This window comes from Saccopteryx leptura, chromosome 6, assembly GCF_036850995.1.
Source record: "Saccopteryx leptura isolate mSacLep1 chromosome 6, mSacLep1_pri_phased_curated, whole genome shotgun sequence".
NCBI classification, from domain to species: Eukaryota; Metazoa; Chordata; class Mammalia; order Chiroptera; family Emballonuridae; genus Saccopteryx; species Saccopteryx leptura.
In genome coordinates, this window is record NC_089508.1 from 98,507,128 (window position 1) to 98,579,216 (window position 72,089).

At 34.4% G+C, this 72,089-nt stretch overlaps 1 pseudogene; it reads right to left on the reverse strand.

The window, feature by feature from the left end:
* Positions 1-30,742: 30,742 nt before the first annotated feature.
* Positions 30,743-30,875, reverse strand: LOC136377985 (U6atac minor spliceosomal RNA; annotated as a pseudogene).
* Between the last annotated feature and the right edge of the window lie 41,214 nt (positions 30,876-72,089).

The following is a 72,089-nucleotide window of genomic DNA, read 5'->3' on the forward strand; positions in this document are numbered from 1 at the left end:
GTGAAAGGAGCATAGTTCCCATTGAAATACTGGTCAGTTTGTTGATTTAAATTTACTTGTTCTTTATTTTAAATATTGTATTTGTTCCCGTTTTGTTTCTTTTACTTTAAAATAAGATATGTGCAGTGTGCATAGGGATTTGTTCATAGTTTTTTTATAGTCTGGCCCTCCAACGGTCTGAGGGACAGTGAACTGGCCCCCCATGTAAAAAGTTTGGGGACCCTGCATTAGATAGTCAGAAAAAAAAACTCAAGTCACTAAAGAACAAACAGCTAAATGACTAATGATATAATTCATAAAATTTGGGCCCCCTTATGAACTTCAAGAAAAATGTCCCCAAAAAGAGTTATCTAAAAGGAGGGAATGGGACTAGGATCCCTGATATTCTTTCAATTTCTGTGTCTAAGCACAAAAAGGATAACATTTATACTTGAAATAGAAAAAAGCATGTATTCCTTTCCAATATACTTGACACATTTACCTGAAAAACATTGTTGACATTAGCGAAATATTGGTTTGCATTATGGTATAGACTTTATGATCCATAGTCTTCTAAAGAGAAATGATTAGGAAACAAATTTAAATCCCCAAAGAAAAACATTCAAAAAATTCAAGCAGCCGGTATTTTGAAGATGCTTATTATCTTATTTCAGTAATGATTGTTGATTATGGTAATTGATCATTTCAATAATTTCTTATATAGATAATTGGTAAGAGTAATTTAAGTGCATTACTATTTTAAATATTCTTAATTACTAAATCACATTTAAATAAATTACCATATTATTGAAGGTCACACATAAGTATGGTTCACCAAAATTTTATAAAGTTATAGTAGACTATATTCTGTGGAATTTATTTTAAAAATATCTTGCAAAATATAAATCATATATTTGAGGTATAAACATTTTTTATAATGAGCATATTTCTCAGTGATACAAACAAAATAAAACATAGTTGTTCGCCAAATTTTTTATATCCTACTTTTGACCAAAATATAGTCATTTTACACACTAAGGGTGGTAAATTTTTCCTATGTGTTTAGCGATGTGAATAGAAGTTGAAAGAGGGAAAATTTTGGAGTGAAGGATATAATGACAAAAACAACTGACCAAAAACTAGAAACTGTGTTTCTAGTTAGAAAATCTTAATTAACCAAGGGGATAAATTGTGCAGCATATTCAACATTAATAACATATAGTATGCACAGAAAGTAAGGGAGTGAGAGAGGAAATAATGGAGGAATGGTAATTATTATACATAGACTATATGTGAGGTACTTTATAAAAGATAGTAATATGATTTAACTAATATAAATATAAAATGGAACAGAATAGAGAGCTCAGAAATAAACCACATCATATATGATCAACTAATAATTGACAAGGGATCCAAGAGCACTCACTAGGAAAAGGGTAGTTTCTTCAATAAAGGGTTTTGGGAATACTGAACAGACACATGGAGAAAAAGGAAATTAAATTCTGTCTTACACCACTCACAAATATTAACTCAAAATGGGCCTGGCCTGTGGTGGCACAGTCGATAAAGCATCAACCTGGAATGCTGTGGTTGCTGGTTCTAAACCTTGGGCTTGCCTGGTCAAGGCACATATGAAAAGCAACTACTATAAGCTGATGCTTCCCACTTCTCCCCTCTCTTTCTGCTTCTCTCTCTCTCTTTCTCTCTCTCCTTCTTCTCTCTAAAAATCAATAAAAATTATTAAAATTGAGTCTAACTGAATTAAAGTCCTAAACATAAAATCTGATACCATAAAAGGCCTAGAAGATAACATAGCAAGACTTTGTAATTGGTCTTAGCATGATTTTTTTCTGGATATGACACCAACAGCACAAGCAACAAAAGCAAAAAATAAACAAGTAGAACTACCTCAAACTAAAAAGCTTTTGCATAGCAAAAGATACAATCAACAAAATGAAAAAGCAACCTATAAAATGGTAGAACAATCTTTGTTAACTATATATTGAAAAAAGGGTTAATATTAAAAATATATGAAAAACTGCCTGACCTGGCAGTGGCACTGTAGAAGGAACATCAGATTGGGATGCAGAGGACCAAGGTTCAAAACCTCTAGGTCATCCACTTGAGTGTGGATTCATCTGGTTTGAGCAAAGCTTACCAGCTTGAGCCCAAGATCACTGGCTTGAGGAAGGGATCCTCAGTCTGCTGTAGCCCTCTGATCAAGGCACATATGAGAAAGCAATTAATGAGCAACTAAAGTGCCACAACAAAGAATTGATGCTTCTCATCTCTCTCTCTCTTCCTGTCTGTCCCTATCTGTTCCTCTTTCTGTCTCTCTCATTCTCTATCACTATATATATATGAAAAACTCATACAACTTAATAACAAAAACAGTCTTATTTAAATGGGCAGAGGAACTAAGGAGACATTTTTCCAAGACTTTCAACAAATTGGGAATTAAAGGGCACAACATATATTTGACAAGTGCGTGTTTGAACAACCCAAATCTATTATCATACTTAAAACATAAAATGAATAACTGTTTTTCCTAAAGATTGGGAACATGGTAAGGATGCCTGCCTTTACTACTTCTATTTAACATTATGTATCAGACCCCAGCTATTATAATAGAGGTAAAAAAAAAAGGAATAAAAATTACACAGATTGAATAAGAAAAAATAAACCACTCTTTACTTCTGGACAAGATAATTTTCAATGTAGAAAAGCCCAAGGAATCTAAACAATTAAATAACAAAAACAACAACAAAAAACCCCCAAAAAAAAACAAAAGAAAAGAAAAGAAACAAAAAAACACTAGCTTCAACAAGTGGTGTCACAGCAAAGAGAGCCTCAACCTGGGATGCTGACGACCCAGGTTCCAAACCCTGAGTTCACTGGCTTGACCTCAGGCTCATCACTCTTGAGTGTGAGCTCACCAGTTTGAGCATGGGCTCAGCCCCTTGAGCATGAGATTATAGACATGACCCCATGGTCAGTGGCTTGAGCCCAAAGTTACTGGCTTGAGCCCAAGGTTGCTGGTTTGAGCAAAGGGTCACTGGCTCAGCTACACCCCACACCCCCAGTCAAGGCATGTTTGAAAAAAAAAAGAACTCAAGTGCCACAACTACAAGTTGATGATGCTTATCTCTCTCCCTTCTTGTCTGTCTGGTTCTTCCTCTCACACTAAGAAAAGAAAAACCCTAATAAAACTAATGTGTATGTTTAGTATTGTACAATTCACCACAGAATATCAGTATGCAAATACCAATTGTATTTCTGAACAGTAATGAGCATTTATAATAACTGAAAACTAGAACTCATTGCTGAAAAAAATTAAAGACGACCTAAGAGAGAGAATTTGAATATTAAATATTAAGATTCCTAATTGGCCTGACTTATAGTTGTGCAGTAGATAAAGCATTGACCTGGAACGCTGAGGTTGCTGGTTCAAAACCATGAGCTTGCCTGGTCAAGGCACATATGGGAGTTGATGCTTCTTGCTCCTCCCTACTTCTTTCTCTCTCTCTCCACTGTAAAATGAATAAATAAAATCTTTAAAAAAGATTCTTAATTATACCTATTTGATTACACAATTTACATTCCAGATAAAAATAACAGCAAAGATTGTGTAAAAATTGATAATTTGCAAAATATGTGTGAAAATGTAAAGAAGTAGAATAGCCTAAACAATTTTGAACAAGAAGAAAGTTGACATACTTGACCTTTCAGATTTTAATACAGCAATCAAGACTGAGTTATTGACATGATTATAAAAATTTAGATGTGTGGCACAGAATAGAGTCCAAAAGTAGGTCATGAAGTCATGATCAAATGATGTGGCCAAATGTGTAAATTTATGGGAAAATTGAATATCTTTTTCAAATAATTGTGCTGTAACATATGGAAAAGAATGAATCCCAATCTTACAGCATATATAAAAATTAACTCCAAATTGATCATAAACATAATTTGTTTAAATAAAATAAATTTTGGAATCTCAGTAAAATGGCATACTACTCATCCAGAAAAAGGAATGAACTGATATGTACAATGGTATGGATGAATCCCAAGAGCCTTATGCTAAGCCTAAGAAGCTAGACACTATAAGTTACATATTCTATGCTTTTATTTATTTGACATTTTATTGACATCGTGTATGTAAGGGAGGAAAAAAAGCTCTAAGTTTGTTAGAGATTATTATATGAGGGGAATAGTGACTCTAAAGTGACATGAGGTGTGCTTTTTTAAAAAAAATGAAACTATTCTACATTGTTATTGTGATAATGGTTTCAAAATTGTATATATTTATCATAACTTATTAATGTGTGTACTTTTTTTAGAGAGAGAGAGAGGGACAGTCAAGGACAGACAGACTAGAAGGGAGAGAGATGAAAAGCATCAATTCTTCATTGTAGCACCTTAGTTGTTCATTAATTTCTTTCTCATATGTGCCTTGACCGGGGGAGGGGGGCTCTAGCTGAACCAGTGACTCTTTCTCAAGCCAGAGACCTTGAACTAAGCCAGCAACCTTGGGCTTCAAGCCAGCAACCATGGGTTTATATCTATGATCCTACACTCAAGCTGTCAACTCCATGCTAATGCTGGAGCAACAAACACTCAAGCCCAATGAGCAACACACACTCAAGCCCAATGAGCCCGTGCTCAGACCTGCAACCTCAGGGTTACAAAACTGGGTCCTCAGCATCCCAAGCTACATTCTATCCACTGAGCCACCACCTGGTCAGGCTCAACATGTATACCTTAAAAGGGCAGATTTTGTTATATCTGAATTATATACCTCAACAACCCTGACTTTTAAAAAGCAATAAAAGTATTTGTATTTGTCATTAATAAGGACTGATATCTACCCTGAATCTCTATTTATTAGAATTAGACAAAGTATTTGTATTAAAGTAGATTAAAAAATTATATTAATTTCCCCTAAATAAGTATTTATACCTATATTTATAATGATAGCTTCAAATTTCCTAATCTATATTTTTAATCACCAACTTAACAAAAATTGGTAAAATTTGGTGTTTGGTATTTGGTCTAGGTATATAAACTAAAAATTATTTACAAACTTCTAACAAATTTTTGAATGCCTTTATATATTATTATGATAGAAGTTAATTTTCAAAATTTTCAAAAAAGATTATATTTGCAACTAAATAATTTATTGTGGTATTATAAAAAGCATAGTTGCTCTTAACTTAGATATCTTTTGAAATGAGAATTTATGATTATAAATATTAGTTTCCTTTTACTATGTGAGTTTTGGGTATTTTAGTAAAAGAAGGACTATATAGTTTTTACAAATTAAAAGAAAACGGTAGCCTAGAATTTTAGCTAAATTACCCAAGTTAGTCAAGATTAATTATCAAGGAGCATGAAGTAGATTTATTCTTAGATTTTTAATCATTAAATTATTTTGGAGAAGTAAGATATAATAATGTGGTTCACCAATTAGAATAATTTCCCCTCAACAGAAAAATTTCAGCGTACAATGTATCCTTATATTAAAATGTTAAATATCTTCATAGGTTATAAAATATTTTTAGATTCATTTATTATGCTTCTAAAATATTGAGAGTTATTAAAATAACAAATTATTAAATGCTTCATATAAAATCCAAGTCTTTCAAAGAAATAAATGAAGTGCTAGATATTGTTAAAGATACAATTTAGAGTTTAGAAAAACTACAATGATATTTAATAAAAAATAAAGGAAATAATTTAGTAGCCTCCAAGGAAATAAGTGGTACTGATAATTAATTAGAATTGGGATTTTGTGAGTATCTTTATTAACCTCATATTAATTTTCAAAGTGTGGATAGAACATAGAGAAAACCTGATTCCCAGAAGTTACATTGAATGATAAACAAAATAAATAGGAATCATAACACAGATGATGCTTATCTAAATGTAAAACCAAACAAAACTCAGTAGTTTCTTAGACTCAAACTTGTAAAATTTTATTGTTTTTGCTTTTATAAAGAATGGTGAATCTCAGTTATCCTTTATAAATTGAATGGATTCTGCTTTATTTTATAGATATAATAGTAATACATATGGTTTGAGAAAAGCAATACACATATTTATGAATATGTATATGTATAAGTTCATATATAAATGTTTCAAAGTATATACACCATGTATCTAGAACCATGATAAGTCTAGAAACTAACTTATTGCTATTCAAATTTGAGGGATGTGAATAATAGATGAAAGTGATATATATGTCTTATACCCACATAGTTATTATGTAGCTATAGTAGCTATACACTTATAATAATAATGTAATTAGAATAAAAAGGTATAATAAAATATCTAGAGAATTTAGATCTATTGAGGGAGGTGGGGGACTGGGTGAGGGAGGTGGAAAGATAGAGAAAAACAGGACAAAGAAAGTCATGGACACAGACAACAATGTGGTAATAGCAGGGAGGGGGAGAGGGTATGGGGGCATAAGTGGTGATGGATAAAAACTTGACCTGGGGGAGGTGAACACACAATATGGTGTACAGAGATGTGATGTAGAACTGGGCACCTGAAAAATGTATAATTATGTTAACTAGTGTCACCCCAATAAGTTCAATTAAAAAAAATAATTTAGAGTAAAATTATCATGTATTTTATGTTATTTTTTTAGAATTACTTGTGGTAAATTTCATTGTTGTCTATAAACAGAGAGATGAATTCTAAAAAAGTAAATCAGGATTTGGGTGCCATTAATGCAACACACTTACTAAGAACATAATAGTTCAGTCTACTCTACCATATAGGCAACAACTTGCTAAACAAATTTACATTTGGGTTATCTAAAAAAATGAGTATTTCTTTTTTTCTCCATATATTTGATTAGAAAGAAGTGAAGCCTTATGACCTAGCAATTCCATTTTTGGGTATATATGCAAAGAAACCAAAATCACTAATTCAAAAGAGTATATGCACCCCTATGCTTATTGCAGCATTATGTACAACAGCCAAGATATGGAAGCAACCGCAGGGCCCACCAATAAATGAATGGATAAAAAAGCAGTGTACATATAAAAAAATGGAATATTACTTGGCCATAAAAAATGAAATCTTAAAGTGGAGATGATGTCAGATTAATGGTGGTGTGAGAGATACTCCTGATCTCTCCCCTTAAAATTTTAACAGATTGAACAAGGTATAAGAGAAGAAGTCCCAGCTAGGCTCACATGTGCACCAGATATATCCATGCACTGAATAAACTAAAGGTGGGATGGGGTGAAAAGGGGGGCAGAAGATAAAATGCATTCATGGTGGGCTTTGGATAGGAGAGGAGACAAACCTGGAGTGACTGAGATTTTTTTTCCTCTGCTGGACCATGAGGGGAGGGAAGCTCAGGTTCTCTGGATTTTGTCTGGAGTATGGAGAGGAAAATTTGGAGTGGCTGGGTCTCCTGCTGGTAGGAACAGTGAAATGCAGGGGCAGAGGTGGAGATAAATCAAAGTGGCCAGAGCACTGGGTCACGGCCAATGTTCCCATGGTCTGCCTGCAGCCCACACTTGGCAGAGACAGAGAAAGCTAAAGTGCAGCCCCCAGACTCCCAGATCCTACCTCCCTCACCTTGTGGTATGGAAAGTGGCAGAGACAAACCCCAAAGCTACCTCGCCAGAGCCACTCTCTCCCCTAAAGAAAAGAGGTGCTCCACGTCTGGTCCCCAGGACTGTTGAGATGTAAAAAGGAGTGCCTGAAAGCCAGAGATTGCCATTGTTAGAGCCGTAAAACCTGCACAACACAACCCACCCACCAATGCAACTGTGACCTTGCCTATATCATTGCAACAGCAACATCTCAGCAGACAGTCCAGAAACCTCACAGAGCTAAAAATTGGGATACAGCAACACCTACTGGAAGATACCTCTCAAAATCAAAAATTATTTTTTCTATTTATCCCTCTTTTTCCTTTTTTCCTGCATATTCTCTTTTCTCTTTTTTAATTTTTAATTTTATTTTTTAATTTTTGTATTTTCATTCTTATTTTTTATCTGTTTTTTAATTTTCTTTGCTTTCAATCTTTTATTCTGTGGTTTTTTATCTTGTCATAATTCTTTAAATTTTTATATTTTTTATTGTATTTTTAAAATTTTTCAATTTTTTAGTTGTTTTTTTGTTCGGGTTCTTAACAGTACCACTCTCAAATGCCACCAAGAAAGAAGAAATCAAATACCATGGTTACACAAGACAGATGTATTTCAGAAAGAAAATAAAAAATCTCCAGCAAGTTTAGCTAATAGAACAAGGCAGGTAGAGGAAAGAATCAGTGATATCGAAACAGGCAACTAGAGATGCTACAGAGAGAAGAGGAGAGAGACTAACAAATTTAAAAAACTGAGAGAGCTATACAAGAATAGTCTGACTACCAGAAAGAGAAATATAAGAATAACGGGTATACCAGAAGAAGAAGAGAGGGTGAAGAAAATGGAGAGCCTATTCAAACAAATAATTTATGAGAATTTGCCAAACCAATGGAAAGATTTAAAGCCTTGAATCCAAGAAGCAAATAGAAAGCCGAGTTACTGCAACCAAGCAGACCAACTCCAAGACACATCATAATAAAACTGTCAAAAATAAATGACAAAGACAGAATCTTCAAGGCAGGGAAAAGAAGAATATAACATATAAAGAAAGACCCATTAGGCTATCATCAGATTTCTCAGCAGAAACTCTACAATCCAGAAGAGAGTGGACCCCAACATTCAAAGCACTAAAGGAGAAGAATCACCAGCCAAGAATACTATGTCCATCAAAGTTATCCTTAAATAAGGAGAAATAAATACTTTTACAGACATACCGAAGCTGAGGAAATTTATGACAAGAAAACCCCCAATCAGAGGGGTTATTCAACTAGACACAAAAAACAAATCAAAACTACAAGTAAAAGCTCCAACAAAGTCACAATAAAAACATGCATAATCTGTGACAACAATAACATAAAAAAGAAGAGATAAAGATCTGCAGTAGCAAAGGGGGATGGAATGCAGGAGCACTTATAAAAAAAAAAATCTCTTATACATGTGAACATATTTTTCTTAACCTAATGGTACTGACCCATAAAAAAGCCACTACTGAAACACACAACTTAAAAAAAAAACAAAACGAGAAAGATGTATACAATGCCATCAAACAAAAATAACTGACAGACACAAACAAAAAAAGAACCAAACAAGACACAGAACTACCAGAAAACAAAACATAAATGGCTATAGAAAATCCTCAAATGCCAATGATTACCCTAAATGTAAATGGACTGAACTCACCAGTAAAGAGACACAGAGTAGCAGATTGGATCCAAAAGCAAAACCCAACCATATGTTGCCTTAAGAGACACATCTAAGCTCTAAGGACCAAAGTAGATTTAAAGCAAAAGATTGGAAAACAATTCTCCAAGCAAATAATATTCAAAAAGAAGCAGGTATAGCCATATTCATATGTGACAATGCTGACTTCAAGATAACAAAGCTAAACAGAGACAAAGATGCACATTCATAATGATAAAGAAGACACTGTATCAAGAGATATAACATTTCTTAATATATATGCACCGAACCAGAGAGCACCATAATATGTAAGACATCTACTAACTGATCAAAAAATAAAAGCAGACATAAACACAATCATACTTGGAGACTTCAACACACCACTGATAGCTTTAGATAGATCATCCAAACAAAAAATCAATAAATAAATATCAGCCTTAAATGATACTCTGTACCAAATAGACCTATTGGACATTTATATGACATTTCATCCCAAAATGTCAGATGATACATTCTTCTCCAGTGTACATGGAACATTCTCAAGAATAAACCACATGTTAGGCCACTAAGCTAACATCAACAAATCTAAGATTGAAATTATACCAAGCATATTTTCTGATCATAAGGCTTTGAAATTAAAATTCAACTATAAAAGGGATGCAAAAAAAACTCACAGAAATGTGGAAATTAAACAACATACTTCTAAAAAATGACTGGGTCAAAGGAGAAATAAAAGCAGAGATCAAAACATGTATACAGACAAATGAAAATGACAAGAAGACATACCAAAATATCTAGGATGCAACAAAAGAAGTAATAAGAGGAAAGTTTATATCATTACAGGCTTATATCAAGAAACAAAAGAGATCCTAAGTAAACAACCTAACATCACACCTCAAGGAACTAGAAAAAGAAGAACAAAGGCAACCCAAAGTCATCAAAAGAAAGGAAATAGTAAAAATTAGAGAAGAACTAAATGAAATAGAGAACAAATAAACTATAAAAATTAACATAACAAAGAGCTGGTTTTTTGAAAAGATCAATAAAATTGACAAACCACTGCCTAAACTCACTAAGGAAAAAGGTGAAAGGACTTATATAAACAAAATCCAAAACAAAAGAGGAAAAATTACCACAGATATCATAGATATACAAAAGATCATAGTAGAATATATTGAAAGATTATATGCCAAAAAATTAAAAACCCAGAGAAATGCATAAATTTCTAGAACTATACAATTTTCTAGACTGAGCCATGAAAAAGTAGAAAACCTAAATAGACCTATAAGCAAGGAGAAAATAGAAACAATTATTAAAAACCTCCCCCAAAACAAATATCAAGGACCAGATGGATATTAGTGAATTCTACCAAACATTCAAAAAAGATTTGATATCTATCTTTTTCAAAGTCTTTCAAAAAATAGAAGCAGCAATATTTCCCAACACATTTTATGAGGTCAACATAACCCTCACACCAAAACATGGCAAGGGCAATACAAAAAAAGAAAACTAGCTAGTAAATATGGATAACAAAATCCTAAACAAAATGCTAGCAAATTGAACATAACAACACATTAAAAAAATAACACATAATGATCAAGTGGGATTCATTCCAGGAATACAAGGATGGTTCAACATTTGTAAAATAATCAACATAATACACGACATCAACAAAACAAAGAACAAAAATCATATGATCCTATCAATAGATACAGAAAAGGCATTCAATAAGATACAACATTTCTTTACAATTAATATACTCAATAAAATCAGATAGAAGGGAAGTACCTCATATAAAGGCCATAAATGACAAACCATCAGCTAATATCAGACTTAATGGTGAAAAAATTAAGGCTTTCACTCTTAAATCAGGAAAAAGACAAGGCTGCCTACTTTCTCCATTTTTATTCAACATAGTTCTGGAAATTTTAGCCAGAGTGATTAGGCAAGAAAAAGAAAAAAAAGGCATTCATATTGGAAAAGAAGAAGTAAATGTATCAGTTTTTTCAGATGACATGATCCTGTATGTAGCAAACCTCAAAGACTTCACCAAAAAAACCCTTAGAAACAATAAGCCAATACAGTAAAGTCGCAGGATACAAAATCAATATACAAAAATTTACTGCTTTTCTATATGCCAACAATAAAACTTTGAAACATAAACTCAAAAAGCAATTCCTTTTACAATTGCAAAAAAAATAAAGGACCTAAGAATAAGCTAACACAAGATGTGAAGGACCTATATACTAAAAAATACAAATTATTGGAAGAAATTTTAAAAAGGCAACAAAATGGAAAAAGATTTCATGTTCATGGACTGGAAGAATCAATAGTTGAAATGGCCATTTTACCCAAAGCAATATACAAATTTAATGCAATCCTCATCAAAATCCCAATGTCATTTTATAAAGAAATACAACAAAAAATCACCAGGTTAGTATGAAACCACAAAAAAAAACCAAAAATCTAAACAATCCTGAGGAAAAAGAATGAAGCTGGAGGTATCACTCTACCTGACTTCAAATTATACTATAAGCCACAATAATCAAAACAGCATGGTATTGGCAGAAAAACAAACATACAGACCAATGAAACAGAATTGTGAGCCCAGAAATAAAACCACATATATATGAACAAATCATCTTTGACAAGGAACCAAAACCACACAATGGAGAAAAAAAGCCTCTTCAATAAATCGTGCTGGGAAAATTGGAAAACCACATGCAAAGAATGAAACTTGACTACATTTTGTCCCTCTGCACAAAAATTAATTCAAAATAGGTCAAAGACATAAATATAGGACCTGAAACTATAAATTACATAGAAAAAAACATAGATACTAAGCTCATGGACCTTGGCAGGAGAGAAGAGTTTATGAATTTGAACCCAAAGGCAAGGGAGGTAAAGGCAAAAATAAATGATTGGGACTACAGTCATCCTTCATCATATCGTGGTTCAATATTGCAGACTCACACTGTATCACAGATTTTTAAATTGTGTATGTCTAATTTTGTATTGCAGATTTTTGTTATATTGTGGGGTATTGCAGTATATAGGTATTTTTATGTATTTATTATTTTAATTATTTTGCCTCATCATCTTTATTGTCATCAGTATTGCACAGCTAATTCATCATTATCTTCAACATTCAAGTTGTAGTATATTCACTGATGAATACCCATATAGAATTTTATATGTTGTTAAAATTACGTAGGTTTAAGAGTGTAGAAAATGTTTAAAAGCATAGGAAGTGTTTATAAGAGTGTAGGAAAAATTAGTAACAGTGTGGGAAAGGTTTATAAGAATGTGGGGAGGGTTTATAAAGCCTTAAATATATGTAAATAATAAAATAAATATAAAGTCGCTACTTTGCAGATTTTCAACTATCGCAGGGGATTCTGGAACCTAACCCCCACAATAGATGAGGGACCACTATATATCAAATTGAAAAGCTACATAGCAAAAGAAACAGACAACAAAAAACTAAGTGGTTGATGATCTTTGCAAACAATAGCTCTGATAAGGGGTTAATATCCAAAACATATAAAGAACTCACAAAATTCAGCAGCAAACATCAAACAATCCAATTAAAAATTGGGAGAGGACCTGAACAGACACTTCTCATAAGAGGACATACAAATGACCAAAATATATATGAAAAGATGCTCATTTTCACTAGCTATGTGAGAAATGCAAATCAAAACTACAATGAGATCCACTTCACACCTCTTAGATTAGCTATTATCAACAAGACAGATAATAACAAGTGTTAGAGAGGCTGTGGGAAAAAAAGAAATCCTCATTCACTGCTGGTAGGAATAAAAATTAGTACAACCATTATGGAAGAAAGTATAATGGTGCCTCAAAAAATTACAAAGAAAATTACCCTATAACCCTTCAATCCCTGTACTGGGTATCTACCTCCAAAACTCAAAAACATTGGTATGTAAAGACATATGCACCCCCATGTTCATTGCAACATTATTCATAGTGGCCAACACATGGAAAAAACCAAAGTGTCCTTCAATAGAGGACTAGATAAAGAAGATGTGGTACATATATACAATGGAATACTACTCAGCCATAAGAAATGATGCCATAGTGACATTTAAAACAACGTGGATGACTCCCAAAACTCAATACACTGGTACGTAAAGACACATGCAGCCCCATGTTTACTGCAGCATTGTTCACAGTGGGAAAGACATGGAAATAACCAAAAAGCCCTTCAATAGACGATTGGATGTAGGTAGAGTGCAGAGTGCATTCCTAACAGCTGTGGCTGATGCAATGCTGTGAGAGCACTCCAGCACCTGAAACCCTCCTAGGCATACCCAGGAGGGAGTTCGCCCACTGTAAGGAAGTAACTCAGCACCAACCAGGCAGCTCCCTGATCTTTTCAGCCATTGGCTTTGAAGAAAATGGTGTAACACCCTATTGGCTGAACCTGTGTATATAAGCTAGCTTGCTTCCTGAATAAAGTGGATCTGCATCACTAAAGCTGGTCTCCGGAGTCGGGTCTTTGCATCTCTGTCGTCCTCACCCCTGGCAGGCCTTGTCCACAATTGGATAAAGAAGATGTGGTACATATATACTATGGAATAGTACTCAGCCATAAGAAATGATGACATAGGATCATTTACAATAACATGGATGGACCCGATGACATATTGAGTGAAATAAGTAAATCAGAAAAAATTAAGAACTATATGATTCCATACATAGGTGGGACACAAAAATGAGACTCAGGAACATGGACAAGAGTGTGGTGGTTATGGGGCGGGGGGGGAGGAATGAGAGAGAGGGGCTGGGGGGGAGAGGAGGGGCACAAAGAAAACCAGATAGAAGGTGACAGAAGACAATTTGACTTTAGATGGTTGGGTATACAACATAATCAAATGTCAAAATAACCTGGAGATGTTTTCTCTGAATCTATGTACCCTAATTAATCAATGTCACTCCATTAAGATTAATAATAAAGAAAAAAATATTTTTTATAAAAAAATAAAATAAAACAACATGGATGGACCTTGAGAACATTTTATTGAGTGAAACAAGTTAATAAAAAAAAGCTAAGAACAGTATGACTTTACACATAGGTGGGATAAAACACAGTTATAGACATAGATAAAAGTGCAGAGGTTACCAGGTGGAAGGAAACATGGGGAAGGGAATGTGGGGAAGAGAAATGGGAAAGGGGGAAGGAGACTTGAATGACTAGGGAAGGTGGAGGGTGGGGGGAGGGTTATAGAGGGATAAATATAAAGTGACAAAAAATGATTTGACTTTGGGTGGTGGGTATGCAACATAATCAACAGTTTAAATGCTATAGAAATGTTCACCTGAAACTTATACTCTTATTGATCAATGTTACCCAGTTAAAGTTAATTTTCTAAATAAAATTTAAAAAACTGAAATCTTACCCATTTGCAACAACATGGATGGATATAGAAAATATTATGCTAAATGAAATAAGTCAGAGAGGAAAGAGAAATACCATATGATTTTACTAATATGTGAAAGCTAAAGAACAAAATAAACAGAAAAACCAAAATAGATTCATACATGCAGAAAACAAACGGATGGTTTGCAGAGGAGAGGGGCTTTATAGGAGTCTGGGTTAAAAAGGTGAAGAGGTTAAGTATAAATTTGTAGTTGTAAAGTAGTCATGGGAATGTAAAGTACAGAATATAGTCAATAATATTGTAATAACTATACATGGTGCTAGTAGATAATAGACTTATTGGGGGATCACTTCATAAATTATATCAATGTCTACACTGTGCTGTATACCTGAAACTAATATAAAATAATATTGAAGATCAACTGTAATAGAAAAAAACATCAAGGCTGACGAAATCAGTATATTTTCATTATCAAAATGGTGTTTTTTAAAACACTGTTTAGAGTTTCAAACACCATTTTAACTATCTCATCTACATTGTCAATTTTTCATCCTCAAAACTTATGTGATATGAAATATTATCAAGTATAGTTCACAAAGAAAGAACCCAGGGCTTAGACAGGTATGTTAAGTAATTTGCTGGAAGTTACTTCAATTATAACAGCTCTAGAATATCTTGGTGTCTCTTAGACCAAAACCCAGTCCCTAGTGACTATGCATGTTATTTGTGAAAGAGACCTAGAAATTATTTTACCAATTTACAGATATGGAAGCTGAATCACAAGATGTTTTATAACTTATTCAAAGTTAAGTAGAAGAACTATAATTAGCTTCTAAACTAATTCGTTTCTTTGTTTTTTTGGCTATTTTAATGTTATATTGCTGGTATAACAATTTTTTTAGAGCCCATTTTTTTTCATAAAGATATTTTAGCAATGAAAGTAAATTTTAAAGAAAAATTGTTTAAAATAGAGATTAAGAAAATAAAATCAACTTATCCCCTTTCTTCAAAGGAATAAAAGTAAATGTTACTCTCAAATTAAATTTATGCTACTGGGAAAGAATAAATTGTTATCAAAATTTAATCCATTAAAAGTATGAAAGAAACTGAAGCTAAATATCACCATTTCCATGATTGGATTATATATTCAGACCTGTGGAGTCTGGAAATATTTACTTTTCTGCCTTTTTCACATAATGAAGACAAAATCAGACAGTACTCTAAGAGTTTTACATTTAGTGTGTTGTTTAATTCCCACACTACTCTAAGGAACATAATCTCATTTATCATTACTTTACAGATAAGAAAACTGAGTTTTACAGAAGATTTAGTAACATACAAAAATAAGACAGCTAAAACGGAAATAGCATTCATCCCCAAATCCATCTCCTTTTAAATGTTTTTATTATATAATCAACATTATTTCTTACCTCGGGAAGAGTGATATAAAGAACGTGATGCTGTTTTACAATAAAGACATAACATTTCACCTTTTAAAGGGTTGTTGGTTAAGCCACCAAGAGAACACATATTCAATTAATTATCAAAACACAGCTTAATTATGTTATCTCATTAATGAGTTTCAAAAGGTTAATAAGGTACTTCTACTTGTTACCACCAAGAGACACTCAAGTCAGAATACTGGTCAAAATTTAATGAATATGAAAACTGGAAATTTACATTAATATAAAAATATTTTAAATCTTAGAGTTCTCTGCCATATTAATATTCAGGGAATTAAAAATTTAGTTATTTATTTTCTGGATACTCGACTGTCTCATGTAGTATGAGACTTTATACATAATATAAAGTAGTTTAATTATAAATAGAATGACCTCTTCTATGTAGGCTTATTATCAGTTTCCCTTATTTTTGCCACAAAAAAATAAATTCCAAAAATGATCACCCATTTTATTAATTAGCTTCGTTATAATGACATGGATTTTTTTTTTTAAATGAGAAGAGGAAAGACAGTGAGACAGACTCCCGCATGTGTCTGGACTGGGATCCATCTGGCAATCCCCCTCTGGGGCTGATCCTTGAATCAACTGAGGCTGATGCGCTTGGACCAACTTAGCCATTGGCTGTGGGAGGGGAGGAGGGAGAGAAAGGGAAAAGGGAGGGGAGAAGAAAAGGGAAAGGTAGAGAAGCAAATGGTCTCTTGTGTGCCCTGACCGGGAATCAAATCTGGGACATTTATATCCCAAGCCGATGTTCTATCCACTGAGCAAATTAGCCAGGGACATAATGACTTGTATTATTTACAAAATATGTAATTTATCCTCAATGTCGATGATTTTAAAACAGTCAAAGGAAAGAAACAGTTTTGTTTAATGCAATAAAAGAAATTGTTAAAAATTGTGAGGTGATGACTGTTCGATTAAATGTATAGTTTTGGAAGGGAACTACCTTAAAGCTGTCAATATTTATTCAGATATATATATTCTGATCCATTTATTTTAAAAATATGGTATAGTTATTTTACAATTGTAGTCATAAATCAGAAGTCAAGATGTTTACAGGTTTTTTAATATGATGATTGGCCAATAAGCCCAGTTCTAACCCCCTGCAAAGATAGTGATAGTTTGGTTGTTTTTGACACCTTTTCTCCATTTATATACTCTATCTTTCTCCACCTTTTCTATAATCAGGGGAACTATTATCACCCGTATTAAGCTCCTGATTAAGTTTTGCCAATGGAGTCACCAGCTAGAGATCAGACTAGTGGGAAGAAAGAGGCTGGTATATTTATCTGCACCCCTGCTCTGCCCCATCAGGTTTCTATGACTATCTAGATAGAGCTCCAGTGGGGCAAACTCTGCATACCTCTAACTCTCACACTGCTCCATTCACATCATTTCCTCCCTTTGTTCCTTCAGCCCTGTGGGTGTTACCTGTTTTTCCTGTTGCTAATTTCTGGATGCGTCACTATCTCTAACAGGTGCTCTCAATGGCTCCACCACTGTGGATAATGCCACCATTATTATCTCCAGTGCAACCCTTTTGAGAAAGCTATTTATAGTGCATGACTCATACATGTGAATACACAATGTACAAATATAGTCTTTAAATATTTTGTAACAGATTTTCTGGGTGTATAGAAGTAAAAAAAAAAAAAGCAGACAAAATTCCTGTCCTCATGAAGTTCACATTCTGATTGGGGGGGGCATTCATCAAACATATAGAATAGAGACGGTGATAGTGCACAGGACATAAATGATATGAGGAAGGGGCATAGTCTGTGACACAGGTGGGTATTGTAATGTAGTTTTTCAAGCAAGGCCTCACTAAGAATGTAGTATTTGAGAAAACACTTAAAGGAAGCTCGGTAGTTATTTGAAATAATATTTCAGGAAAATAGATTTTTTTTTTTTTTTAGTATTTCTTATATAGCAGGTTTGTGTACACAAATTCTCTCAGACTTTGTTTAACTGAGAATGTCTTTATTTTACCTTAACTTCTGAAAGATAGCTTTAATGGATACAGAATTCCAGAACAGTATCTTTTATCTACAATTTTAAAATATTGATTCAACTTATCTTAAAGCTTGTTTTTCTTGTTGAGCTTTCAGAATTTTTAAATAAGATCATTATATGGCTAAATGGTAAATTTAACATTATATTTTACCACAAAAAATTAAAAACTAAATCAAGCAACCAATAAAAATGAATGTATTAAAAAGAGTTAGCATGACCATAATCTAAATTTTTTATGGGATGAGGAAGATTAATCTTTTCCATTATCAGGGTACCTTTATATAAAAATTGATTCTACACTAGAATAATTTAAATAAACTCTAAAACACAGAAATTACAGATAGATTATTACATGAGCATAGTATGATAATCCTAAAATTTTGAGAAAATGTTTGCCTTACAGATCTTAATTTTCACTGAAATTAGGGGAAAAATGTGATAAATGTGATTTGCTGAGAGAACTAAGAGGAAGTTATGGCATATTTTGGTAAAAAATCTGAAAATGGAGAACTTTTGAAGTAACTTTTTTAATAAATAAATTTTTATTAATTTTAATGGGGTGACATCAATAAATCAGAGTACATTATTCAAAGAAAACATGTCCAGGTTATCTTGTCATTCTAAGTAACTCTTTTTGATGATTATAGAAATAAGCTAATTGATAGCTATGTCTATCACAGTTAAGATCCTTTTTTTGAGCTCCATGCTTTGGCACCAATCTGTTATGCTTTGTCATTTCTATTTCATAGTACCAAAAGCAATGGGTGCAAGTAATATATAACACAAATATTAATAAAAGAAAAGATATAAATGAAATGATGATTTCCTTTTAAATTTCAGTGCACCCCTCAAATGTGCTCTCTCTCTCTCTCACACACACACACATTAACCTGCATTTTATTTCCTTAATATATTACTCTAGAAACTCATTTAAAAAGTCATCTAGCTATATTATTGTGTTTTAATTTGTCAGAGAGACTTAAAAATATTAGCATTTGTTGAGTTTACTATTGTATAATTAAAGGGAACCCTAATTCAAGTCAAGTGCAATTCCATATTTTCCCACGTGAGCAAACAAGAGCTTAGCTCACCTATACACAAAATGCCTTGACTAAGTGCACTGCACATTAAAGGCACTCACCAAATATTGGTGGAAGTTATGCTGAATAAATACCAAAGAAAAGAGGGAGCCAAAAATAGAAGTCTTATAACTTTACGTGCAGTTCTCTTTCATTATACCCCAAGAGTTTTGCTAAAATGATTATATAATTAACAACTAGGCTAAGAATATGCCGCGTAAAAAGCTCCAGACATATTACTGATTCCCAGTTGAAGAAATTTTATTTCAGTTATAGTGTATTACTTACACTGATATTTACATATATACTGATATTAATTTTAAATAGCTTCATACCTTAGAAGTACAGCAGATCCTTGGATAACGTCATTTTATTGAACATGATTGCAGTTGATCAGATGCTATAGGAACTTGATTCTGCTTATGTCAGTTAGCCTATATGGTAAAATGGATTTTGTTACATCTTGTTTCACTGCATCTAGGTTCACTGCAGTTCTGAGAACCTACTCTTGAGATTAAGTGAGAACTTATTTTTTGGGACTTACTATACATGATAGAGTACCAATTGTCATTTTGAAAATGAACTAGAAAATTTATACAATTTATTAATTTAATTTTTAAAAAATAAAGGGAAGCTGAAACTTTAGTTTTCTAAATCTTATTCTAAATTATATTTTAAATCGCAACTCTGTTTTCAATCCACAACTAACTGAATTCATAATTTACAGTATTGTGACTAGCAAATAAAAATTCTAAATGCATTTATGCTATTTTCTCATTTTCATTCTTTGGGGATAATAAACAAAAAGGAAGGATAGTTCTATAATAGAAGCTATAATGAATAGTAATCTAATGTGCTAAAGTAAAATCTTCTTAGCTCTGTGGCTGAATATATGTATCTCTTTGCCAATCACTGCTTTTGTTAACTAGGTAATTAGCATTTTTATCATATTAACAGAGCCTTAATTATATTAATCCATATTTCAAGGTATAGGGAAGAATATAAATGTGGTTCATTTCGGAACAGAAGAGTAGGTTTATGCACTTGAGAATATTTGTTTACTTCCAAATTAAATTAAGATATGAAACTCAAAGAAACCACTAAACAAGATATTGATAAATTGAAGACTGACATTTAAACATCATGGCATTTAAAAGCACATTAAATTGATGTGGGGAAAATTTTTAAATTAAAATATATAAATATTACCTCTGCCACTTTCATATACACATCTCTTTTTATATACACACATATCCAGAAACATGAATGATATGTAACACATCTAAATCTCATGCATATGACAAATTCAATGTATTTTCATAGAGTACAGATTATCTGTGACAGTAAACCCTCCATGATGCCACATGTCAGGAGCCCAAGATGCTTGCGGCACTACACCCATTTCAGTGTGGTCCACCAAACAGTGTGCTCTTTACAGAAGAAATCTTAGCCTCTTTATTCATTGTTCTCACTGACATTTCTAGGTTCATGAGAACGTGAATATTTCTTTTGTCTGTTAAACTATTATTTCCCCAGCAACACCACAGGCTCCTTCAGGACTGAAATTGTGCCCCACACTTCACTTATGCACATTCACAAGTGATCAGGGTTACTTCTTGGGTCAAGCTGAATTTAACAACAAGCATAAAAAGAATCAAGGGTTATAAAAATTTTAAACAAAAACTTTTTTTTAGGGTATTCCATCCAATACATCATATCAACTGCTTGCTTTGCTCTTTCTGGAATAATCTGCACAAATTAAATCAGGTAGCTCAAAAGTTCCTCTGCTCTGATGTTTGACTTCCCTACTGGCACAGAGACACTGGACTCTCTGCTGATTTCTAAATTGCTTTATTGTGTAATTTGGGAGGACTAGAGGAATAGAATCTACAGAGCAGCTGGTCGAAACAGGTGTTGCAGAAAATTATAATCCTACTTTGATTAATCCTGTTTTTTACAGCCGCCCTCCAGTTATGCATGACAGGTATCCAAATAATCAAACATACAGTTTTTATTACGACAATCTGAGTTATTGTCAGGAGTAACATCAGGAATTACTGAAGCATTGATGCCAAAATAATGTGTGTTTCATGAAATAGGCTTTTGTTATTCCATTGCTTCTTGAATTTTCTGGGAATAAGTGTGTATGAATGTGTGTGTGTGTGTGATTTTCATTAGAAATCTGTGCATTTTTCTGTTCATAATAGCAATTTTCAATAACCCAGAAGTTAAAATTTTGCTTTTACAAAATAATTTTATAATGCAGCTTACTGTTAACAAGTCCATGGTAATTGTTTTATGCAGCATCTGGAATTATAAGTAAATCTATTAACAAGACATACAATATTAGGATCTCCCTGTCGGTATTAAAATAATAAATTATTTCTATGTTTGTCAACATGCCATTAAAGCATGTCTTCTCCTGATCTACTTACTCTTTCCCATATAGTGTCACCACTGTGACTCACGCACAGCACAAGGGAGTTGTCCAGCTCTTAGAATTGTTGATAATGGTTATGTTGATATATTTGGTGTAGGATTAGCTCACAATTGATTTGAGGGGAGGTTGAAGCTAGTACTCTCAGAACAGTCAAGGTATGAAGATTTTTTCATCTCAACTCTACTTAAGTAAATGAATCATTAGGATGAAAATAGAAGAGTTAAAATGTACACAAACAATTGTGTATTTATTCGACTTTGCTAGTTGAGAAACTTTGTCATTTATATTCTTTGACCAAGCTGTCCTTAAAAATGAATGTCAGGATTATAATATAACTTGATCAAATATATGCTTTATCAAGAGAAGATATTCACTCAAAGCTCTTAATATATTATTGATATATTTCATTTATGTATATTCTCTATCTGAAGATTAAAGATTCAATACTACCAATGCCCTAAATTATCACCTTCAATGTTCCACAAAATGTTTTAACTTTCAGCTCTACTTACATAGAAGGGATGAGCAACATGACACTGGGGAGCAAAATCATATTTTGCATTTGAAAAAGAGATAACCTTGATTTGACCAATACTGTCTCACCATATATAGTTATATAGAACTATATGGGTTCTACTGTTTAGTAATTAATGGAAAATATTAAACTAAAAATGTTTAAAATATCCACTTGAAATGCTTTTGAAATAGCCATTTAATTATTCTTGAGTCACTATTTTTAAATAAAGATTTGAGAGGTAGATAAAATAAATATGTGATTAAAAATTAAATGTCATAGTTGTCACATATGATCAGTATCTGACTATATTTGCAAATTGCAATTTTGACTGTTCTAGGTTTATCTATTTTCATTTTATTCTTCTTCCTCCATTACTACAGAAGCCAAGCGATCAAAGTTATATATAAATTGTGAATTGGACCAAGACAGACCTCATGTTTGTTATAATATGATTCCTTAAAAATGTTTTTAAAATAGGGCTTAAAAGATAAATTTAAATGTAAGATTTTTATCAACCCTACTTTAGTGAATTTAGAATCACCACCTAAACTAGTGCTTTCATTAAATATGAATCATTTATCTTTAATCCTACTCCAGGAGCATTATTTTAAGAAAGTTCTTAAAATACTTAGAGACATTTTCTACTGTTTTGAGAGAAATAATTGTGTTAATGTAGCATTGTTGTTAATATAAATATGTAAATAGTAAATGTAGAGATTTCTGTATTCACTATCTCTAATTCTTCTCCTATTTTCTCTTCAACCCAATTTAATCAGGATCTTACCCCACACTAATCCACAGAAATGGTGCTTGCCTAGGTCAACAGTGACCTTCACAATCCAGAGGTCATCACTGTATACAGTCTATGATAAACTATTGAAAAGAGATGCTCTTTTCCTTCTAGAATCACAATCTTCTCTTGAATTCAAGCATTCTATTCCCTCCCTCTGCATTCCTACATCATATACTTGCTGTTTCTTCTTAGACTTCTCTTCTGGTTCTTCTTCAAATTTCTGTCATCTAAACTTCAGCATACCCAAAGACCAAGTTTTATAACCTCTTCTCTTTACTCATTCTCAAACCTTTGGCCAACACATTGAATATCAACCATTTGAATATATATATATTGAATATATATATATATATATATATATATATATATATATATATATATATATATTTGAGAATATAGGTCTCAAGTTTGGAATTCTCCCCTGAAATAAAAATTTCAGTCTACAACTCCAGTTAGAAATAGAATAACCATTTAAGATGTAACATGTTCAAATTAACAAAAATAGTCCCTCAAAATTCTGTTTCCCTCATAGACTTCCCCATCGTGGTGAATGCCAATTCTTTAACTTTGTATTATTTATGCCAAAAATTTGGGATCATCTGTTGCCTCTCATTTTCTTTTGCAACTCACCTGAGTAAGGATTTATGTTGACTCCACCTTTAAATATATATACAAAATCTGACCACTTTCATACGTACATCTACCAGTGCCCAAACATCTCTCATTTGGATTACTGCAATAGCCTCCTAACTGGTTTTAGTCCTCCACTATCGCTTCACTACATTCTTTTTTCTCACCACAGCTATCAGATAGATACTTTAAAAAATATAATATCTGGTCATATTACTCCTCTGTTCAAAGCCCTTTACTGGCTAGTTATCTTGAGAGTTTACAAATTCAAAGAAATAAACATTTCTTATAGACTTTATATGATTTGTTCCCCACCACTGGTCCATAGTTTTATTCATGGTTACAAGTTAACATTGCTTGCCCCTTCTAACTTTACTGCAGACATACCCATCTCCTTGCTGCTCTTTTGGCATGAATCTTCTGCCCATTTCAACTTGAATTATTCTCTTGCCTTAAACAGGCTTTGGTGTAAATATCACTTTCATAGTAAGTGCTTGCCTAACTTCCCTATTTAATACTCAGAGTATTACTCTTCTCCCATCCCTACTTTAAATGATATTATTGTTATTGTAGAATCCTTTTAGAGATACAAAAATATTGCAAAGGTAAATACAGAGACTTCTTGTTTATCTTTCCCAGCTTCCTCTAGTGTTAAATATATATATATATATATACATACCATAAAATAAAAAAATATAAATACCATTTAATAAAAAAATCTTAAGATTAAAAATTATATTTTAATTATGAATATTAGGTACAGGAATATATATATACCATAGTATATTTCCTAAAACAGAAAAATTAACATTGGTACTTTACTGCTAACTTGCACTGATATAAACTATTAAATAAGCCACAGCTCTTACTTATATGTCACTATTTTTTCTTCTACTGTCTTTTACTGTTCAGAATCTAATTCAGGATACCACACTGTATTTAAGCATCACATAATTTGGCATTAGTCTCCTTGGTGTCCTCTTCTCTGTGACCATTTCTTTAAAAAACTATTGATCAGGTATTTTGTAAACTATCTCTCAGGTTGATTTTGCTAAAATGTTCTCTCTGTTAGACTCAGGTTATGAATATTTTTTTAGAAGAGCTGAAAGTTTTGTATATATATCATTTAAATTTCTTCTGAAAGAAATATTTGCATCCTTTCTCATTTATCTATTCTATCATTTATATTACTCTGCACTCATGGATATTATTTTATTATTAGAGATATAGAACTGTGTTTATTGTGATCAAATTTTTCCAGATTTTGGCATTGGGAGGTCTTTTACATTGGCTTTGTTAATTTTTTTTTGTTGTTGTTTTTTGTTTTGTTTTTTAACACTTTCTTGCTTTCTGGCAATATAATACACACCAGATTCATCTTGTATTTTCCCCATCACAATGCTAGACTCAACAATTCCTGCAAGAATGGTTCTAGGCTTTCTCAGCTGAAAGATCCAGAAATAATATAATGTCTACTAACCCATGAATACATATCTGTATTTATTTCTATATTTGTGTATCTGTATAGATATTATAATGAACATGAGTTCATATTGATACTTCCAACTCGCATCCTGTCAGAACCAGAGAGTTAGTCTAGCCTTTCCTCACTTTTCTGAAGATGAGAAATCTGTTTTTTGTCAACTATAATTTTTTTACTTATTTGTTCAATCCTCATATATATGTAATTTTAAATTACTGCAAAAAATGTGTACCAATATGAGTATGGTACTTATGTATAGTCTTTTGTATTTAATCTTAAAATATCTAGTAAAATACTGCTTCCCAAGGTTACTTTTGTTTACCCCCTTTAGTAAGATCCCTGCTCACAAAAATTAGGGGGTATTTTATTGCTTCATATTCATTGTGAAATATCCCCTAAATTTTGTGAGCAGTATATTACATATTTGTTATAATCATTTGTCACAGTCTGTGTTCCATCTTAAATATCCTAAAATCAAATTGTTGTTGTTATTATTGCTGTTTTCCCATTCTTTGTATATACAAGTATATGGGTTTTTTAAGAGGAATAGAATCATGGTTTTCTATTTAGAAGACATCTAACAATCTAAAAATTCCTTTTTGAGGCCTCTGTAATCTGTCACTTACCTATCCTCCAACCTGTGCAGTAGTGAAGGAATGTTAGTCTCTTGGGAGCCTTGGATGGAGCATGAAATGAGGAAATTTACCAGCTGTGTAGAGGGGCCTTCATCCTGTCATTTTGTTTCAGTCTAAATCCCTGCTTACAGAGGTACACAGTGCTTGGATTTTACCTTATAAAATGACCTCCTGTTGGACTTTCCCTTCTTTCATCTCCTGTAGACTTAGTTTTCTCCAGCTTGCTAAATTATCCACCATTCATTCATCTGCTTTAAACTTTGTTTTGTTGGCTCACTCTCTTCACCATCACCACAATCTACATGCCCTTTGTTCTTTGGGTATACTGCTTTACTAAAATTTTTCTTAAGTAGAAGTAAAAAACAGAAATTCATATATGTGTTTAATGTCCTATTTAACTATAAGCCTACAGAATAGATTTTGAAAGTGAAACTGTTGAAAGAAATGAAGTCCCACAAATGTATAAATTACACTAACATTTATATAAACATATTTAGATATACAGTATGTATATTTAAATAGACTGGATGAGTATATAAAACTATTATCAGAGTGTTTTCTACTGGGTGTGTTGGGGATATGCGTGAGGAGAAGAAACAATGAGAATTCCACCAGGAGATGTTTTCTCTGAACCTATGTACCCTTATTGATTAATGCCACCCCATTAAAATTAATTAAAAAAATGAGAATTTCAATATTTACTGTAAAGTTCTACTTCTTTGTTTCAAAAAATATTAAGGTTAATAATTATATTTTAATTATGAATATTAGGTACAGGAATATGTGTCATATTATTATCTATGACTTTGTATGTATTTCAAAATTGTAAAATTTATCAAATTTTAATGGTAAATAACATATTAAATCCCCTATATTATTGTATATATCTATTACAAGACAAATCAGGAAATTTTTAGTATAAGAGAACATCAAATTTCTGTCTTTATTCCACTTGTCTTTAATTCCTAAAGTGGAAAATGTCACCAATTAATGCAAATAGGAAATAAAATTAAAGATAACATTTTCTTAAAAACTACTTTGAAACATTCTTAGTAACAACATGGTAAATGGCAGTGATAAGATCAAGTATTCTGCAGGAAGAACAAAATATCTGGCTTCCTAGACAGACTTTCAATATGCATGTACTTTCAGATTCTTTTCTTCATTAAGGATTCTATGATAACCCAGAGTTATTTTGCTATTATATTATAAATACATAGTAAGAATGTTAGAAACTCATATATGCTCAATTTTCCCTATGTAGAATGTCAAATTTTTCATAACTTTTATTTTAAAAAAAATTAGTGAATTTATTAGGGTGACATTGGTTAATGAAGTTATGTAGATTTCAGGTATACAATTCTATAAGACATACTCTGTATATTGTATTATGTGTTCATCACCCCAAGTTTTTATAAGTTATAAAGTTTACCTATCTCACTAAGATCTTTAGCAGTTACAAAATAAAATGGAAAAATCATACAGATGTATGAAGATTTTTTAAATCTAGTAATAATATATTAAGGGTATAGAACATATATGCCCACCATTTTAATCACTGTAGCTAGTAAGTTTCCATTGTCATTGTCCAAGTAGCAGGTCTGTTCACATTCCAAAAATCTACTTTTGAAGACCCTCACAAAGGGCTCCCCTTGGCATTAGTCAGCAGCGGAATATGCCTGCTTTAATGTGAACACTTGCTCTCAACATCTGCCATTTTCTTTGCTACTTCTGCCCTGCATCCAAGCGTTTTCTCTTTGTTTCCAAGCATTTGCTATCTGTATTATATTACCTTGCTTTCATTGTCTCCTGTGTTTTAGAAACTGTTTATTTTCATGTACATATTTTTAATTTTCCAACTCTAACTGCAATCAATGCTGATTAAAGCATTCAAACAATACAAATATTTATAAAATAGAATATAAAATGTTCTTGAGTAATTTTTATTGGCTGCAACCACAACATCAATATACTATATGTTATTTACAAAATATTCCCTTTATTTTTAATGACACAACAAAGATGAAAGTAAAAGGATGGAAAATATTTTATGCCAACAGTAGCTAAAAGAGAACTGGTGTAGCTATACTGATATCAAACCAGAGACTCTAGAACAATAATTGTTATGGGAAACAAAGGACATTATATAATAATAAAGAGTGACTACATCAAAAATATATTAGAATTTTAAACATATAAGCACCTAACAAGAGATTCCCAAAGTACTTTAAAAACAAAACTGACAGATTTGAGGGGATGAATTACAAGGTCAACAATAATAGTTCAATATATCACTATTCCACTTTCAGTCATAGACAGAAAAAATAAAAGATCAGACAAAAATGAGAAGTCATGAATATCACTATAAATCAAGTAGAACTAACAGGTATCTATATAATATCTCACCCAACAATAGCAAAATACACATTCTTTTCACATATGCTTGGGACACTCTTTAGGACAGACCCTATATTACATCACAAAACTAATCTCAATACATTTTAAAATTTTAAAATAATTAAAAGCTTATTCTCTAAATAAATTAAATTAAAATTAATAAAAATGGAATTTGAAAATTGCATAAATGTGGAAATTATGATACAGCAATCCCACTACTGACTATATATCTGAAGTAAATGAAATCAGAATCTCTATCGAATATCTGCACTCCCATTTTCATTGCAGCATTATTAACAACACTCAAGATGTTAAAACAACCTAAATGTCCTTGAATGGATAAATGAAGAAAATGTGAGATATAGATATAGATATATATTATATATGCACAATGGAATATTATTCAGTTATGAAATAAGAAGAAATTTAAGACAACATAGATGAACCTGGAGGACATTATGCTAAGTGAGTTAAGCCAAGCAGAAAAATATAAACACTATATAGCCGGGTTGAGAACCTATGGCTAGTGAGCCAGATGTGGCTCTTTTGATGGCTGCATCTGGCTCGCAGACAAATCCTTAATAAAAAAAATAATGTTAAAAATATAAACATTCTCATGTATTACAATCCATTCATTTCTTAACCCTCATGTTCATGGTTGCGGGTGGCTGGAGCCAATCACAGCTGTCCTCCGGGACAACATCAAATTTTTATTGGATAATGCATAATGTACATGGGTTGTTGTATGGCTCTCATGGAATTACATTTTAAAATGTGTGGCATTCATGGCTCTCTCAGCCAAAATTTTTCCCGACCCCTGCTATATAGTATTACTTATATGAAGAGAACAGAATAGTGGTTGCCAGGAGCTGAGAGGAGGGGAAAAATGGGGAAGTGGGAAAATATAGTTCAAAAGTACAAACTTTAGTTATAAGAAAAAGAAGTTCTGATCTAATGTACAGAATGGTGATAATAGTTATTAATACAGTATTATATACTAGAAAGATGCTTAGAGTGGATCTTAAGTGTTTTCACTATGAGTGTGTGTGTGTGAATGTGCACAAACACACACACACAAAAGTGTGTAAGGTGGAATGTTTATTACTTTGATCTTGGAGATTATTCCACAATGTATGTTTCAAATTATCACAGTGTATACTTTAAATACATGCAATTATATTTTCAATAATTCTTGAATAAAGTTGTAAAAATAAACAACATATTTTATATTAGTTTTCTAGAGCTGCTGTAGTAGTGTCTCAAAGATAAAACAATAGAAGTTAATTGTCTCAGACTTCTTGGGACTAGAAATCTGAAATCAAGGTGTTCGCAGGCTATACTGTCTGTAAAACCAGTAGGGAATGCTTCCTTGCCTCTTATTAGTTGGTAGTTTCCTGGTAATCTTGGTGTTCTTTGAATTGATGCCACATAACTCCAGTTAGAGTCTGCTGTCACAAGGCATGCTCCCTGTGTGTCTGCCTTCACATGGCTGTCTTCTTATAAGACAGTGGTCATATTGAGTTACAGATCCCACTTACTTCTGCAATACTTTATCTTATTTCACTAATTACCTCTGAAATAACCTTATTTCCAAAGAAGGTCATATCCTGCATTAGTGGGTACTAGGATTTCAACATGTCTTATTTGGGTAATATTATTCATTCCACAACACACTCCTGAGTAATCAATGGGTCAAAGAAGAAATCATAGGAGAAATCAGAAACAATAACAACTAATATTGATAAATATCCCTCATGAATTTTGATGCAAAGATCCTTAAAACCATACTATACTGACTCCTATAGCTTATTAAAAAGATTCAACACTATGCCCTTATGTGATTTGTCCCAGTTTGCAAGGTTGATTTAACATATGAAAAACATTCAATGTAATATATAATATTAATAGAATAAAACAAGAAAAAGCAATTATTTCAATAGATTGAGAAAAGAATTTAACCCAACATTATTTCACGATAAAAATATTAAATAAAAAAAGAATCAAAGGAAACTTCCTACCTGATAAAGAACATCTATAAAATACCAGCTAACATCACACTTAATAATAAAAGATAAATAATTTTCCCCTGGAGATCAGGAGTAAGATAAGACATGATATTTATTCTTCTCACTTATATGCAACATTGTACTGAAAGTTCTTACCAGGGCAACTCAGCACTAAATAAAGTCATCCAGTTGGAAAGAAAGAAGTAAAAGTGTTTCTATTCATGGATGATATGATCTTATATGTAGAAATTCTAAAGAACAGCCACACACACACAAGTTTCAAGTTAATAAATGAATTCAGTAAAGTTGCAAGACATCATCTCAAAAACCAAAAATCGATGTATTTCTATGCATTAGCATGATAAAATTCAATAATGAAATTAAAAAGTCAACTTTATCTAAATTTAATGAAAAGAGTACAACACTTGCACACTAAAGCTATATTGTTAAAAAAAATTAAGTAAGAAATATTGCAAAGATAGACCACGGTCACAGACTGAAAAACTTAAAATTTTGATGGCAATAAAAATCAAATTGTTCTACAGATTCAGACTAATCCCTACCAAAATCTAATTTCCCTTTTGCACAAATGGACAATCTAATCATAAAATTAAAATGCAATGCTAGGTTCCACAAAATTATGAAATGCAGTAATCAGAACAGTGTGGTGCTGGCATTAGAATAAATATAAAGATCAATGAAATTGTCAAAGGGAGTGCTAACTTTCTCTCCTTTCATACAACACAAGATTAATGAAATTGAATTGAACATCTAAAGGAAAAAAATCTATAAACCCATGGTCAGTTGATTTTCAAGAAAGTTTCCAAGATTATTCAATGAGCAAAGAATGGTCTTTAAAAAACTGATGCTAGAACAGCTGGATAGCCACAATCAAAAGAATAAAGTTAAATACCTGCTTCATACCTGATAACAAAATTAACTCAAAATAGATCAAAAGTATACATGTAAAAGACAATAATATGAAATTCTTAGAAATAGACATTTTTTATGATACTGATTTAGAAATAAGTTTCTTTTATATGATACCAAAAGCATTAGGTGGCAGAAGAAAAAATGCTTGCTTGTCTAAGGACACTGTCAAGAAAGTGAAAAGACAACCAAAGAAATAAAAGAAAATATTTGCAATTCATATAAGAGATTGGTATCTAAAATATAAAAAGAACTCCTAAAATATAAACTATTAATTTATAAAATTGGCAAAAGACATGAATAGACATTTCTCCAAAACAATATACACATGGGCAATAATCCTATGAAAAGATGTTATAAACCTTTATACATTAAAAAATGCAAATCAGAACAATAGTGAGATACCACTTTGCACTGAATAGAGTTCCGTGATGGCGAACCTTTTTATAAAAACTGCTCACTTTTGCAGTGCTGGTCAACCTGGTCCCTCCCGCCCACTAGTGGGCAGTAGCGGAGCAACCAAAGGGCTCCATGATTGGCCCACCATGAAAGCTGGACCGCCTTCTAGTGGGCGAGAGGGACCAGGTTGACCAGCACTGCAAAAGTGGGCGGTTTTTATAAAAAAGTTACTATCACGGGAGTAGACTATAACAATAAACAGAAAATAAATTTTGCTAAGGATGTAGTCAGATTGAAACCCTTGTACATTACATCGTTGGTAAGAATGTAGATTGATGAAACTTCAGGGAGGAAAGAGTTAAGCAGTTCCTCTAATGTTTATAGCAGCATTAATCATAATAATCCAAAGTGGAAATAACCCAAATGTTTACCCACTGAAATATGGGTAAATAATGTGTGCTATATTCATACAGTTGAATATCATTCAGCCATAAAAAGGAATGAAGCTCTGACACATGCCACAGTATTAAAGGACATTGGAAACATTATGCTAAAAAAAAAAAAAAGCCAGAAAAAAATAGACACATATTGTATGATTTTATATTTATGAATATACAAAATAGACTAAAGCATAGAGACAGAAAATGAATTAGTAGCTGCCAAGAAATGGAGGTAGAGGGAAATTGAGATTGCTAACTGATATGAGTGTTTGTGAGGAGCAGTGATGACTATGTTCTGAAATTAAATAGAGGTGATGTTTGCCTAACTAGGCAGTGGCACAGTGGATAAAGCATCGACCTTGGATGCAGAAGACCCAGGTTCGAAAACCTGTGGTTGGCAGTTTGAGTGCGGGGTCATCGGGCTTGAGCACAACTCATCAGCTTGAGTGTGGGGTTGCTGAATTGAGTGTGGGATGATAGATATGACTTCATGGTTGCTGGTTTAAACCGAAAGATTGCTGGGCGAGCCCAAGGTCACTGGCTTGAGCAAGGGGTCACATGCTTTGCTGGAGCACCCTGGTCAAGACACATATGAGAAAACAATCAATAAACAACTAAGGTACTTCAATGAAGAACATGCTTCTCATCTTGCTTCCTTCCTGTCTGTCCCTCTTTCTCTCATGCTAAAAAATTAATAATGTACTGATGATTTATAACACTTTAAATGTGTTAAAACTCACATGTTCAATTTGAAATGGTTAAAATGGTTAATTTTATGTTATGTAATTTTTTTTCTAAAAAAGAATTGTTCAAAAACAAACAAAAATCCTATCATAGACATCCTTGTAATTTTTAGTATTTTTGCATAACTAAAATGTAGCCTAAAAAGAAATATAATAAAATTTATTTTTATACATTATCAATTGCCTTCTTGAAATTGACCCCAACTTTACTTACTCATTTTAATGAAATTTCTTTCATTCTACCAAGATAACAATATTGCATATTCTTGATTTTTCAGATCTTTGAGTAAATGGTACTTGAAAATTTATTTAAAGGTTTTAATTTGTATTTGATTGATATTTACTGAGAGGCTTAGCCCTTTTTTATATATCCATTAACAACTTTAACTTCTGTGAGAAGCCTGTTCATTTTTTGGCCATTTTTAAACCCTTTATTGGTGTCAGATTAATTTTTTTTTTTTTTTTTTTTTTTTTTTTTTTTTGTATTTTTCTGAAGCTGGAAACAGGGAGAGACAGTCAGACAGACTCCTGCATGCGCCCGACCGGGATCCACCCGGCACGCCCACCAGGGGCGACGCTCTGCCCACCAGGGGGCGATGCTCTGCCCCTCCAGTGCATCGCTCTGCCGCGACCAGAGCCACTCTAGCACCTGGGGCAGAGGCCAAGGAGCCATCCCCAGCGCTCGGGCCATCTTTGCTCCAATGGAGCCTTGGCTGCGGGAGGGGAATAGAGAGACAGAGAGGAAGGAGGGGGGGTGGAGAAGCAAATGGGTGCTTCTCCTATGTGCCCTGGCCAGGAGTCGAACCAGGGTCCCCCGAACGCCAGGCCAATGCTCTACCGCTGAGCCAACCGGCCAGGGCCTAAATTTTTAATTTCAGTAAAATTTTCTCGTTTTCAAATTTATTTTGATATAGAGGTAATAAAGTTAAAAGTTAAATCCCTTGGTTTATACACCCACTCCAGCTTCCGAAAGCAATTTCATATATGAATTAAAGAGCTTTTGATTTTCATGTAATTATCCTATCAATGTCATATTAAAATATCCGTTTTCACACATTGCCAACACTATTTTTAAAGAACATAATGTTTTCTAATATTTTTAGTGAAAAAATATTCCATTATTTTGGCTTGCATTTTCTGTCATTTGTGTGCAGAATATCTTTTATATGCTTATTGTCATTTATATTTTTTGTGTGAATAACCTTTTATTTGTAGAACTTATATTATATAGTGATTAATCATTCTTTTTACATGTGGCAATTATATTTTCACAGTTTTATATTTATCTTTGATTATGTTCATGATATTTTTTTCAGATAATATATTTAAATAGCTTTAGAGTAAAATCTGGCAGAATTTTTCTAAATTGCCCTTGAGTTTCAGGTCAATTTGAAAATATTGTCTTTATCCAATATTAAAAAAAGAGTGTCATTTTTTTTTAGTTTGTGGTATATTATTAATATATTTTTAATTTTATTTCTCCAAATGAACAGCTATTCATTAGATCATCTTTCAGTGAATATTGCAAGTATTCTAAAACTTTATCACTGTATATAGTTTCACCATTTTAACATCTCTGTATGTCATCTACATCATAACTTATTTAATCTTTTATTTAAATTATCTTAAGCTTAACCCCCTGTTTAATATATCCTTATCTCATATTTTAACATTTATAATTTTGGGGGGAGTTAGGTGAGTTGAGGCACTTGTTAGATAAATTTCTTATGTAGGTTAAAATAATAATGGTTTTTAAAATTTAAATTGTTTTCATCTGAACAAAAGAAATAATCTTGTTTACCTGTGCTGTTACAAATTCACATGTTGGCAAATGCCAAATTTTCAACTGTGCACGCTCTGTATTTGGTCTTTCCACTTTATTCCACATGGTATTAGACTGAAGCATCTTTTGTTTATATATTTTATTGTATGTAAGGTTTTACTTTAGCTTATTTTTAACTATAGCTTTATTGAGATTACATTGATTTCCTAATTGGCTTTTCTTTTCAATATATTGGATATTCTTGATAATATACAAATAAACTTAAAATCATTATCATGTTATACAAGTCCTTAAATTGAATGTCAAGTTATAGAAGTTTTACATGTGGCTTAATCAATCACAAACTGATTTCTTTCCACAATATTAACTTCATACAGTTTTCAAAGTAAAATTATATCTCTCTCTATTTTTGTTTTTTGTAAAATACTTTAATAAATTTATATAATATTTATCATAAGTTTTTGTTACATATAAGTGTATTTCTAATTATATATATTTTTCTTTCTAAAATGCTTAACATTTTTCTTCAATTATTAGTGTTGGTTTATTTCTGGTATATTGCAAAGTTATTAATTAGTATGTACCCATGTGTTTAAACATCATTTTCTTTTATTGTACTAATCTTATAGTATTATTTCTAATAACTTTTGAGTTGATTCTCATTAAGGAAAATAACATATCACCAAAATAATTGCTTTATTTTTCCCCACAATTGGAGCCAATTTTCCCCCCTACTAGGATAAGCAAGAATCTCCAGAAGAAACGTCGATGATAAAAATAATAAATAATAATAATAATGAAGAAGAAAACATAGTGGTGGCAGCATATTTGTCATATTTCCTATATTAATGGCAATAACTGCCTTTATTTCTTTTCACTGGGAATATTCAATACTCTAAGCCTCTCTCTTTTCAGCAAACAATACTTTACACACAATTTATCTGACTTACACTTTTATGTTGACTTTTATATCCTTTATATTATAAAACTATGTTTAAATACTATGATTAATTTTTCTGTACTATGCCTTTAATTTCAAAACAGATTTCTTATCCATCACTTTTACCTTGATACATGTTATTAAAACACTATAAACAATCATGCTTTTTGATAGTTTTTTTTCTCATTTTTTTCAGCATAATGTTTATTGTTTTATGTTTTCTCTTTATTCATTCATCTGGACTCTTTATTTACTCAATTTTATTCACTGGTGAAAGTCCACATTCAAACAACTTTCTAGATTTTTGTACATTAAAATACTTTTATATATCTTAAAAGAAAAATTAAATGTATATATAATTCTATATTCAAAAGTATCTCTTAGAAAGCTCATGTTCAAGAATTTATTCTGCTGATTGGAACTCTGTTGCCCTTTTGCCATTCATCTATGTAATTTTTTTTGTCTAATAACTTACAGTAGTTACAAAGCTTTTATATCCACATATTAAAATTTTAACTAAAGAACACAGTAAGAAATTACTTTGTAGCCCACCAATGTCCCCCAAGGTACAGTACAAAATATTTTGCTTAAAGGCAGGAAAGTAATGAGAACTATAGAGAATACAATTCTGGAGAGTGGAGAAAAGTGGGAGATAAGCTAGTATTCTATAATTATGTGCTGAGGGTTTTTGCAAATTCTGAGCCAAATAGGCAGAGAAGCCAGGCTTTGACCAAACAGTGGGTGATCTCTGGAGGACAGAGACAAGATTAATAGTAGTATTCTAATGACGAAAGATTAAATTGGAGATACTAGCATCTCAAACTTTGACATATTTCCTTTTTTCTCCTGAAAATATTTGTGGAATTCTAAAGCCACAAGAAAAAACAAAAATAAGTCAACATACTCTGAAAAAAAAAAAAGCTTTTGACAATCTCCTTGCACTGAATAAACAAGGATTTAGGTTTAGGACCTGCCAGAGGAAGAAACCCCAATGAACACAACAGGATTTCTGTTGAAAGGCCTGAGGGAGCTATGTCCTTGGAAAAGGTTAAACCAGAGACAAATTGAGACTTACCAAAGCAGCAAGCCAGTTTCATATCAGTATTTACTCTCATTTTTTAAATTAAGGTATTAAGGTAATCAACCTCTCGCTACTTAGCAAACTAAAATATGGATAATCTCTATAATATAGAAATATTATCAGAAGCCTCTGCAACTTTTTCTTATATACAAAATATATATAATCAAAAAAAATTAGTTGCAAGTGCAGAGACAGACCATATAGAGAAACAGTTGGTCAAATAAGTTTTTAAATATGATATATATGTTTGCTCGCTTATAGTTTGTATTGGGTGTGGGGGACAGGCTGTAAGCAGGTCAGGTCATTATAGCCTAAGGTTTAGTTCTAAGACTAAGCTTTTCCCCACACCTTTGACTGATTGCATGATGTGGGGTGGTGCACTTTCATGAGGAATCCCATTATGCCTCAGATAAATGACTTTGTGTCAGAGACTTCTTTATTTGTATATTGGATTAAAAGTTTTGATCTCTATATTATAAAGTGGGGCATACCAGGAGCTTGCTCTCTCAGTTCCTGAGATTAGCATTAGAGGAGAGATCAGAGAAAGAAGAGCAGATAAAGGCCATGTGGAGGAGAGGAGAAGCAGCCAAGACAGCAGAATGGTGAAAGAGAAGCCAGTTTGTGCAGAGTTTGTGTAGAGAGAAGGAGATGGGAAACAGAGGCGAATAATGCTGGTAAGCTAAAAACCTTTGATTCTAGGAAACTCGGATAAGTCAGTGGCTTTGGGAGCCCTAAATGGAAAGAGAAGTGTCTTCCCACTGTGTGTATTTCTTGCCCAATGGGTGCAAGCTAGGATTAAAGGTAATGGCCCATCAGTTTTTGGTTCCATTGTTTCATTACCGTCTGTCCAAATCTAATGCAAACCTGCATGGGCCAGGTGGCTGTGATGGTGGCTATGGCTACTGGCTTTACAGAAATATACATTAAAAAGAGACCACTGGTAACCCTGGCTGGTTGGCTAAGTGATAAACTGTTAGACCAGCATGTGGAAGTCCTGGGTTCAATTCCCCGTCAGGGCACACAAGAGAAGCGCCCATCCCCTTCTTCACCCTTCCTCACTCCTTCTTCTCTATCTCTTTCTTCCCCTCCCACAGCCAAGGCACCATTGGAGCAAAGTTGGCCCAAGTGCTGAGGATGGCTTCATGGCCTCTGCCTCAGGCACTAGAATGGCTTCAATTGCAGCAGAGCAACACCCCAGATAGGCTGAGCATAGTCCCATGGTGGACATGCCGGCGGATCTGGGTCCAGCACAAGCTGGAGTCTGAGTGCCTCTTCGTTTTTAACTTTGGAAAAATACAAAAAAAAAGTGAGAGATCACTGGTGATCCAGGTGTAGAAATTAGCATACACATATTTTTACAGAATCTGTTAAAGAAAGTACAGAGAAAATGGACAATGTAAAGGAAATTTGGTGAATATCACAAAATAACTGCATTTAAGAAAATAAATAAACAGAAAATTACATATTTTAACTCACATAAACATAGATACCTTGAATAGGGCATCGGAGAAATTTCTGAGATGATAATATTTTATTATCTGACATGGTTGCCCTGGCCAGATAGCTTTGTTGGTTAGAGTATCAGCCCAAAGCATAGAGTTGCCGGTTTGATTCCTTGTCAGTCCACATAAAGGAAGAGATCTCTTTCTCTCTCCCTTCCGTCTCTAAAATCAATAAAAAAAACTTTAAAAAAATTTAGATGAGACATGGTTTAGAGGGATGTGCATGTTTGTCAAAACTCATTGAACTCTACATTAAAATCTTTCACTGTATATAAATTTTACCACAATAAAAATATTGATGACACAAGAATAATATAAATATTATTTAATCAGAAAATATGATATATAAATTTAGGAAATGACTAAAAATGTTCAAGAATGAATTAACAACTATAAGATAGATCAATAGAAAACATCTAAACTGAAGCAAAGAAACAAAGAAAATCACACACAATATTAACAAAATGCATAAGACATAACATGAGTGACAAAGTGAAAAGTTTTAACAAATGCTACTCTAGTCTCAGAAGGAGAAAAGAGAGACAATAGACAAAAGTAATACTTGATAAAATAATATTTTCTAAAAAGTTGCCTAAGCTGGGAGAAATAATCTGTAGATTCAAGAAGTAAATCCCAAGCATGAAGAATCATACATAAATTCATACTCTTCAACAACTGGAAACAAAAGATAAAGGGAAAATTGTAAAAAATACTCAGAGAAATAAATCTTATAATATATAGGGAAACAAATCTAACTAGAATGACTAACTTATTCTGAGAAACAATGCCAGCCATAAGGCAAGGAGGTAACATGTTTTAGTGTGAAAAAGAAAACATTTTTTCACCCCAAATATTATAGCAAGCAAGCACATCCTGCAAAAATGATCACAGTATCACTCCTGCCAGCTAAGTATTATGTTAAGTTTAATAAATCAGACAGAGAAAGACAAATACTGCATATTTCATGTATATGTGAAATTTTAAAAAAAATCAATGAACAAACAAAACAGAAACAAACTCATAGATACAGAGAACAAAAGGATGGTCACCAGATGGGAGGAGGAATAAAGGGATGGGTAAAAATGGTGAAAAGGGATTAAGAAGTACAAATTGGAATTTATAAAAATAGTCATGGAGATTTAAAGTACAGCATATGATACAGTCAATAATATTGTAACAACTATGTATGGTGTCAGTCACTTCACAAGTTACATAAATGTCTAATCATTATGTTGTACACTTGAAATTAATATAATATTAAGTCAGCTATCACTAAAAAATAAATTCAAAAAATAAGCTAAAACAAAAGGTAAAATATAGATATTTTTAAATATATAAAACTGGTATAATTCATTGTCAGCAGATGTTATACAAAAGAAAGTTTATCAGGCTAAAGGTAAATGATACCAGATGCAAACTTAGATGTACAGAAAGAAATGAACAATACTACACATGGTAAATACATAAATAATTGTGAAAGGTTATTTTTGCTTTAATTTTTCTCTCCTCTTCTTAAGTAACAAAATACAGTGTGTCCGTAAAGTCATGGTGCACTTTTGACTGGTCACAGGAAAGCAACAAAAGATGATAGAAATGTGAAATCTGCACCAAATAGACAACTGACTATTTAAAGCATTAATATCTTATTGCTCAATTCATAATGTATATCTAAGTAAAAATATTGGGAGAAATAGAAAACATTAGCAGAATATTAGTCTTATTCTAGTACAGAATCACATTAATATAATGAACTGAACATTTTCAATTAAATCAAAGAATATCAGGTTTCAGTGAAGACAAAACCCCACCCATTGCCGACAGCAATCAAGATGCAACTAAATGAGGAGGGCTCACAAACCCACACAAGAGACATTCCTGGGGCACCTAACTCAGGAGAGTAAGCCTCTAAGCCCCACAAGACACCTACTAAATAAGACAACCCTACCAAGTCAGAGCAAACCTACCTAATACACAGAAAAACAAAAAACAGAGAATCGCTAAAATAGGTAAACAAAAAAAAATGACATGCTCAAATGAAAGAACAGGAGAAATCCCCGGAAAAATAACTAAATAAAATGAAGGAAAGCAAGCAAGCTACCTTTAAATTATGTACCTATGATACATAATTTAAAACAATGGTTATAAGGATACTCAAGGAACCTAGTGAGAATTTCCACAGCATAAAATAATTGGAGAGGCTGTGCAGAAAAAGGAATCCTCATTCACTGTTGTTGGGAATGTAAAGTAATACAACCATTATGGAAGAAAGTATGGTGGTTCCTCAAAAAATTAAGAATAGACCTACCATATGACCCACTAATTTCTTTTCTGGGTATATACCTCCAAAACTCGAAAACATAGGTATGTCAAGACACATGCACCCCATGTTCATCGCAGCATTATTCACAGTGTCCAAGACATGGAAACAACCAAAGTCCCCTTCAATAGAGGATTGGATAAAGAATATGTGGTACATATATTCAATGGAATAGTACTCAGCCATAAGAAACGATGACATAGTATTATTTATGACAACATAGATTGATCTTGATAACATTATACTGAGTGAAATAAGTAAATCAGAAAAAACTAAGAACTGTATGATTCAATACATAGGTGGAACACTAAATTGAGACTCATGGAGATAAATAGAAGTGCAGTGATTACTAGGGGGATGATAAAGAGGGTAGAGGGAGAGGAATAGGGAGAAAAAGGGACATAAAGAGGGACAAATATAAGGTGATGAAGGATAATTTGACTTTGGGAGATGGGTATACAACACAATTGACTGTCCAAATGATGTGGAGAGGTTTGCCCAAAACCTATGTACTCTAGTTGACGAATGAAACCTGTTCAATTTAATTGTCTAAATAATTTTTTTAAATGGCATAGAAATCATAAAAAGTATCAGAGAGATATAATACAATATCAGAAATGAAGAATACACTAGGAGGAATCAATAGCAGATTAAAGAAGCAAAGGCCTGAATCAGCAATTTAGAAGACAAGGTAGCTGAAAATAACCAATCAGAGCAGCAAAATGAAAAAAGAATTTAAAAACATGAGTACAGTAAGAAACCATTGGGACAATATGAAACATAACAACATTCTCATCACTGGGGTAACAACAGAAGAGACTGACCAAGGAATCAGAGGCCGATTAAGGACAGTTGAAGCCCCAGTCACAGAAGAAAATATTGGGCCCCTTGTCATTAGAAAAAAGTGTAAAGTTGGGGATTTGTGGGGCCCTGCAGAAATCGAGGCCCAGGGTGTGTGCCCGGTGTGCCTGCCATTAAATCTTCCTCTACAAGGAATTGAGAATCTACTTCAAGAAATAATGGTGGAGGCCCTGGCCAGTTGGCTCAGTGGTAGAGTGTCGGCCTGGCGTGCAGGAGTCCTGGGTTCAATTCCTGGCCAGGGCACACAGAAGAAGTGCCCATCTGCTTCTCCACCCCTCCCCCTCTCCTTCCTCTCTGTCTCTCTCTTCCCCTCCTGCAGCCAAGGTTTCATTGGAGCAAAGTTGGCCCGGGTGCTGGGGATGGCTCTATGGCCTCTACCTCAGGCTCTAGAATGGCTCTGGTTGCAACAGAGCAATGCCCCAGATGGGCAGAGCATCGCCCCCTGGTGGGCATGCCAGGTGGATCCCAGTCGGGTGCATGCGAAAGTCTGTCTGACTTCCTTCCTGTTTCCAACTTCAGAAATAAAAAAGAAAAAAAATTAGGCTAAAAACAATTTCATATGAATTTTCTTATTTTATATCCTAAACTATATTTCAAGGTTAGTAACATATGTTGTAGGAAATGATTACTGATACAAAAAAAAGGAAATAATGGTGGAAAACTTCTCTAAACTGGTGAAGGAAAAAAAAAACACAGATGAGAAAGCACATGAAGTCCCAAACAAAATTAATTCAAAGAAATGTACATCAAGACACATCATAATTCATACGCCAAAAGTTAAAGAAAAATAGAAGTTTTTAAAAGCAGCAAAAGAAAGACAGTCACCTAGAAGGTAGCTACCAGAAACCTGTCAGCTGATTTCTCAACAGAAATATTTTAGGCTGGAAGAAACTGGCTTGAAATATTCAAAGTGATAAAAAGGAAAGAGCTACAACCGGACTACTCTATCCAGCAAAGCTATCATTCAAAATTAAAGATAAAATAAAGAGCTTCTCAGATAAGCAAAAGCTAAAGAAGTTTATTACCATCAAACCAGTCTTACAAGAAATGTTAAAAGGTTTTCTTTAATAAGAGGAGAATAACTTTTAAATAGAGAGAATATAGGTATCAAAAATGATAATAAATACATACCTATCAATAATTACCATTAAGTAGTTTAAAAGCTCCAATCAAAAGATAGTGTAACTGAATGAATAAGGAAACAATATTCATATATATGCTGTCTACAAGAGAACCACCTCAGAATGAAAGGTACACACAGACTAAAAGAAAAAGGATGGAAAAAGATATTTCATTCAAATATAATGGAAAAAATAACTGGGATCAAGATGCCTTAATATTCTTGTTCATGTCTTATGTGAATAATAAAAATTACATGTATTCAGTTTCAGAAAATTAAACTAAATGAGAAAATAGCATTGATAAATCTTTAACCAAAATGATAAGAAAAAAAATAAACAGGAGGATCCAAATAAGTAAAATCAGCAGTAAGTACAGGAGAAGTAACAACTGACACTACAGAAATACAAAGGATTATAAAAATATCATGAACTATATGCCAACAAATTGGACAACCTGAAAAAATTGGATAAATTTTTAAAGACCTACAATCATCGAAAACTGAATCAAGAAGAAACAGAAAATCTGAAAAGGTTGATTGTGCCATGTGAAATTTAAAAACAAAAGAAAAAAAGAAATTAAAGCAATAATAATAAAAAAACTTTGAACAAACAATAGTACAAGACATGAATGGCTTCACTGGTGAATTTTACCAAACATTCAAAGAACAAATAATCCCTGTTCATAGTATTCCAACAAATTTAAGAGGAAAGAAGACTCAAGTTCATTTTACAATGCCAGCAATATCTTAATTCTGAAACCAGATAAAGACATTACAAAAATAGAAAATTATATGCCAATATCCCTGATAAACAGAGATGCTAAAATCCTCAATTAATAGTAGCATCAACACATTAAAATACCATACATCATGATTAAGTGAGATTTATTTTAGGGATGAAAGGTTGATACAATATCTGCAAAGCAATTAACATTATACACTACATAAACAAAATAAAGAATAAAAATCATGTATCAAAAATGCAGAAAAAGCATTTGATAAAATACAGCACCCATTTTTGATCAAGAATCTCAGCAAAGTGGGAATATATAGAATATACCTCAATGTAATAAAGGCCAAATATGACAAACCCACAGCCAAATCATACTCAATAGGGAAAAACTAAAAGTATTTCCATTAAGATCAAGAACAATACAGGGATTTCTTTAACTACTCTTATTCAACATAGTACTGGAATTCCTAGCCACAACAATAAGGCAAGAAGAAATAAAATGCATACAAATTGGAAAGGAAGTGGTAAAGCTCTCATTATTTGCAGATGACATGATACTGTATATAGAAAACTCTAAGAAGTCCAACAAAAAACTACAACTGAAAAATGAATCCAGTAAAGTAGCATGATACAAAATAAATATTCACAAATCCATTGCATTGTCTACACCAATAACGAAATATCAGGAGAAATTAAGAAAACAATTCTATTTACTATTGTAACAACAACAACAAAAATAAAGTACCTAGGAATAAATTTAACAAAGGATGTAAAAAACCTGTACTCAGAACATTAAAAGACACTAAGAAATAAACTGAAGAAGATACCAACAAGTGAATGCATATACTGTGCTTGTGGATAGAAAGAATTAACATTGTTAAAATGTGTATACTACCAAGCAATCATAGATTTAATGCAATTTCTATCAAGATACCAATAAGTTTTTTTACAGAACTAGGATAATCAAAAAATGTATATGGTACTACAAACAACCCCAAGTAGCCATCACAACCTTTAGAAAGAAGAGCATAGCTGGAGTTATCATGCTACCTGATATCAAAGTATACTACAAGGCCATAGTTATCAAAAAAACATGGTACTGGCCTGACCTGTGTTGGCACAGTGGATAAAGCATCGACCTGGAAATGCTGAGGTCGCTGGTTCGAAACCCTGGGCTTGCCTGGTCAAAGCACATATGGGAGTTGATGCTTCCAGCTCCTCCCTCCTTCTCTCTCTCTGTCTCTCTCTCTCCCTCTCTCTCTCCTCTCTAAAAATGAATAAATAAAATAAAATAAAATAAATTTAAAAAATTAAAAAAACATGGTACTGGCAAAAAATAAAGGATATGCAGATCAATGGCACAGAATAGAAAGCCCAAAAATAAACAATTGCCATTATGGTCAATTAATATTTGATAAAGGAGGCAAGAACATACAATGGGGTAAATACAATCTTTTTAATAAATGTTGTTGGGAGAATTGAACAATACAAGCAAAAATTGAAACTATACCACCATCTTACACTATGAACAAGAATAAACTCAAACTGTATTGAAGACTTGAATATGAGACTCTCAATCATAAATCTCTTAAATAAAACACAGGCAATAAAATCTCAGACATTTTTCTTGTAACAATGCCTTTTCTGATATATCTCCTCAGACAAGGAAACAGAATTAAAAAAACAAAAAGAAAAACAAAAGAAAAAGTAAACAAATGAGACTACAGCAAGCTAAAAAACTTTTGCACAGCTAAAGAAAGCATCAACAAAATGAAAAGACAACCTACTGAATGAGAGAACATATTTTCCAATGATACATAAGGGAAAATATCCAAAATTTATAAAGAACTCATACAACTCACAAAAATAGATTAATTAAACAATACAAAAACAAACAAAAAGACAGTTAAAAATAGGCAAAGGATTAGAATAGATACATATTTCTTGAAAGAGTACATACAGATTGCCAACAGATATATTGAAAACATGGTCAATGTCATTAATATTCAAAGGAAGGAAAATTAAAACCACAATGAGGTATCACCTCACACCTGGCAGAATGCATATCATCAATAAAACAACAAATAAGAAGTATTTATAAGGATGTGGAGAAAAGAGTACCCTCATGCACGAGTCATAGAAATGCAGTTTCATGCAGCCACCATGTAAAACAGCATGGAGATATCTCAAGAAACTAAAAATAAAACTGCTTTTATGACCAGATATTCCACTTCTGGGGATAAACCAAAGAAATCCCAAACACTAATTTGAAAGAATAGATGCACCCCTATTTTTATTGAGCCATTATTTACAATACCCAAAATGTGGAAATAATCCAAGTACCCATCAAAAAACAAGGGATAACAAAGTTTGGTACTATACACAATGTAATATTACTTGCCCATAAAAAAAGAATGAAATTCAAGGATGGACCTAGAAGTAATTATACTAAGTGAAATAAATTAGTTGGAGAAACACAAATACCATATGATTTCACTTAAATGTGGAATCTAAATAACAATATAAACAAACAAACAAAACAGATTTGTAGGTACAAAGAACATTTCCTGGTTGCCAGAGGAGAGGAGAATTGGGGAAATGGATAAAAAGATGAAGGGATTGAGAAGTACAGATGGGTAGTTACAAAATAGTCACTGCGACGTAAATAGAGCATAGAAAATAATATTGTAATAACTATGTATGGTACCAGTTGGGTATTTGAAATATTAGGGGGACTATGTTGTAAAGTATATGATTGTCTAACCCAGTGGTACTCAACCTGGTCTCTACCACACACTAGTGGGCGATCCAGCTTTCATGGTGGGTGGTAGCGGAGCAACCAAAGTATAAATAAAAAAGATAGATTTAACTATAGTAAGTTGTTTTATAAAGATTTATTCTGCCAAACTTAGAAAAAATCAGACATAAAGTACTTGGTAAGTAATTATTATTATATGCTTCAACTTGCTGTAACTCTGCTTTATAAATTTTATAAAGTAAATTTACTTCCCTACTTTATAAATCACTATTAGTGTGGAACCAGTGGGTGGTTAGAAAATTTTACTACCAGCAGAGATACAAAAATGGGCGGTAGGTATAAAAAGGTTGACTACCTCTGGCCTAACAACTATGCTCTACTCCTGAAACTAATACACAGTAATATCAAATATAAAATGTAATTTAAAAAAATTTTAGCCTGACCAGATGGTGGCGCAATGGGATCAGACTGGGATGCAGAGGAACCAGGTTCAAAACCCTAAGGTCGCTGGCTTGAGCTCAGGCTCATCTGGCTCGAGTGTGGGCTTACCAGCTTGAGCGAGGGGTAACAGGCTTAGTGTGGGATCATGGACATGACCCTATGGTTGCTGGCTTGAGCCCAAAGGTCACTGGCTTGAAGCCCAAGGTCGCTGGTTGAGCCCAAGGTCGCTGGCTTGAGCATGGGGTCATTCACTCTGCTATAGCCCCCTGTTCAAGGCACATATGAGAAAGCAATCAATGAACAACTAAGGATCTGCAACGAAGAATTGATGCTACTCATCTCTCTCCTTTTCTATCTGTCCCTATCTGTCCCTCTGACTCTCTGTCTCTGTTAAAAAATTTTTTTTAAATACCCCGCCTATGTTTAGAGTAGATCTTGCTAAAGTAATCAGATATTCTAGTGACAGTTCTTTGATTTGTAACATTCTAAATTTTTTCATTCAGAAATATTGCTTTATTTGTTCAAATTTACATATTACTTTCCCTTTCTGCAGTGCTAACAGAAGTTTTTGTGATAATGAAAATACTTCAATAAAATTGTGAGAACACACATGGCATTGGGCACTAGTCACTGACATTTTTATTTTATTCACTGTTAAGTGACTGAAACTAAAATAGTTTTATGTGGGTTATTGGCTGCTATATTGGGCAGGGTAGATCTAGACTTTCTATTTTAAAAAAAGATATTACATATTCTAAAGATGGGTTTTTCTTTAGAATATTTTCTTTCCTTTCTTGGTATTTTGTTCTATATATAGAAAAAGAAAACTTTCCTTGAATTAGTGATTGAAAATCCTAATTCTGTTTTCAAAAATACTTTTAGAGCCCGTCATGGCATTACCTTTTGTTATATTATCATCACTGGGCACTTATTTTATTGATTAATTGCTATTAAACTGTTTCTGAAGCTCTGGTTTATGAAGTTTATCATTCATAGAAACATATATAAAATCATTTATACACACACACACACACAATTTTTACAAGAAGATGCAGAAAAGCCCCATCTAGATATTTTGCAACAGAATCTTATAATCTGCATTTTTAAGTCTTCCCAGTGATTCTTTTTTTTTTTTTTTTTTTGTATTTTTCTGAAGCTGGAAACGGGGAGAGATAGTCAGATAGACTCCCGCATGTGACCGGCCGGAATCCACCCGGCACGCCCATCAGGGGGCGATGCTCTGCCCCCCGGGGCATCGCTCTGTTGCGACCAGAGCCACTCCAGTGCCTGGGGCAGAAGCCAAGGAGCCATCCCCAGCGCCCGGGCCATCTTTGCTCCAATGGAGCCTCGCTGCGGGAGGGGAAGAGAGAGACAGAGAGGAAGGAGAGGGGGAAGGGTGGAGAAGCAGATGGGCGCTTCTCCTGTGTGCCCTGGCTGGGAATCGAACCCAGGACTTCTGCACGCCAGGCCGACGCTCTACCACTGAGCCAACCGGCCAGGACCTTTCCCAGTGATTCTTATGCAAACTAATGTTTACTTAAAAGCTTTAATATACAACATTCATTATTTAAACTGATGTATCTGTTTTAACACCTGTGATGATGGTTTATTATAACATCTATATGATGAGTAAATAGGAATAGTGTCTTTCATGGAAAGCATAAAATTAATATAAAAAAAAAAAAAAGTTGGGGATGACGTCAGAGTAATGGCGGGTAGGAAGCGATACCGATAAATCTCTCCCAAAACTCAACAAGATCTTCAACCAGAAACAGAAAAACCTATACTTGGAGCCTCCAGATGCTTCGCAATACACCCAAAGGTATGGTCGAGTGAAAAATTGGCTAAATATATAACCAAACCCCGAAGGAAATAGGGAATAGGAAATGCTCCGCCTTCCTCACTAACCTAAACAGGGCGGCTTTCTCTGATAACTGTGAATATAGAAACTGAGGTGGGCAAAGGGGGTGAATAGATCCAGGACACGGCACAAACGGCCGAACTAGGCTGTGGCACGGAGATCCAAGCCGAGGAAAAACTGATCCTGTGGCAACCCGGGCAATACAAGCTAACACTCGCGCCAAACCCAAACAAAGAAAGACAAGCGGGGCGGCCATTTTACCCGGTCTCCTGGTCAGTGCGCGCAGCTACTGGGCGAGAGATTTCTTCCTAGGCCCCGAGAGTGGGTGCCCGTGTTGCCCCACGGAGAGGCAGGGTCAGAGGCCTTTCTGTGGGCCGAGGGCAGAGTCTCTGGGCAGCCCCAGCGCCCTGGGAAAGCCACGCATGGGAGGGAGTGAGAACTAATTCCAACGGTGGAGATTTTCCGTGCTGGAGGGGGTTTCACTCAGAGGGTAACGCGGCCGGCCTCATATCCTGGTTTGCGCGTGCAGATAGTGAATGAGAGATTCCTCCGAGTGCCTCGGCAGTGCGCGCCTGTGTTATTGCACAGAGGGGCAGAGTCAGGGGCCTTTGTGTGGGCCAAAGCGGAATCTCGGGCCGCCCCAGCGCCTTGCAGGAGCCGCGCACGGGGACGGAGCGAGACTCAATTCCAATGCTGCAACTTTTCCCTGCAGTTGGGGGTTTCACTCAGAGCGTGAGACTGCTGGCCGGATATCCTGGTCTGCGCGCGCAGCCAGTGAGTGAGAGTTTCCTCCAAGCGCCCCGGAAGTGGGCGCCCACCTGTGTTACCGGACAGAGCGGCAGACAGAGCCAGAGGTCTTTGAGTGGGCAGAAAGCCCACCTGATTATGCTAGCAGCTCTGACTGACTGAGCCTTACCCAGAGCCCTGTGCTGAGTGGAAATAGAGTGGGGAGTTGCCAGCTCTTTGAGACTCTTACTATCCAGGCAGAGGCAGCAGCAACCCCATAGCTGGATTATCAGGCTACTAATTGAGGAAGGAAAGACTAGGAGAAAGGCTCCAGGAACACGGACTCTCTCACTGTCGGAGCCTATAAATGCTAATGAGCCTCAACTGCCAACGAGACTAAAGCACAATACATGACATTGCCATAGAGACTTATCAACTGCAAACCTCTACCTGAGCGTGCCAAAGGGGCAGAACCCGGGGTACAGAGTCACCGACCAGGAAGAGGGAGAGAAAAGAAAAAGCAAGAAGATAACCTCTCAAAATCAAGAATAATCTGCAGACTTTATAACCTATCCCATTTTATTATATTTGTTCGTTTGTTTCTCTTATCTTCATTCTTGATACTTTTTTTCCTCCTCCAATTTGGCCGATTAACTCTCTGCTGGTCTTACTCTCTCCTCTCCTTGAACTACACTACCCATAAGTGTTAAATCTCCCATTATCTTTTCTCTCCTCTTCCTTTCTCTCTATGAGGGTTGCACTCCAAAACCCTTAACTCTCTCTCTCTCTCTCTCTCTCCTTTCTTTTTTCTTCTTTTAGTGGTTCCCTCTCTTTTTCTCTCTCTTTCTTTTCTCCCTCTATATTAGTTTCTTCCTTTCTCCTTTACATCTCCTCTCATTCAAACCTCAATAACAAACAAATTATCTTATCTGGGACTCAAACTTATGTTTGTGGCATTTTGGGGTACTTTTACTTCACCTTTTTAACTCACTAGCAGTGCTCCCATCCCTGGCTCTCCATTTTATCTAGTTCTTGTTCCACTAAATACAATAGTAATTTTTTAATTTATCCCCCCATTTTTCTGTTTTCCTCTTATTCCTCTCATCATAACTCTTAGACAACCAACACCTAAAAGCAAATCATTTTATTCTTGACCCAAATTTTTTCCTTATTTGCTTTTTGTGGGTCCATACCCCCTTTTTTTTCTTTTTTTTTTCTTTTTTTTTTCTTTTTTTTTTTTTGCCCCTTTATTACTTTTCCTCAATTCAGGCCCTCCATCACAGGCATTGTTTGTTATAATTCACAGTTCACCACAAGATTTTCTCAAGAAAGAGGGGAGAGGAGAGGAGAGGAAAAAAGGATGGGGGGAATAATTTCCACTTTTTAAATATTTTATTTTATTTTTCTTTATTTCATTATTAATTTTTTTAAAAAAAAAAAACAACTCTTTTCGATTTTTTATTTTTTTTTAACTTTTTATTCTTTATTAAATCTCATTAATACTATCAACAAAACCACCCTCAGATGCCATTAAGGAAGAGAAAATCGAATATCATGGATACAAAAGAAAGAGAGGTAACACAGCTAGATGAGGAAAAATCTATGGAGAAAAAATTTAATATATTGGAAACCTTGGAGCTAAATGACAGAGAATTCAAGATAGAAATCCTAAAAATCCTCCGAGATATACAAGAAAACACAGAAAGGCAATTTAGGGAGCTCAGAAAACAACTCAATGAACACAAAGAATATATGTCCAAGGAAATTGAAACTATAAAAACAAATCAAACAGAGAGGAAAAAACTCAATTCACAAGCTGAAAAACAAAGTAACAAGCTTAGCTAATAGAACAGGTCAGATAGAAGAGAGGATTAGTGAAATAGAAGACAAGCAGCTTGAGGCACAACAGAGAGAAGAAGAAAGAGACTCAAAAATTAAAAAAAAATGAGATAGCCCTACAAGAATTATCTGACTCCATCAAAAAGAATAACATAAGAATAATAGGTATATCAGAGGGAGAAGAGAGAGAAAATGGAATGGAGAACATACTCAAACAAATAATAGATGAGAACTTCCCAAGCCTGTGGAAAGAACTAAAGCCTCAAGTTCAAGAAGCAAACAGAACTCCAAGTTTTCTTAACCCCAACAAACCTACTCCAAGGCATATCATAATGAAATTGACACAAACCAACAGCAAAGAAAAAATTCTCAAGGCAGCCAGGGAAAAGAAGAATACAACATATAAAGGAAGGCCCATTAGATTATCATCAGATTTCTCAGCAGAAACTCTACAAGCTAGAAGAGAGTGGACCCCAATATTTAAAGTCCTGAAAGAGAGGGACTTTCAGCCACGAATACTATATCCATCAAAGCTATCCTTCAAATATGAAGGAGAAATAAAAACATTCACAGATACAGAAAAGATGAGGCAATTTATCATCAGAAAACCCCCACTCCAGGAATTACTAAAGGGGGTTCTCCAATCAGATACAAAGAACAACAAAAAAAAAAAAAACAGAGCCACAAGTAAAAGCTCCAAGAAGAACACAATAAAACCAAATTTAAACTGTGACAACAACAAAAAGAAAGAGGGGGAGAAGATGGAGATTAACAGTAGCAAAGGACGATGGAGTGCAAAAGTACTCACAAAATAGTTCGCTACAATGAACAGGGTAGGTACCTTTTCATTACTCAAAGGTAACCACCATTGAAAAAACCACCACAGAAGCACATGAGATAAAAAAGATAGCAACAGAGGAAAGATGTATGGAATACAACCAAAGAAAAACAAAAGATAGAAAAACGAAAGAGAAGGATCAAACAAGACACAAAACTAACAGAAAGCAAGATATAAAATGGCAATAGGGAACTCACAAGTATCAATAATTACACTAAATGTAAACGGATTAAACTCACCAATAAAAAGGCACAGAGTAGCCGAATGGATCAAAAAAGAAAATCCAACTGTATGCTGCCTACAGGAAACTCATCTAAGTAACAAGGATAAAAACAAATTCAAAGTGAAAGGCTGGAAAACAATACTCCAAGCAAATAACATCCAAAAAAAAGCAGGTGTAGCAATACTCATATCGGATAATGCTGACTACAAGACAGGAAATGTACTCAGAGACAAAAATGGCCATTTCATAATGGCTAAGGGGACACTGAATCAAGAAGACATAACAATTCTTAATATATATGCACCAAACCAAGGAGCACCAAAATATATAAGACAGCTACTTATTGATCTTAAAACAAAAACTGACAAAAATACAATCATACTTGGAGACCTCAATACACCGCTGACAGCTCTAGATCGGTCATCCAAATAGAGAATCAACAAAGACATAGTGGCCTTAAACAAAACACTAGAGTACCTGGATATGATAGACATCTACAGGACATTTCATCCCAAAGTGACTGAGTATACATTTTTCTCCAGTGTACATGGATCATTCTCAAGAATTGACCATATGTTGGGCCACAAAAACAACATCAGCAAATTCAGAAAAATTGAAGTTGTACCAAGCATATTTTCTGATCATAAAGCCTTGAAACTAGAATTCAACTGCAAAAAAGAGGAAAAAAATCCCACAAAAATGTGGAAACTAAACAAAATACTTTTAAAAAATGAATGGGTCAAAGAAGAAATAAGTGCAGAGATCAAAAGATATATACAGACTAATGAAAATGACAATACGACATATCAGAATCTATGGGATGCAGGAAAAGCAGTGATAAGAGGGAAGTTCATATCACTTCAGGCATATATGAACAAACAAGAGAGAGCCCAAGTGAACCACTTAACTTCCCACCTTAAGGAACTAGAAAAAGAAGAACAAAGACAACCCAAAACCAGCCGAAGAAAGGAGATAATAAAAATCAGAGCAGAAATAAATGAATTAGAGAACAGAAAAACTATAGAAAAAATTAATAGAACAAGGAGCTGGTTCTTTGAAAAGATCAAGAAAATTGACAAATCCTTGGCAAGACTTACCAAGGAAAAAAGAGAAAGAACTCATATAAACAAAATCCAAAATGAAAGAGGAGAAATCACCACGGACACCATAGATATACAAAGAATTATTGTAGAATACTATGAAAAACTTTATGCCACTAAATTCAACAACCTAGAAGAAATGGATAAATTCCTAGAACAATACAACCTTCCTAGACTGAGTCAAGAAGAAGCAGAAAGCCTAAACAGACCTATCAGTAGAGAAGAAATAGAAAAAAACCATTAAAAACCTCCCCCAAAATAAAAGTCCAGGCCCTGACGGCTATACAAGCGAATTTTATGAAACATTCAAAGAAGACTTGGTTCCTATTCTACTCAAAGTCTTCCAAAAAATTGAAGAAGAAGCAATACTTCCAAACACATTTTATGAGGCCAACATAACCCTCATACCAAAACCAGGCAAGGATGGCACAAAAAAAGGAAACTACAGACCAATATCTCTAATGAATACAGATGCTAAAATACTAAACAAAATACTAGCAAATCGAATACAACAACATATTAAAAAAATAATACATCATGATCAAGTGGGATTCATCCCAGAATCTCAAGGATGGTTCAACATACGTAAAATGGGTAACGTAATACACCATATCAACAAAACAAAGAACAAAAACCACATGATCTTATCAATAGACGCAGAAAAGGCTTTCGATAAAATACAACACAATTTTATGTTTAAGACTCTCAACAAAATGGGTATAGAAGGAAAATATCTCAACATGATAAAGGCCATATATGATAAACCATCAGCTAACATCATATTAAATGGCACTAAACTGAAGGCTTTCCCCCTTAAATCAGGAACAAGACAGGGTTGTCCACTCTCTCCACTCTTATTTAATGTGGTACTAGAGGTTCTAGCCAGAGCAATCAGACAAGACAAAGAAATAAAAGGCATCCATATCGGAAAAGAAGAAGTAAAGGTATCACTTTTTGCAGATGATATGATCCTATACATCGAAAACCCCAAAGAATCCACAAAAAGACTACTAGAAACAATAAGCCAATACAGTAAGGTCGCAGGATACAAAATTAACATACAGAAGTCAATAGCCTTTCTATATGCCAACAATGAAACAATTGAGAACGAACTCAAAAGAATAATCCCCTTCACGATTGCAACAAAAAAAATAAAATACTTAGGAATAAACATAACAAAGAATGTAAAGGACTTATATAATGAAAACTATAAACCATTGTTAAGGGAAATCGAAAAAGATATAATGAGATGGAAGAATATACCTTGTTCTTGGTTAGGAAGAATAAATATAATCAAGATGGCTATATTACCCAAAGCAATATACAAATTTAATGCAATTCCCATCAAACTTCCAATGACATTTTTTAAAGAAATAGAGCAAAAAATCATCAGATTTATATGGAACTATAAAAAACCCTGAATAGCCAAAGCAATCCTAAAGAAAAAGAATGAAGATGGGGGCATTACAATACCTGACTTCAAACTATATTATACGGCCACGACAATCAAAACAGCATGGTATTGGCAGAAAAATAGACACTCAGACCAATGGAACAGAATAGAAAGTCCAGAAATAAAACCACATATATATAGTCAAATAATTTTTGATAAAGGGGCCAAGAACACACAATGGAGAAAAGAAAGCCTCTTCAATGAATGGTGCTGGGAAAACTGGAAAGCCACATGCAAAAGAATGAAACTGGACTACAGTCTCTCCCCCTGTACAAAAATTAACTCAAAATGGATCAAACATCTAAACATAAGACCTGAAACAATTAAGTGTATAGAAGAAGACATAGGTACTCAACTCATGGACCTGGGTTTTAAAGAGCATTTTATGAATTTGACTCCACAGGCAAGAGAAGTGAAGGCAAAAATTAATGAATGAGACTACATCAGACTAAGAAGTTTTTGTTCAGCAAGAGAAACTGATAACAAAATAAACAGAAAGCCAACTAAATGGGAAATGATATTTTCAAACAACAGCTCAGATAAGGGCCTAATATCCAAATTATACAAAGAACTCATAAAACTCAACAACAAACAAACAAACAATCCAATAAAAAAATGGGAAGAGGATATGAATAGACACTTCTCCCAGGAATAAATACAAATGGCCAACAGATATATGAAAAGATGCTCATCTTCTTTAGCTATTAGAGAAATGCAAATCAAAACGGCAATGAGATACCACCTCACACCTGTTCGATTAGCTGTTATTAGCAAGACAGGTAATAGCAAATGTTGGAGAGGCTGTGGAGAAAAAGGAACCCTCATACACTGTTGGTGGGAATGTAAAGTAGTACAACCATTATGGAAGAAAGTATGGTGGTTCCTCAAAAAACTGAAAATAGAACTACCTTATGACCCAGCAATCCCTCTACTGGGTATATATCCCAAAAACTCAGAAACATTGATACGTAAAGACACATGCAGCCCCATGTTGATTGCAGCATTGTTCACAGTGGCCAGGACATGGAAACAACCAAAAAGCCCATCAATAGATGACTGGATAAAGAAGATGTGGCACATATACACTATGGAATACTACTCAGCCATAAGAAATGATGACATCGGAACATTTACAGCAAAATGGTGGGATCTTGATAACATGATACGAAGCGAAATAAGTAAATCAGAAAAAACCAGGAACTGTATTATTCCATACGTAGGTGGGACATAATAGTGAAACTAAGAGACATTGATAAGAGTGTGGTGGTTACAGGGGGGAGGGGGGAATGGGAGAGGGAAAGGGGGTGGGGAGGGGCACAAAGAAAACAAGATAGAAGGTGACAGAGGACAATCTGACTTTGGGTGGTGGGTATGCAACATAATTGAACGACAAGATAACCTGGACTTGTTATCTTTGAATATATGTATCCTGATTTATTGATGTCACCCCATTAAAAAAATAAAATTATAAAAAAAAAAAAAAAAAAAAAGGGTCAAGTATAGTTCCTTTTGTTCTATATTAACTAGTTGCCTAACTTGGGTAAGAAGGTTCATCACTCTAAAAAAAAAAAAAAAAAAAAAAAAAAAGTTGAAGTTTCAGTCATCTGATTAACTACAGGTGAGGGATAACTTATAGAAATGTTGCTATTTTTAGAGTAACCCAAAGCTCCCCAAATGTATGTAGTGAGGCTTCTCTAGATTTTAGAATATTAAACTCTATGTAGACTTTGTTGATTAAATAATATGGGTGGGAAATTAACAAAGTAGGAGTGAAGGCTATATGCCTTTAAGGTTTTCAAATGACTTTTAGGAACTATATCCTCTCAGTTCAGTGGTTCTTAAACCTCAGTGAGTATTGGTGACACCTGGGGAACTTGGTGTAAATGCACGGATCCAGCCTCCATCCCGTTTTAATGACCCTGTGTCTCTGTGTCTTTATTATATCTAAGGTGACCCTAATGATAGACACTAATATTTGAGAATTTCTGTTCCAGCTGTCAGAGACAATAGGGAAATTGGTTGTTTTGAAGATATTTAAGATATAGCTTTCCTTTCCTCTCACCACCACAATTATCAGTACAGTTCTTATAAAGTACCATTATCTAAGTCTTTATCACAGTCCTCAACATTGTCACTTAAACACAAAATGACAAAGTATGCTGCTCTTCTGCCTGTATGAATGGCATTAATTTTATCATGCTATAGCGAACAGTGGTTCCTACTATATTAATTGCATTAAATTCAATTTTACTTACAAAAACTTCAAATCCTTTCAGTATTTCTACTGTCATATTATGATTTTTTATTCTCTGCCTACACAGCACAAGTTGTTTATTTTAAATTTATAAATAAGAGAGGTTGCCTTTTGTTTTACTCTCATCAAGTTGTGAAAGCTGTCTTTTTTCCTGAGATTAATAGCCAGAGAAAAACCATATACGTACCCACACACACACGCATAGCTCCTCATCTAATTCTCATGGGCAAATAGATTTTACCTGGTATATCTTCTCGTTCCTTCCTGTTTGATTTTCTCATATACTGAATAAACTGATTTCATAACATTTTAATTCCCAGCTACAACTGGTACTGTGGTTCTTCTGAATGCCCAATTATTTTTTTAAGCTTCTTTTATCTTTTATTTATTTTTTTAATAAATTTTTATTAATGTTAATGGGGTGACATAAATAAATCAGGGTACATATATTCAAAGAAAACATGTCTAGATTATCTTGTCATTAAATTATGTTGCATACCCCTCGCCCAGAGTCAGATTGTCCTCCGTCACCCTCTATCTAGTTTTCTCTGTGCCCCTCTTCCTCCCCCTAACTCTCTCCCTCCTTCCCTCCTGCGTACTCCCTCCCCCCACCCCTGGTAACCACCACACTTTTGTCCATGTCTCTTAGTCTCGTTTTTATGTTCCACCAATGTATGGAATCATGTAGTTCTTGTTTTTTTCTGATTTATTTATTTCACTCCGTATAATGTTATCAAGATCCCACCATTTTGCTGTAAATGATCTGATGAACACCCAATTATAATGATTTATTTGTGGAGCTAAAATTTCCAGAATATAATGTGCCACTGCCATTCCCCACCCCATCCCCGTTTCCCATTGTTTCCTGAGACGTATTGTTTCTAATTGGCATAAAAGTTAACTAGCTGACTATAAAAGGTACCCTCAGAAAGCAGTAAAAAAATGGCAACTAATCCAAGATAAGAAGGAATGAAGAGTATTAACAGGCAATCATACAAAAAAGGAAAGACAAGTGGCATTTCCAGTAGAAATTGACAAAAGAAATTAAAACATGGCATAATTGCTTTCAGAGGCCAAAAGTTTAAAAACTATTTATAAAACTCTATTTTGGCAAATATATAGATAAATGGATACTCTCATTCATTTCTGGTGAATGGTTGATTGATAAGCAGCTTATAGGTATTTTCCCTGCTGAGATATTCATGCATGTGAACAAATGCTTGACTTAGGCACTATAACTTTATAATAAAAAGAATCATAAATACGTTAAAGTCTTTATGTAAACAATGAAGTGCAATGTCAATATTATAAAATAATATTCTGTATAACATACAGACATTTTTTCTGTTGGCAAAAAGCTTCCCCAAGACACATATATATGTTATTAATAAGAAACAACAAACTTAAAAGACACTGAATAATACATGATTTGTTATGACAACAAAGGATGGGTGTGATATACAAAACATATTTTTGTACATGTACATATACTCACATAGATGTAAATGCATAGTAAAATGATTTGAATTGGAATATCAAATTATTGTAATAAAAAGAATTATATCAGAGAGGGGAGTGTAAATGAATATTTTTCCTTTACCAGTATACTGTGAATTCAAAAATGAAAAAATGTTTTGTCTATTACTAATGCAATTAAAAATAACTGCTGGGCCCTGGCCGGTTGGCTCAGCGGTAGAGCGTCGGCCTAGCGTGCGGAGGACCCGGGTTCGATTCCCGGCCAGGGCACACAGGAGAAGCGCCCATTTGCTTCTCCACCCCTCCGCCACGCTTTCCTCTCTGTCTCTCTCTTCCCCTCCCGCAGCCAAGGCTCCATTGGAACAAAGATGGCCCCGGGCGCTGGGGATGGCTCTGTGGCCTCTGCCTCAGTCGCTAGAGTGGCTCTGGTCACAACATGGCGACGCCCAGGATGGGCAGAGCATCGCCCCCTGGTGGGCAGAGCGTCGCCCCTGGTGGGCGTGCTGGGTGGATCCCGGTTGGGTGCATGTGGGAGTCTGTCTGACTGTCTCTCCCTGTTTCCAGCTTCAGAAAAATGAAAAATAAATAAATAAATAACTGCTGGGCAGGGAAGGCCATACTAATCAGATTGCTTTAGAAATTGGTTCCTGAGAGGCATAGATTCAGTTGGCCAATGTCCTAGTGAATAAAGTTACTGCTTCAGAGTATAGAGAACAGTGGAGGATTCTGATGTCTATCTTTTCTTAGACAGTCTGAACATGTTTTTCTCAATCTGGCTTCACCTACATTTAATGTATTTTATATTTCTCCCTTATTTTAGCCTTAGGTAAACTGTCACTCTTGGGGTTAGGATGATGATCTCTTTTTTTATGAATTCTAATGGGAAACTGGGGAAGCCAGCATCAGGTGTTGCAAGCCAGATATCAATCACAATAACTTACAAGTTGAATAAAATATTTATAAGCAGCATTTGAATTTGCTGAAATATCCTCCTTGAGAATTCATTCTGAGAGACTCCTTTGATACTAGACAAGTACAAAAATATTAAACACAACCCAAATTACTGTACACCAAGAATCATTATGAAGCCTGTTGTGTGTCTAAAATGGTTTTGAGAGTGGGAGGGGGTAGAATTGTAGGGGGAAGTTTAGCAGGAGATCATCCAGGATCAGTATCTGAATTCTTTCCATAAAGACTGAGAGTACCTCAGGCCAAGAACAATTTGCCATTAGGCAAGTGGGCTGCTTCTTGAAAGAAACAGATTATAAAACTAAGCTGCTAAAACAGGAAAAATTCTATAGAGTTTCATAAAACATTTTTTGTTTGTTTTTATATAAACTTTCCTTTATAAGTCAAAAAGAAAAAAGTTTAGACTTGGCATAATGTTATTTTTTAATCTATATATGTGATGCATTAACAGGAGAGCTACCAAATATGAAAAATTGTTACTACCTCTTAAATTTTATTGAGATTGATATTTGCCCTATATAAATTTTAATCTCTTTTATAGCCCCTGAAGGGCCAACTTGAAAACTAACCTCCAGATGTGTCATGACTATGAAATCTCTCAGATCAACATAATAACAAGCAAATCTCTATTATTTTCTTTCTTCCTTTCCTCCACACTCTGCTTAGCTTTTCTTTTTCTAGCAAATGCTTAACCAACTCCCTTAGCAATGGGCTCAGTTCCTTAAGGAGCTACAACTCATCATAAACTAGGAAACCTTCAGTTTGCATCAGATATTAGTAGCATCCAGTGGAATATCTCTGTGTTCATTTAAGACAGCAAGGAAATGCTTAATGTGAAGCGGTTTCATTATAACAAGCTGCTGAATTATTAACACCAATAAAAATGTATCTGCTGGAGTCTCTGGAAAAAAATTATCCTCCTGGTATGTAGAATTGTTGTCTGCAGTGAAATAAGAATGCACAGCACTGCCATCCTACAAGCACCACAGGAACATTTAAATTATTCTCCTATCTCTCATTGTCTTTTTGTGTTTGGTAAAGGGAATTAGAGAAATTAATGCCTACTTGGGCTGAAAGTAATGACCACACAGCAGTATTCTTATCTCTAAAAGATTTTGCATATTATGTGCTTTTAAGAACTGGTAAGAGTCCCAAGTCTGACAGCATAAAGCTATATAAAGTTTAAAATAAGCATGCCAAATGCCTCACCACAAAGAAACATGTAATTTCTTTAGATATATCAAATAGTAAGATATAAAAAGAAGAATTGAGATTGCCATTAAATTAAGAATAAATTCTTCTAGTGTTGAGGTTTAAAAAGGTGATATTCTAATTTTATTTTAAATATACTGATTTCCTCCTCTAGAATCATAAAAAATTATCTATAGATGCATTAGTTAGAAAACAGGCCAGGTGAAACATAGATTAAACTCTATTATGAGAATTGAGCACTCACTATGAAAACTATAGGACTCTGGACCAATAGTCACCTAGTCACCTAGAAAGCTCCTTGAATTCTCCTCCCACAGAAAAACCGAATGTACAGCACTTCATGGAAATTTCCCTTAAAGAAATCCAGACATTAGCTGAATAACTATTACACATAGGCAAAATAAGAATACATCCTTATCCAAATGGTGGAAGATGCCTAGACACACTCTCATCATAACTCCACCCCTCGCACAGCACCAAACAATTGCTTGTTCTTGAGAAGTGAAGGGTCTGTACCACACATCTAGTCTTCCACATTTAAGACTTCCCCCAGGAGAGGGATGAGCTCCCCAAACACCAAGATCTGAAAGTCAGCAAGGCTTGTGTTCGTGGTCCCATGGGACTACAGCAAAGGAGCAGTTGTTACTGGGGACACGAGTGCTCATCATGGCTAACCACAGAGCTCAGCACAGGTGGTAGGCAAAAATGCCCATCGCCCAGTATGATGTGACTGCATATTTACAAGCTGCAGCCTGAGGGTTCAGCTTCTAACTAGCACATGCCTAGGTGCTAACTCTCATTCTTCTCAGAACCCCGAAGTGTAGATAAACACTTTTTCTCTCTTCTCCCTTTTGCTTGCTCCAATAGAAAAAACAGGTTGTCAGTTTTCTAAAAATGCATGTCCACATATTTAGAGGCCCAGCATTTATGACTGCTATTTATGGGACGGCTCTGAAAGCCTCAGGGCTTGCATTCACAAGTTCCACAGGACTGTTGAAAATAAAGAAGCAGTTCTACATAAAGGCAGAGGAATCATCCTGTGACTATACACAGAGACCCAACACAGAAAATACCTGAAGAAACCAATTAGTAATAAGGAGATTAAATCAGTTATCAAAAACTTCCCAACAAAGAAAAGTCCAGAACCAGATAACTTTATGTGTAATTCTACCATTAAAAATAATTAATACCACCTGACCAAGTGGTGGCGCAGTGTATAGAGCATCGAACTGGGATGTGGAAGACTCAGGTTTGAGACTCCGAGGTCGCCAGCTTGAGCGTGCTCTCATCTGGTTTGAGTAAGGCTCACCAGCTTGAGCCCAAGGTCGCTGGCTCAAGCAAGGGGTCACTCGGTCTGCTGTAGCCCCATGGTCAAGGCACATATGAGATATTAATCAATGAAAAACTAAGGAGCCACAACAAAGAATTAATGTTTCTCCCCTCTCTCCCTTCCTGTGTGTCTGTCCCTATCTGTCACTCTCTGGGTCTCTGCCATAAATAAATAAATAAATAAAAATTAATACCTATTTCTCTCAAAGTCTTCTGGAAAAATAAAAGAGGAGAAAACACTCATAACTCATTTTATAAGGTCAGCATTATGTTGATATCAAAGCTTAATAAGGACACTAGAAGAAAAGAAATTACAGGCCAATATCCCTGATGATCATACATACAAAACTTAATGAAATACTGGCAAACCAAATTCACCAGGCCATTATAATGGTTATACACCATGATCAAATAGTATTTATCCCCAGAATGCAAAGATGATTCTACATATGCAATTCAGTAAATATGGTACACCACATGAAGAAATGAAAATAAAAACTATATAATTATCTCAATAGATGCAGAAAAGCATTTGAAAATAAACACTTTTATGATTTAAAAAAGTAAACAAACAAGAAATAGAAGAAATTATCTCAAAATAATGAAGACTTTATATGACAAGCCCACAGCAAACATCACAGTCAATGGTAAAAGGCTGAAAGCTCTTCCTCTAAGGTCAGGAACAAGACACAGTTACTAATCTTAGCATATTTTTCAACACAGTACTAGAAGTCCTACTCAGAACAATTACACAAAAATAAATAAGTGATTGAATGAATGAATAAATAAATGAATGCATCTCCACAAGAAAACAAGAGCAAAAACTGCCTCTTTTTGCAGGTGACATTTATATTGAAAATGCTAAAATTTCCACTATAGTATCTTTTAAAACTAATAAACAAATTCAATAAATTTGAAGCATCAAAGTAAACATATAAAAAATCAGTTGTGTTTCTATACACTTAAACTACTGGAAAAAAAAAAGAAAACAATCCTACTTGTAATACCATAAAAACAAGAAAATATCTAGGAGTACATTTAACCATGAAGGTAAAAAATCTGTACACTAAAATGTATAAAATACTGATAAAAGAAATTGAAAAAAAACATGAATAAAAAGATATTTTATGTTTATATATTAGAAGAATTAATATTGTTGAAATTCCATATTTTTCAAAGCAATCTAAAGACTCAATAAAATCTCTATTAAAATTCTTATGGCATTGTTCATAGAAATAGTAAAAACAAAACAAAACACCCTACAACTTGTATAGAACTACAAAAGACCACAAATAGGCAAAGCAATTTTGAGTAAGAAAAGCAAAGCTGGAGGCATCATATGCCCTGATAGCAAACTATATTACCAAACTATAGTAATCAAAACAACTGGTGTGGTATAAAATCAGACACATAGGTCAATGAAATAGAATAGAAAGCCCAGAAATAAAGTTATGCATACATGGTCAATTAATTAACAATAAATGAGTCAAGCATATATAATGGAGAAAGGACAATCTCTTTAATAAATGGTGTTTCAGAAAACTAGATATCCACATGAAAAACAATAAAACTAGACCTCTTAACACAATGTCCCAGATGGGCAAAACATCACCCCAGGGGGCTGGCTGGTGGACCCTCATCAAGGCACTGGCGGGAGCCTGTCTCTGTCTCCCCTCCTCTCAATTAATAATAATTTAAAAATGTGTAGATGTGTCCTTGTACGTGATATATAAAATTATATGTCTAAAAATGAGTCATTATCAAAGTAAGTTATCATTAGAACAATGCTTTTAATACAGGGATGATTTTAACCCTCAGGAGACTTTTGTCAATATCCATAAACATTCTTGATATTAAAGCTATGGATGGCATGTTTCTAGTGTCTAGGGGTCAGGAATGCAGATAAACCTCCTACAAAGCAAGAAAGATTCTAAACACAAAAGAACCACCCAGTCCAAAAATGTCAACAGTGATAATGAAAAAGTCCACTTTAAAATGTTATCATCTTTAATGTTTTACCAAGCCTAAAACTTAGTAGAAATCCAAAACTCTAAATTTTAGAGCACTAAATGCTTGAACACCAAGACTTTCTATCATTTTATGATCTATGAAATAAGCCATTAGATATAATTCAAACTAATATTCTCTAAAACTCTGGTATTCAATATTGTTTTTAAATTTTACTCTAGATAATTTTATTTGTAACAAGAAGTATATCTGTTTTGAAAGCATTGTAAAATTAATTAAAGATTAAGAGAATGGGGAAGAAAAGCTGCAGACTGAGAAAAAATGTTAGCAAAGGACATGTGTAGTAAGTACTGCTATCCCAAATACACAAAGAATTTTAAAACTTGATAAGAAAATTAAGATAAGAGCTGGCATTCAGGGACAACAAGATGGTGATGGAGTAGACAGACGTACCAACTTCCAACTTCCAGAACCAAAGTGGATTACAACTTAATTTTAAAAACAATCATCTGAAAAAGCCAACTTTGAACTAAACTAGGAGGACTCTTCAACCAAGAAACACTGAAGAAGCCACAATGAGACTGGTAGGAAAAGCAGAAATGCTGAGGGGGCTGCCCAGCTCCCAGGAGTGAAGGGCAGCCCGGAGGGACTCAAGTGTCGGGAAGAGAGTTTAGAGAAGAGGGGAGAGACCTGAACCCCAAGAACAAAGCTCCAGCCTGTAGCCCCAGAGCCTAGAAGAGGTGTATGGACAGTATTTAACTGTGAAACAAGACAGGACATTGTTTGTGAGAAAGAGACAGATTTCTTAGACCCAGGATTTTCTTAAAGGGACCGTGCAGAAAACCTCTCTCACAACCACTCACCTGCCCGGGGCTTTGGGGGACAGGGAGAGATGAGAGGACTGGAGTAGCAGAAAGAGAGTGTAATCTAAGAGGCACAGGGAGAAACACTTTGAGGGACAGCCACCCTAAACCCTGGGCAGAATCACTCACCAAATCTGAAGTGAATATTTCCCCTGGAACCAGCAATACCAGCAAAGGGAAGCAGGACACCAGCCAAACAAACTCTGCCACAGCACTCAGAGCACAGCGACTTAGAAGGAGGGAGCTTTCAGGACTACAGTATGGAGCGTTAGGGTCTGACTGGCAGTGCCCCCACCCACACTGCTGAGGGGTCGCTGGAGGGCGGGAGGCAGAGGGACATGGAAGCGCAGTTCCATTGGAGGGGGTGGAAACCGGTCTGGCCACATCTGAGGCCCAGTGTGAGATCAGTCTAGCCCAATGGGGTTGGAGGGGATGTACAAAATTGGTCAGCCCAGCTGTGGGCCCACCTGCAAACCTGCCTGCAGGGGGAAGGGTGGGAGCCCGGGAACAGGTGGAGATCTGCTACAGAGAAAGGGTGCACAGGCGTTCAGCATCGCCCGACATGCAGAGCCAACACTTGCCGTGAAACATGCCAGCTGGCTCTGCCTGTGGGTGGGGTGAAAGCATGGTAAAAGGCCAAGATCTGCAGCTGAGCACGTGCCCACAGCCCAGCCTGGCAGGCAGAGCCGAGGTTGTGGCCTGAAGCATGAGCGGGCTCTGACCTCAGGGATGGGGCAGCCAGGGAACAGGTGAAGACCAGCAGCCGAGCAAAGGTACTTACCACTGCCCTTGGTACCGAGGCTTGTGGCCCGTGCGCAGCATGTAACCACACCAGTGGGAGTGGGCGAAGGCTGAGACTGTTGAGGCTTGTAGAGACGGGTGCGTGAACACAGCCCCTCCCAAGGAGGAGAGGCAAAAACTGCAGCAACAGCTGAAGCAGGAAGGTGCTGGCAATGAACATACTGGAAAACCCTAGGCAACGGCAGAGATGGTGGTAGGCTTGCAGACAGACCACACCTAGGGAACACAGAGGTAACATCCATTGGACTCCAGTGGCCAAATCTTTCTTATACACAGACAAAACGGGTAGGCAGAGAAATGCAACCCAAATGAATAAAGAGAAATCCCCAGAGAAGGACCTGAATGAGTCAGATATAACCAAATTACCAGATGCAGAGTTTAAAATTATGATTGTTAGGATGTTCAAAGAGCTTAGAACAACAATAGATGGTTATTAGAAAACACAAATAAAGAGATAGCAAATATGAAAAAAAATTGAAATAATAAAAAAATCAATCAGAAATGACAAATACATTATCAGAATTGAAGACCACAATGAAAGGAATTAAAAGCAGAATGGATGAGGCTGAGGATCAAATCAGCAAGTTAGAGGACAAGATAAACAAAAGCACAGAAGCAGAGCAGAAAAAAGAAAAGAGACTCAAACAGTCTGAGGAAACTCTAAGAGAGCTCTGTGACAACATGAGAAATAACATTCGCATCATAGGAGTTCCAGAAGAAGAAGAGAAAGAACAAGGGATAGAAACTTTGTTCACTCAAATCTTGCTGAAAACTTCCCTAAATAGAGGCAGGAAAAAGGCTCACACGTTCAAGAAGCAGAGAGAACTCCTTTAAAGAGAAACCTGAGGAAATCTACAAGACACATTATAATTAAAATATCAAAACTAAGTGATAAATAGAAAATATTAAAAGCTGCTAGAGAAAAAAGGTTATAATCTATAAAGGAGCACCCATAAGGATGACATCTGACTTCTCAACAGAAACACTTGAGGACAGAAGGGAATGGCAAGAAATATTCAAAATAATGCAGAAGAAGAACCTACAACCAAGACTACTTTATCCAGCAAGGCTATCATTTAAAATTGAAGGATAAATAAAAAGCTTCCCAGACAAAAAAAAAAACAAAACTCAAGGAATTCACTACCTAAGAGGCTTGTTGTAAACATCAAAGGGCAAAAAGAATATAGCAAAAGAGGAATACAGCTTTAAAGAATAAAATAGCAATAAACAACTACCTATCAATAATAAAAATAGCAATAAATAACTACATATCAATAAAAATGTAAAAGGATTAAATGATCCAATCAAAAAACACAGGGTAGCTGCATGGATAAGAAAACAGGACCCTTACATATGCTGTCTACAAGAGACACACCTTAAAACAAAAGATGCACATAGACTGAAGATACAAGGATGGAAAAAAAATATGTCATGCAAATGGAAATAAAAAAAGCTGGAGTAACAATACTTATATCAGACAAAATGGACTTTAAAAGAAAGGCTATAGTATAAGATAATGAAGGACACTACATAATGATAAAGGGAGCAACCCAACAGAAAGATATAACCATTATAAATATCTATGCACCTAATATAGGAGCACCTAAATATATAAAGCAGATTTTGATGGATATAAAGGGTGAGAGAAACAGCAATACTATAATAGTAGAAAATTTCAATACACTATTAACATCACTAAATATAGCCTCAAGAAAGATATTTAACAAAAAAACAGCAGACTTAAAGGACACATTAGATCAACTGGATTTAATAGATATCTTCAGAACCTTTCACCCTAAAGCAGCAGAATATACATTCTTTTCAAGTGTTCAGGTATATTCTCTAGGATAGACCACATGTCTATCTAAGGGCACAAAAGCAGTCTCAGAAAATTTAAGAAGACTGAAATTATATCAAGCATTTTCTCTGATCATAATGACATGAAACTAGAAATCAACCACAACAGAAAAACTGAAAAATACTCAAAAACTTGGAAAATAAATAACATGTTATTAAATAATGAATGGGTTAAAAATGAGATCAAGGAAGATATAAAAAAATTCCTAGAAATGAATGATAATGAGCATACATCAACTCAAAATTAATGGGACACAGCAAAAGCAGTACTAAGAAGAATTTTCCTAGCAATACAAGCATACCTTAAAAAGCTATAAAAAGCTCAAATAAACAACTTGACACTGCATTTAAAAGAACTAGAAAAATAACAGCAAGTAAAGCCCAGAGGTAGTAGAAGGAAGGAAAAAATAAAGATCAGAGTGGAAATAAATGACCAAGAAACTAAAGAAACAATACAGAGGATCAATAAAATCAGGAGCAGGTTCTTTGAAAAGGTAAACAAGATCAATGATCCTTTAAGCAGACTCATCAAGAAAATAATGAGGTCTCAAATAAACAAAATTATAAATGAGAGTGGAGAAATAACTACTGACACAACAGAAATACAAAATATTGTAAGAAAATACTATAAAGAACTGTATGCCAAAAAACTAGACAACCTAGATAAAATGGACAAATTCCTTGAAACATACAATCTTCCAAAAATCAATCTGGAAGAATCTGAAAACCTAAACAGACCGATTACAATAAATGAGATTGAAACAATTTTCAAAAAAATCCCAACAAAGAAATATCCTGGGCCTGATGGCTTCACAAGTGAATTCTACCAAATATTCATAGAAGAACTAACTCCTATCCTTCTCAAAATATTTCAAAAAATTTAAGAGGAATGAAGACTTCCAAGCTCCTTTTATGAGGCAAGCATTATTCTGATTCAGAAACCAGGCAAAGACAACACAAAGAAAGAAAATTATAGGCCAAGATCCCTGATAAATGTAGATGTTAAAATCCTCAACAAAATATTAGCAAACCGGATTCAGCAATATATTTAAAAAATCATACACCATTATCAAATGGAATGTATTCTGGGGAGGCAAGGCTGGTACAATATTTGCAAATCAATCAATGTGATTCATCACATAAACAAAAGGATGGAGAAAAACCTCATGATAATTTCAATAAATGCAGAAAAAAACATTTGAAAAAATTCAGCACCCATTTATGATCAAAACTCTCAGCAAAGTGGTAATACAATGAACATACTTCAACATGACAAAGGCCATCTATGACAAACCTACTGCCAACATCATATTCAATGGGCAAAAATTAAAAGCAATCCCCTTAAGATCAAGAACAAGGAAGAGGTGCTCCCTTTCAACACATTTATTCAACATAGTTCTGGAAGTCCTAGTCACAGCAATCAGACAAGAAGAAAAAATAAAAGACATCCAAATTGGAAAAGAAGGAATAAAACTATGATTATTTATAGATGATATGATATTGTACATAGAAAACCTTAAAGTCTCAGTCAAAAAACTACTGGACCTGATAAATGAATTAAAAATGGTGGCAGGTTATAAAATTAATATTCAGAAATCAGGGGCATTTTTATACACCAACAATAAACTGTCAGAAAGAGAAATTAAAGAAACAATCCCCTTCGCTATTGCAACAAAAAAATAAATAAATAAAGTACCTAGGAGTTAATTTAACCAAGGAGATTAAAGACTTGTACTCAGAAAATTATAAAACACTGATAAAAAAAATCAAGGAAGATACAAACAAGTGGAAGCATATACCGTGCTCATGGTTAGAAAAAATAAACATCATTACAATGCCTATATTACTCAAAGCCATTTATAAATTTAATGCAATACCAATTAAAATACCAATGACATACTTCAAAGATATAAGATATAACACAAATTCCAAAAATTTATATGGATCCAAAAAGGAACACGAATAGCCTCAACAATCTTAAAAAAGAAGAAAAAAGTGAGAGGTATCACACTTCCTGATATCAAGTTATACTACAAGGCCATTGTACTCAAAACAGCCTGGTACTGGCATAAGAATAGGCATATATATCAATGGAACAGAAAAGAGAACCCAGAAATAAACCCTCACCTTTATGGACAACTGATATTTGACAAAGGCGGTAAGAGCATACAATGGAGTAAAGACAGCCTCTTTAACAAATGGTTTTGGGAAAATTGCACATCTACCTGCAAGAAAATGAAACTAGACCACCAACTTACTTTTTTCACAAAAATAAACTCAAAATGGATAAAAGACTTTAGTGTATATAAGCTGTGAAACCATAAGCATCTTAGAAGAAAACAGGCATAAGCTCTCTGACATTTCTCGCATCAATATATTTGCCAATTAATATCCACGTGCAAGTGAAATAAAATACAGTATATAAGCAAATGGGACTATATAAAACTAAAAACTTTTGCACAGCTAAAGACAATAAGAACAGAATAAAAAGACAAACTACACAATGGGAGAACATATTTGACAATACGTCTGATAAGGAGTTAATAACCAAAATTTATAGAGAACTTGTAAAACTCTCTATAAACAGGAAGACAAAGAGTCCAATCAAAAATTAGGCAAAAGAAATGAATAGATACTTCTCCAAAGAGGACTTACAGATGGCCAACAGACATATGAAAAAATGTTCATCACTAATCATTAGAGAAATGAAAATTAAAACACAATGAGATATCACCTCACGCTAGTCAAATGGTGCTCATCAATAGAACAACATAGAATAAGTGCTGGTGAGGATGTGGAGAAAAGGGAACCCTCCTGCACTGCTGGTGGGAATGCAGACTGATGCAGCCACTGTGAAAAATAGTATGGAGATTCCTAAAAAAATTAAAAATCAAACTGCCTTTTGACCCAGCTATCCCACTTTTAGGAATATACCCTAAGAACACCATAGCACCGTTCGAAAAGGGGAAATGCACCCCCATGTTTATGGCAGCATGGTTCACAATAGTGAAGATCTGGAAACAGCCCACATGTCCATGAGTGGATGAGTGGATTAAAAACCTTCGGTACATATATACTATGGAATACTACTCAGCCATAAGATATGATGACATCAGATCATTTACAATAACATGGATGGACCTTGATAACCTTATACTGAGTGAAATAAGTAAATCAGAAAAAAACTAAGTACTATATGATTCCATACATGTATGGGACATAAAAATGAGACTCAGAGACATGGACAAGAGTGTGGTGGTTACTGGAGGGGGGGTAATAAAGGGGGTGAGGGGAGGAGGGGAAGGGCACAAAGAAAACCAGATAGAAGGTGAAGGAAGATAATTTGACTTTGGGTGATAAGTATGCAACATAATCAAATGTCAAAATTACCTGGAGATGTTTTCTTTGAACATATGTACCCTGATTTATCAATGTCACCCCATTAAAATTAATAAAAAAAATTAAAAACCTAATTTGAAAGGGGAGAAAAAGTCTGTTCAAATAACTTACCAAAAAAAGCATACATAATGCACATAAACATATGAAAATTAATATCCTACGTCATCAAGAAATGAAAATTAAAACAATGAGATATCACTAACTACACACCTAGTAGAATATTAAAATACAGAACAATGACCTCACCAGATTCTGGCAAGACTGTGGAGGCAGAGGAGATCCCATTCATTTCTAGTAGCAATAAAAAATGCTACAGCCACTGAGGAAGACAGCTGGCTGTTTTTTATAAATGTAAGGCCAGGAGCCAGTATCGTGGCCATTCACATGCAGGTTCCCATTGGGTTTGGGCAACGGTAAAGAAATGGTGGAGTCAGAGGATGGTGGGCCATTGTGTTTATTGGTGTCTCACCAAGACAGGCAAGCCACAAGAGAAGACAAGGGAAAAGCAGAAAACCTGCTTTTCCCATGAAGGGCAAGGGATCAGGCAGGACCCTGCAATGGTAATAGCAGGAACCTAGAGAGCAAGCTCCTGGTCTGCCCCACTTTATAGTATAGAAATAAAAAACCTTCAATCCAATATACAAACAAGAAAGTCTCTGATACAAAGTCACTTCTCTGAGGCATAGTGGGATTCCCCATGAGAATGCACCACCCCATATCATGCAACAGTCAAGGGTGTGGGACAAAGCTTAGTCTTAAAACTAAGTCTTAGTTTATAATGACTGGGCCTTTTATAGCCTGTCCCTCACACCCAGTACAAACTATCAGCAAGCAAACATATATATCATATTTACAAACTTATTTGACCAACATTCCACCCCTTTCACTGGCTTCACAATCTAAACCACAGATATCTTCCATGATGGTCACTGTGCAAGGAGTGGGATACATTGCATAAACAGAAACAGTAGCAACTACAGCAATAGGATTAACAAATCAAAAGCTATGGGTGAAATGGGAGAGCTGTCAGCAGCACCAAAAGAGGCAAATCTTTTTCCTCTGGCAGAATACAGGCCAGAGTTTTGTCTGCAGGTAGCACCATAGCTGGTACCAGAGGCTACGGTGAGTGGGCATACCAAATCTTATTGGTCAATACACCAGCATCTGCTGGTTCTATGTGTAGTAAAATAGGAGAACTCATTATTGGCCATAAAGAAATTACAAAGGTACCCTTCATAATGGTGTCCCCCTGAGTACTCAAGGAGTTATACACTTCTACTTTAGGTGGCCAGGTGGACAGCATACACAATTGCTAGCTGCTTCTCCACTAATGAGTAATGAACTTCAGCAACTTTCCACAATTGGGACCAAAACCCAATAGGTTGCCGTAAGCACTCTGTCCGTTGCCACAGCCCCATCCAAAGCCCTCTGAGGTTACATGAACATTTCACTCACAGGGCCTGGCAGGATCAAACATATTCAAGGCCTGTGCCACCTTGACAGCTCTCTTAGCTGCTGCAGATGAACCTTGCGCCTGCTCAGTCCAATCCCAACAAACCCCCTTCCGAATTAGGTTGTATAAGGGGCATAGTAACTGAGCCAAATGAGGTATAAATGTTCGGCAATACCCTAACAAACCTAAGAATTGGTAACTGTTTTACCATAGTGGGCATGGGGTATGCTTGGATCTTATCTATAACTGTGTCAGGGATAACTTTTGTCTTACCCCGACCAGACAACTCT